Source organism: Lepisma saccharinum, chromosome 20 (genome assembly GCF_977018435.1).
Source record: "Lepisma saccharinum chromosome 20, izLepSacc3.1, whole genome shotgun sequence".
Lineage (NCBI taxonomy): Eukaryota > Metazoa > Arthropoda > Insecta > Zygentoma > Lepismatidae > Lepisma > Lepisma saccharinum.
This window is the reverse complement of record NC_139248.1, coordinates 44,826,860-44,898,948: the sequence shown is the minus strand read 5'-3', so window position 1 is coordinate 44,898,948 and position 72,089 is coordinate 44,826,860. Positions and strand designations below refer to the sequence as shown.

The window sequence follows — 72,089 nt, the reverse complement described above, 5'->3', positions numbered from 1 at the left end:
CCCACCCTCCCGTTTTGGAACCCAAACACGAAACATTAACTTTGAAGAAAACAAAACGTGGGTGTAAGAACAATCCAGATATTTTCGTTATGTATGTGGTGAATTCACTAATAAAAAACAAAGACGGCCTATTTCTAGACTGCTGAAGAGGACATACAGTTTATATGTCCAATGTCCACTAGGAGACCAAGATAAATGTTGGGCACCTCACATTACGTGTTCAAGTTGCAATGCTAAACTAACGCAGTGGTTGAAACGTAAAAAGTAACACTTACCATTTGGCATACCAATGAATTGGCGTGAGCCAAAAAACCACGTGGACGATTGCTACTTTTGTTTGACTAATGTTACCGGTTGATACACGTTTGATGTTGTGATCGGTTTGACGTTTCGCAGCGCGTGTCAAACAACAACAAACTCCACGTGCGCTCTTGGCGGGAAAGCTGTCTTTGTGTTCTCCGCGAGTGATACGCTGTTTTGTAACGCAACGAAGTGCAGTGTGAAGGATGGCTCCCACGGGGGCCACCCCTAAGACTACCAATAACCGCCACAGCATGGATTATCCCTCTGAGCAAACAACCGACCCCTTTAGAAGCGGTGGAGGATTAGCACGCACACCCCCCTTCCAAGAGGAAGCACTTGTCGGATAGTCCAGAGCATACAGTTTCGCAGCAGGAGAATCCCGGTCAGACCGCTGCATCCCAACCACGCCTAACTCCCACCCCAAACCCCCCAGGAAGCCAAATAAGCACAATTGTATCAGACTCGTCAGAATACAACTTGGGAATGTACCAGAGGCTACATTTGGATATTTCTACCGTGATATCGAAAGATAAGAATATTACGGCGGACAAAAAGACGCTACTACTGGAAATCCTGGCCAAAATGAATCAAGTGCATACAGAAGCCATAGTAGAGTCCCGTTCTTTAAGAACGGCGTGCCGTATTTTGGAAACTAATAATAACCCCCAAACAGTAGCAACTCAACAAAAGCCAACATATGCGCAAACACTGTCCAATCCAGCACAGCAGGGAGAAAAAGCTGCTCAAATACAAAAAATCACCAGCAAAGCAAAACATACCGTATTTATGACAGCGCAAGATAACCAAAAGGTTCGTGATATATGGGATAATTTCACTATGGCAATAAATCCAGTCCGTGAGAGGGTAAAAATCGAAGCTATGCGAACCACCCCAAAAACCCTTATTGTGAAGACCGCCACCAGAGAGGACCTTGAAAAAATAATGAATAATCAAAACCTCAAATCCAAGAAACTGAATGTAGAACTCCCTAAAAAACGCAACCCGCTGATGATCATTTATGAAATCCCAATCAAAAGAGAAGAGGAGAATATAACAGAGGAATTTTATGCACTGAATGGTATCGAGGAACACTTGAACATGTCTCTAGATGAATTCAAGACCAAATTCAAGTTTCGGTTTAAAACCGGGCCCAGGAACCGACCAGTCTCGCACAGAGTATACGAGGTGGATCCCGTAATTAGGAAACTTATCCTAAATATGAATAAGGTACATTTAGCCTATCTGTCCTTGTCAATGAAGGACTATTTAGTCGTCCCGGTTTGCCTCAAGTGCTTGGAATATGGACATGTCGCGAAGCACTGCAAAAGGGAGCAATACTGTATAATATGTGGAGCTTGATTTTTTTTTTTATTTGATTTAGTTTATTTTACTTCGCGTTTTGTGCCTCTTGGCTAATTTGCGAAGATGGGGATGAGTGATGAAATGATGAAATTGATGAATTGACATTCACAAACAACCAAGCCCGAGCAGGATTCGAACCCGGGACCCTTGGCGTTGCAGCGCGATGTGCTAACCACTCGGCCACAGGGTCGGGCAATATGTGGACCTGAGGGACACTCTAGAGAGGAATGCAGAAAGGAGAGGGTAGAAAAATTATGCATACCCTGCATGAGAAGGAAAAGAACGTGCAACGCCGATATAAAGGATTGCCCTACAATGAAGTTCTTTCAGCAGAGATTAATAGAAAAAACCAATTATGGAATTTAAACAAATAAGAAAGAGAAATAGGAACACCCCTAGCCGCCGACGCCGTAATGCGACAAGAGCGGCGGCATACGCAGTAAGGAAACAGGGTGAACTTCAGGAAATTCTAAAATACCGTTTCACAATAGATCTTCCTCTCCACCTCAATACCTTAATCTCCGGAGAACTACTTTATCCCCCCACCCCTCCCCGCAGCAACTTCTCTCTTCGTTCCACACTAACGCCGTTACCTACTCACTATAACTGTCAAAAACCCATTCTTAGCACACCGATACCTGGCCTGAAACCATGTGCCTTCATTATTCCCCCTCAGTTATCCATATCCCCCCGCCATCGCCACTCTCACTTTCTCCCCCTGAATCAGTCCTACTCACACCACCGCACTCACACTCTGCACAATCCTCGCCAGTCTCCTGGTCTTTCTCACACACCCCATTCAGCCCCACCTCATACTTCTCTCATAGCTATGAAGACCCCCAGAATGACCCCTGCCCCAATCTATCGTCTCATTCTCCTTCCCTGATTGACCTAGTCGAACCTCCAAGTCGGTCAAATCTAAACCCGGAAGCTCCTCCCTTCCATGTACAAACAAAATACTTAAATTTTACCGCACCAGTCATAATGAACCCACCCCGACCAGAACTCAAAGATACCCCAAAAACGAACATCAACCCAGCAATGATATACCGTAAATTCGAACTTGATCTACAACTTAGCCGGCTTGAAGAGAGGGATAATTTAATCTCTGCGCTGCGTTTGCTGGTTAGATTAAAACATGATAACGGAAAATCCATTACATTCCCTTACCCGGAGGCTGTGGATAAGATGATCCTAAGATGCAGCAACATCCCGGTTAGTCCGGATGAATTGCACGACTTACTAAAACAAACGTTTCACCGAAGGGACCTAAAGCTAGACTTAGAAGAGGTCTACAAAGATTTCGCAAGGGGATATGGAAGAGTTGTCCAGGATGCCACCAAGCCTTGGCCGTCGTGGAGCTCTGTAATAAGACATTAACGAGAAACAAGTTAGGCATACTGCAGGTAAATCTGAATGGAGCGAAACTGGCCACGGAGGAGATTTTCATCTTAGCTAGAACAAACAACGTCGACTTGCTGTTGTTACAAGAACCTTACATTCTAAACGGAAAGGTGATACATGCACCGTTGGACGCTATACTAGCCTATAACCAAAACCAGAATGTCAAAACTGAAATAGTAGCACTAAATAAAAACATAAATATGCTCAAAATAGAACAGTTATCTGATTCACACACAAACTGCGTAGAAATAGGATACAATAAACAAAATTTTACAATCATAAACACCTATTGTCAATATAGTCACAGCATCGACAAATATATAGACCACATCAGAAAAGCCGGCAGGGCCTATTCATACAACAAGATTCTGGTGACTCTACACAGCAACTCTTCCTCACCCCTCTGGTTTGGCAGGGATATGGATTCCAATGGCGAAAAAATGATGAACCTTCTAGCTGAATTAAACTTAAATGTAGAAAATCAACAGGGTAACCCACCAACTTACCGGGGTAGAGCGGGGGCGAGCAGTAATATTGATCTAACTCTATCCAACAACCGCTTGAGCCCTCTTATAGAGGGATGGAAAGTCCTGGACATGGTAACAACCAGTGACCACAACGTCATTGAGTTTTATGTCAACCTGGAAGATGCTCCAAAAACCCACACGATGAGACCACCTACCTACAACTGGGCAAAAACGGACAAGACTGCTCTGCTAAACAACATCGATCTGCCAGAATGCTCTAGATCTGCAAATAACGCAAATGATTTGGCAGAATTGCTCACGAAACAGCTTCAAGCAGCCATAGAGGCATCCACGCCTAGGCACGATATGGACAGACCTCCTAAACCATGGTCAAACAAATTGACAAGGCTTAGGAACAACATGCGCAGATCTCGAAAACTATACCAAAAACCAAACATTCCTGACATAAGAGCAACTTATCTAGAAGACTATAGAAGAGCAAAGTCTAAATATGCAGAAGAGTTGAAAAGCTTCAAATTGAAAAGGTGGCATAATTTCGGAAATAGATATCTTAATAAGGATAAATGGAGTCTGCCGTATAAAATTATCACGAGCAAAACTAAACAGAGAGAGGTGACAACAACCCTAAAAAGATCTGATGGAACCCTAACCCATAACGCAAGGGAAACCGCGGAACTGATGCTGCATGGACTCCTCCCAGATGATGAAGAACAAAAGGACAACGAGGAAAATGCCGCGATAAGGAGGGAACGTGGACGCTATCCTAACAACACTCCCATAGCCCCATTCACATCTGAAGAAATTGTCCGAGAGCTGACATCAATGAAAAGTAACAAGGCGCCAGGCCCAGATGGCATACCAGCTGGAGTAATCAAGTAAACGCTTCCAAAAACACTACCTTTCATTACAGCCCTCTTCAACCAATGTATTATAGGAAAGGAATTCCCCAGGGCATGGAAGGAGGGACGCCTAGTAGTAATCAGGAAGGAAGGAAAAGAAGATGCTGCGGGCTTAAAATCGTACAGACCCATCTGCCTGCTAAATACTATGGGGAAGCTTTTTGAAAAACTTATAAACAAGCGTCTGCAGGAATTCCTCGCCATGGTAGGAAAAAATGACAACCAGTATGGCTTCACAAAGGGTTGTTCTACGGAGGACGCTATAAATAAGCTAAAACAGGTTGTGGAAAAATCAGAAACGAAGCTCGTCGTAATCGTTTTCGCGGACATTAGCGGGGCTTTCGACAATTTGTGGTGGCCCCACCTCTTCTACACCCTCAGGAAAATAAACTGCCCGGTTACACTCCTCAGATTGTTGGAAAATTACTCCAAAGACAGTCGAGTTCACCTCGACTTAAATGGAGTAAAGGTATTAAAAATAACTACAAAGGCCTGTCCACAGGGCTCGGTATTGGGCCCGCATCTATGGAATGTAAACCTTGAACCCTGTCTTCGAGCGCTAGAAAATGACGAAAACATTGACCAAGTTATTGCTTATGCCGATGATGTAGCGGTGGTGTGTTCGGGCAACTCGAGAGCTCAAATCGAGAATAAAGCAAATCAAGCATTTAGAACGTTGGCAGAGTGGTGCAGAGGCGCAAAATTAGAACTCTCGTCATCTAAGACGAAATACCTTATTGCCAAAGGACATCTAAGTCATAAGAGGAATCCTAGCATTAAAATATCTGGCTCAACAGTGAAAAGGACAAAAGAATTTGAATACTTGGGTGTGGCACTTGAGGAAGGGATGAGATTTGGGGCTCACATTTACAAAATTACCCAAAAAGGCGAAAATACCATGAGCAAGTGAACGAGACTGGCAGCCCAAAACTATAATCTGCCACCAGGCATCATAGATACATACATAAAGTCCATATATGAACAGATTACCACATATGCGTCCTCGGTCTGGGTGGGTGGACTCAAAAATAAGAAGAATGTTAGGGTACTTCGATCCTCACAAAGGAGAATACTCCTGAGAGTGACGGGAGCATTTGGCACGACCTCCACGGAGGCGCTCCTTGCCGTAACTGGTAACATACCACTAGATAAGGAAGTGAGATGGCGAGCAGCCAAATACCAGTTCTGGAAAGGTGATGAACAGGAATTGACGAAATGTGTTGGAATCTTCCTCCCTACCCTACACGATATAAGAGCAAGATTGACAAATGAATGACAAATGGAGTGGGAAACTGCTGAGAATGGAAGAAGAGTATATAGCTTTGTGCAAAACATCAGATACAATAAACTAGCCAGCAATCAATATTCAAGAGGACTCGTACATCTTCTGACAGGCCATGGCCCATATGGTACGCATCTCTGCCGAATAGGCAGCAGACCCACACCTGCGTGCAGCGCATGTGGTGTGATAAGAGATACGCCAGAACACAAAGTCTTATTCTGCCAGGCAGCTGGTGAAAAGATCAAACGACTAAGACGGGAACTACCAACCACTGACATCAAAACACTCTTATGTCCTCAGCAGTTGGACAAGCTTAGAGCCCTGGCGAACGCAGTATCATTAGAAGAACAAAGAAAATTTAATACTCGGCTCCAAAATCCCCAACCGGAAGCGCCCATCCCGGCAAGACACAATGAAGAAGTAAGGAATATCAGGTTTCAACCGGCAAGGAATTCACACACCAGGAATGTGCCTCCCGCACCGGCTCGGCTGGACGAACAGGAGGCAGAAGGAGACGAAGTGTAAGAAGTGGAGGAAGCTCCGGAAAATGCTTCTAGAATAAGATTCTTCGCTGTCTTACTGGGAAGGCAGGAAGCTGAGGAGCGTAGGAGAATTCGTCCAATCAGAATGCCTGGTGAGAAACATAAAGACTACCTTATAAGGGTGGCTGCATCCAGAACATCAAGCATGTAAATTAATCCTCTAACTCATATAAATATCCTCATCAGACGCAAACAAAACACATATCTTTAAATTACCATGCTAAAGTGCACTTTACACATTTTATCCCTGCACTGGTACTCCAGTGTCTTATATTTCAGTTTCATATTTATCACCAAATATCTACACTTTCAGCACCATGTTTTCACTACGCTGGAACTCCAGTGTTTAAAATATTTTTCTTCTTCTTTTTTATTATGTTCTTTTAAATTTTTATATCTATTAATATCTCATATATAATTTTTATCTCAAAGCATTAAGAAACCACACATACCCGTTCTAAGGAAACTCGCGCGCGCTATAATCACTCTTTACCAACTCCAAATCCCAAACTCTTGTACAGATGGGGGCTGGACACCGACAGCGGAACACCTAGCCTCTGGGGGTGGAGCATTCTTTGACAACAATAATTGCAAAACGTAAAAATAAATGGTCTTAAACCAAGAGCTCACCCGCTCTCGGTTGCCGGCTCCTGATGCAAGATGCATCAATAAACAATATTATGTAATGTATAGGGCGTGCGAGCTCCAAAAACTTCTCACTCATAGATCCTGGAGCCCGGGATCCGGTACATGCTAGATCACCACACATTAGAGCATATCACCTAAAATTGTAATACAAACAATATGTAACGGAAGATACTTATTCACGTGGAAAAATTTATAGCATTGTACTGTCTACAAATGTAATGTAATGTAACTCAATTTATTAACTATGTTATTTAATCTTGTATTGTTTTCTTTTTATTTTCAGTCTTATGTATCTGCAATTATCAATAAAATAGTAGTGCACAACGATAACGGGGGAACCGTAATTCGAGCAAAAGACGTCCCAGTTTATTGCAGAGGCACTGGGACAAGCGTATGCCCTCGAATGCATACGGGTGGAGGTTTGGTTGTATTCGGGGGTTCCCCCCTTATTGTGAGTACCCAAATATTCCTTCGGCAATTAGACATGTGTTTCATGGAGAAGATTTACCCATACCCATTGCCCCATCTACATGGGAAGACATTCGTGATACCGACGCTAAGTCAAGCAACTCTGAGGAAGTCCAGCATGAATCAAGTGAAAACCATTACGAAGGTAGATGGAACCCATCAATGGCAAGTGATTATTGCTGGTTTCTTCAGCGTGAAGGGTCCATATGCCACAGGACAAAGAATTTATCAAAGAGACTTCAGCTGCATCATCATCATCATCATCTACCACTCACAGGACGAAATATTCTGTGATTCGTTCTAAATGTGAATGTTATATGTTAACTGATTTTTAAATACTTTATGTGCTGTATATGTAGGAGCTCACTGTAGGTTAGTATATTACATTGTGCTTCATGTTTTCATTACAATTGTGTGCTGTTATATGTAAAAGCTCACTCTAGGTTTGTATAATATATTGCCGCTAAATTATGTCATTAGTAACATCCTGTATAACCACTATAACTTAACATTGGAGGGTGATGGGCAAAAACTGCTTACAGTTTCATAATCAGCAGGTTTAAATTAATAAAGGTCACCATGTTTGTTCTCTGTACCTGAAAATAGATTGTTGGTCAGTGTAATTAATACCTTTTGACAAAGGGAGATCATATTTCGTTTATTGTTTATGATGTATCAATTATGTGATCCATACCTTAATAAATAATAACAGTACGTTATTAATAACAATACTTTTAGGATAAGGCCAACCGATTTTTCAGGAAAGGGGGGCTGGTAAACTGATATCCTTGGGATGTTTTTTTTTAAAAATTAGACACTTTTAGACTAGTACAGAAAATCAAGAATTAACCTCTTTTAAATCAGATCCTTTGGATTTTCTCGGCAGTTCGAGAATACGAAAAGTCGAGATCTGACTTTGATAATTCACACCCGTCATTTCGAATTATCACTGTTTTTACTGTACCCTTCAGGATGTCGAAACATGATGAGAGATGCCATGGAGGACGTAGATTAAGTGGTCTTTGTTTGATATATGTGCATTGTGAAAAAGTGAAAAAAGACATAGAACTGTTCATCAACAAAGTGTTAGATGTTTTTTTGGAAGAAGGAAGCAAGGCGAATCTATGTAAATAGCAGACTCGAGATTGAACTTGTATACAACGCCAACGTATTTTCAATTGAATTTTAATTTTTTGATTTGTTAAGTAGTAGTATTAGTTGTAGTAATAATAATAATAATAACAACAACAACAATAATAATAATAATAGCAATAATAGTAACAACAATAAAAGTTGTTATGACCAAATGGCAAGGTATAAAACTCACTATGCCCCCCTGACAAAAAATGCTGTGCGTGGCCTTGGAGTGGGCATACCCCCACCCCCCAAAAAAAATTCATACAAGAAAGTACGGGTTGTTCGCGAAGAAACACTGTATTTCTGGCTACAAAGGAAACACTTTGCACACAGATACGGTTACATAAAAGAAGTGATTTCAAGTTGGAATATAGGTTGCATATCTCAACCAATAGGAAGGAAAAATTTAATTTTACTGAAGACGAAATGCTGAATTCAAAAATGTATTGTCTGGACACGATTTTGAAGAATGGTCGGTCAAAAAACAACATTGGAAATTACATCGTACCTCTGTTCCCACACGTGCATACAGAAAGGCAAAAATTGTAGAGTGTAACATTTCCTGTCATGATATATATATTTTTTTTTTTTTCGGAAATTGAATTGAATGGTTGTTTTAAGCACAGACACGCTAATCGGGATTTCTTATTACTTCATTTTATTACACTATATTAATGATAAATTGTGATGCAACAAACTTCAATATAATCATTATTCAACCGTTACTGACAAAACATTGACTTGAAACATTTTATTTTTAAGTTGAGGCAAGCATGAGACTGGATTTAGAGTTTAAAGTGGGATCCGAGCCACTGTGAAATGTGCATCCATAGGGTAACGATACCCGAAACATCTTGATTACAAGGCGACGACATTACCACTATGCCATTGGCAAGGCTTTTCCCACATTGACACCATTCCGAAATTATTCCCCCGTATTTGCATACAAAATCAATGTAAAATAATTTACGAATCAACAATGACATATGAAGTTTTATATTCTAAGCAACTGTAGTTGTGAATTATGTCAGATGAATATGCGCTTTTCTGCAACTTTTGGGTAATCGCGATTATGAGGATGAGTGATGATATGATGAAAATTGTAGGGATACTCACAGGAACATCCAGGTCAGGATTCAAACTCGGACATCGTAGCATACTCTGATAAAGTTATGTTTGAATGATTACAGTTCTAATCAGTGGCGGCGATTAGGAGGGGCGAGTGAAAGCAGCTGCCCCCACTTTTTGCTCCCGCACTATGCTAAACCATATGTATCAAGGGAAAATAAACTGTTCTTGCCCCGTCTCCCCTCAGTTTTGACAACTAGCCCCCCAGTTTTGGAACCCAATCACCCCCACTGGCTGACAAATATGTCTACGAACATAGATACCGAACCTAAATTCCAGATTCTCTTCTTTAACCATTTTAATTTTATCATCTCTAAGAAAAAACAAATATAAAATTCCTTCACCCTTTCAAAACCGTTTAAGTAATCTCTTCCTTGATCACAAGCAGAATGGTTGAGTGGAAGAAAAGGCTTTGACTCCACCATTTAAAACAACACGTTAATAAATAAATAAATCATAAATAAATTCATTTTTTTAATGTACACAATCAAATTTTCGTAGAGGGCATGGGTTTATGTAACAATTCTTCCCCTTTCATATTCCAACTTGGCGGTAACGTCCACACTCGCTTCAAACATAAGTAACACGGCCTTGTTATTCGATAATTTTAATACAAAAAGTCTATAATAATTTTTCCAAAAAGTTTCATAATAATTTTGCAACAAAATGGAATAATAATAAGATTGATGTAGGGAATGCTTTTATCCTTGGACCATGAGAATACCGCAATATTCAACAATAATTAGGCATTGTTGAGAAACTACAGCTGTAGCTGTGCAACTCCAAAAATAATCATATATATTTTTTTTAAATATGATGTTCATGATATGACAAGATAAGTATTAGGCTTAAAGTATTGATGATAGTACCGTAATAATTTAAAGATTACTTGGTAAAGCAATATTCATGTTAAGCTATTATGAGGGCATGTTACAAATATTGTACACTTTCATGACCTGCACGTGTTCATGTTGTTTGGCTTTTATCATTTGTACATATCGTTTTGAATTTTCTTTGTTTTTGTTTATTCTGCCCAATGTCACGGCTTGGGGTGTCTTGGAGTTGAACAGCATTGGGAGTGTCACTATTCATCTTAGCGACCCCGATAACTATGGATTCCACACTAATATCGGTTGTTTTTTACTTTTTTTTACATTTAACCCCCTTCCCAACCCTACCCCTACTGCTGCCAGGGGTGGCTTGGAGTTGAACGGCATTGGGAGTGGCACTATTCATCTTAGCTACCTTAGCGACATTTTCCAGCAAAACATCTGTAGTAATACATTATTGCATGCCTCCTAATGAAGGCATCCTGTATTCCCTTCGTGCAAAAACCCAACAAACTTACAAATGGTCAAAATGACTCCCAAAGAAGTTTGGAAATATGGTCGTTTTTCTTTGTTTATGTCTGCTGCCACGTCACACAGGACATACGCGACAATAGTAGGCTAGCTGGCATCAACAAAATATCATAGGCAGTAATTTGTCTCCTTTATATGCCAGAATGTCAAGTAAAGTGTAAAGTACGCTTAGAATCTTTGTAGAAAAGGACACAAAATAGTTTTACTGGATAGATCTCGATAACAGTGCGAGATATGAAAAAAAAACTGTAAGAATCAATTTTGTTCCTTATTCAATTCTGAACAAAATATGTATGTACAAGAAAAGTTTGTCATAAACCACTCTTAAAGGAGTTAAAAAAAAAGATAAAGTGTTCCCCTGTGCTTAGCACCACGCCATGAAGGCGTATAGGGGGTAACGCCCCACACTTTCTTGATCCGGTCGTGAGTGGGGGTGATGTGATCAGCACCACGCCCCTGACCGCCTTTACCCCCCAGGGTTTCCCCCAGGTACCCATGTTATTCGACGCTGGATGGGCGCCGGGGCCGCTTCCAACGTTAGAAAAGTTCCCGGATTTGAACCGGCCGGGGATCGAACCCGGCACCTTTAGCACCGCGGCCATCCACTCTTAAAGGAGTTAGGATCGATTTTCTTTGTTAGTGCATGAAGCGGCAGCGACACGCCACATGCCACAATTGCGGGCAAAACACTTGGTAGTACATGATTGTGTACCACACTAGCAACGTATTACCAATAGTCATATATACCCTTCATTCAAAAACCCACGGGATTACAAATGCCCGTGGACTAGAACATAACAATTAATAATTTAATTTTGAAAGTGAGGTGTGATTAGTAATGGGAAAATTCTCGGGTATTAAACAACTTCACACTCTCTATTCTACAAAGACCTAATATAAATGTTTTACTTCTCCAAATGCATATCCTGAAAAGATGAAATACATAGAAGTTCCTATCACATAGTCAGCAGGTTAGGTAAAATATGTTACCCTGTAATTCCCCCGCCCCGGTTTCTTTTTGTTACGAAATCATTTCCATAGCATTTCCTTGACATCTCTGCTACGATTGAATTCTACCGTGTAAAGTGAAGAAATCTTAGAGCATGGCATATTTCAGAGATAGATCGAGATCAAGGTCAAATTATTATCATGTCGGGTTTTGTCTATTAGTGAGTGTCAGTCTTTTGTTAGGACGCTGATGGCATGTTGGGTTAAATTACTCGCATCTCTAGATGCCCTTCCCACAACTGTCACAGTAATGGACTATTTTGTCTATCTCTCTTGGCTGACCGCTGGCTTTACATGTGAAGCTCCAGACTATATTGATTGTTACGATGTTCGTTCTTCCGGTGGATTCCTTTTCTACTTTCTGAATGTCTTCGTAGGGAAAGACGCTTTTGACGGCAAGGTTGGGTCAACTACCACGACGAGGCAATTCTACAAGCGTGGAAGCTTGAATACAATACGTCTGGGGTTGGCTTGTCCAATCATGTTGATCGTTTGGTTTGGATGGTGCGGTTGTGCTGCCCAAAATTCATTTTTTCCCTCACACCATGAAATCATGTAGAGTGTCCTGATCCAGGACATCTCGTATCGTTGCATTTGCTATGTATCTGTCTGCTGTTGCTATTATCCGCAGTACTATGATTTGCACTGACTGAAGTATGACCAAATACCTTAACTGCTGCACCTTGATTACGTAGTGTTGAAAACGGCACTGTTCTGGGTTCTCTGGCGGGTTCCACTTGAATATGATACCGCTAGAGGCGCTGGTGTCGGCTCGCTGCCTGGTATTCGTCTGCTTATAATGGAAGTAAGCTATGTTGAATTTTCGCTGCAGTGTCTCATTCTTTTACATGAAGCATTTCTATGAATGTGATAATTGCTATGATATTTGGTACAGTGGTCGTGAAGGTATTAACGAACATTTTAGACAGTCGACCACGTCCTGTTATCGTGACTATCATTAATAATACGAGAAAAAATATACGCGTGGAATGCTCTTGGTAACAAAATGTTTGTGAATTAAATTTATTATTATTATTATTATCATCATCATCATTTCTTTTAAAGATCTATACACTGAAGCATTTGTATTTTTTATATTTACTGTATCTTTTCTTCCACTTGAAAGTAATCGCGGCGATGATGATAACTGATGATTGCATGAAACGACAAAGGGAAACCCACAAAACTTCCTTAGTGCCATCGACATGAGTGTAAGGAAACTTTCAGACCAAGGGGACAAGCGACACGGGATGTTCACACTGATATGACTTGTGACACAGACACTTCCAGACTGTAAAATAGCATTCATTGCGCATGAAGGTTCAAACAGCAAACCCTTCAGCAAGCGACACGTTCAGCACATGTTCATATTTCGTATTCGCGTGCTACTTGTTACTTCGGTCGAAAAGCTTCTTAAAGGAAGGGTACAAGCGTTTGCTGCTAATTGTGCGAATAACAGATCTAGGCGACACGATAAGCCGCACGTGTCGTTTTGTCGCTTCCGTGTCGCTCAAACTACGCCATTTCCTCAATAGCTTGCAACGTGTTGCCGTGGTTTTTCATTCGCGCATGCGCGATGCAATGAGTGCCTTGCTTTAGGTAGATTACGCGCCAGAGCGACAAGCAGCACGCGGCACTTATCGCTTGACGATTAAGCAACGGAACGCTGGCCTGTGCTGCCCGTCATGCCGCTACGGTGTGAAACGTTGCTCTTGATTGGCTTCTTTTCAACCGACATGTGTCGCGTGTTGCTTGGGTCTGAAAGCTTCCTTGCACCGAAGGACCCGTGTCGCTTTGTGTGAAATCCCCGTAATTTGTCGCGTGTCGCTTTGGTCTAATATCTCCTTGAGGAAACGGTGCAGTCAGAGCTTGTGTCCCTACGGTTCGATTTCAATTTCAATTTTCAATTTTATTACTCCATGTAAACCATATACATTGGTATTTGGAGGGTTCAGTACAGTTCATATAAAAAAATATATAATTACAAAATTTCTATAATTTACAATCTAGATATTCACTAACGCTATAATATTCCTTATTAACTAATAGTTTCTTTAATTTATTTTTGAAACTTGTCATACTTTCTGCTTTTAAATCATTTGGTAAATGGTTGAATATTTTAATTGCCATCTGGTGGGGTCCTTCTTGAAGTAATGTTAGCCTGGTGAAGTAAGACTTTAAGAGCTGTTTATTTCGGGTGTTAGGTGTGTGTTCCATTGAACTTCGCTGCGCAATATTTTTTCTCGCATATAATGACATTTCATATATGTACAGAGAAGGGAGGGTTAATATTTTAAATTTCTTAAACAACGTTTTGCACGATTCCCTAGGCTTTATACCTGCTATAATCCTAATGGCTTGCTTTTGTTTTCTAAATGCTTCTAAACTTGCCGGTGAGTTCCCCCAAAATGCTATTGCATAATTTATTAGTGAATGAAACAATGTATAATATACCTGAATTAGTAAATTTGTTTGAAGTGTTTGTTTTAATAACCTCAGTGCAAATATTTTGGAATTCAGTTTTTTAACAAGTATTTTTACGTGGTTTGACCAATTTAGATTTTCATTTATAGTAACTCCTAAAAATTTTGTTTCTCTAACTAATATTACTGGAAGATGGCTATTCTTTAGTACATCTTTAATTTTATTGTTTTGTTTAGTGTGAAATAGCACGTAATTTGTTTTCTGTTCATTCAATAGTAATTTATTATTGTCAAACCAAGATTTCATTTCTTCCATTGTTTTTTTCAATGTTGGCTTCTAACTCGTTCACATCATTTCCCTTTATTATTGCGCTAGTATCAACAACAAAATCTTTGTATTCTGTATATTAAATGGTAAATCATTTATGTACAAAAGAAAAAGTAATGGGCCTAATATTGATCCTTGGGGAACTCCATATTTTAATGTCTTTAGAGTGGATTTGTATTTTCTTACGTTTCCTTCTTTTTCGTGGCTAATTTCAACACATTGCATTCTGTTTGATAAGTATGATTTTATAATTTCAAGTGCGTTACCCCTGATCCCATAGTATTCCATTTTAGAAATTAATATTTTGTGGTTTACTAAATCAAAGGCTTTTGTCAAGTCGTAAAATATTCCGAGAACTAATTTTTTATCGTTTATACCTTGCAAGATATTTTCGATTAATGTATGTGTTGCACTTGCTGTGCTTTTATTTTCAATAAATCCATGTTGTTCTTTTGATAGTATGTTGTGTTTATTAAGGAACTGTAGAAGGCGACGTTTTAGTAACTTTTCTAGAATTTTGCTTAGCACAGGTAGTAATGAAATTGGTCTGTAATTTTGAACAAGGTTTTTACTTCCATTTTTAAATACTGGGTTGACTTTTGCTATTTTTAGCTTAGTGGGAAAGATACCATTCGCGATACATTCATTAAAGAGATATTCTAAAATGGGTGCTAACAATTCCTTGATTTATTTTATTACTCTGATTGGAAATTCGTCTCCTACAGCCTTTCAGTCTTTTAAATTACATATCTCCTTCGATATTTCATTTGTCGTGGTTGGTGTTAAAAACATGCTTTCTAGAGTGCGCCGTTCAGAGTTACACAAAAGTTGCAATGGTTTTTTTTGCTTTATTTATATTTGTTACTAAGTTATCTCCTAATTCGGTGAAGTATTTGTTAAATGTTTCACACACTACAAATGGATCGTCTATTTCAATATCATTTGTGCATAATTTTATATTGTTATTTGTTTTTCTTTCTTTCATTACAGTATGCTGCATTGATTACGGACTGCTCACTTCCAAGCGACACTTGTGGTTTGTCGCCTCGGTTGAAATATCTCTCAGGATACTATTTATATTCTAATAACATAGAAAAATAAACTCTAGTACACAATTCAACTCCTGACGTCCGGAATCACATTGCGATGTTTCGTCTTGTGTTACGCATGCTATTGATTTATTAATTTTATTTAACTTTTCTTTCCAAATTAATGCCATTTCGTTAGTGCAAATCACTCCAAAAATATAACTGTTTCCATCCATTCACTTACGTCCTTTCAAGACAAACAAATCTGCACAATATATTCCAAAAACTAACTAAGCCGCATTATTTCCATAAGAAAATTAGCAGCGATATTGATCGCCCTGCCATCTATGTTGTCATCCGTCTCGGGAACCAGTTTCTTGGGTCGTTTTCCACACTACATATTCAAGGCGCTGTACCTTAACATATAGCGTAACACAACCAATCAGATGAGAGTAGGTCAGGGGCGGAGATGTAATGGCGGCCTAGTGAGATGTAAACAATGCATCATTTGACATTTTTAAAAGCCGATAACTATTTAACCAGAGCCCGAAATGGACCGTTCAGTCCGTGAAAGTTTTAGATATTTCACTAAATTTTCCTTTTTTAGTGTGAAATAAGTTGTTAATACCCTTTAAAATATCATAGCATTTACATAAGCTTGAGCTTCCCCTCAACGTGGAGATTTGTTGTTGGCGCGAGGGAGCTCAGCAGAGTATAATGGCGTTCATAATAACGTCATTCTTTTGTGCCTCGTCTGTTTTTACTTTCTTATTTGTTAATTATAATTATTTGCATTTTGTTGATCTTTGTACATTCTAATGTTCTAACAGAGCTACGTACATACAAATTTGGTTATCTTTTCATGCCCATTCTATTTCCTTACACTTTTGTATTTTGTTTTCTTCCCTGATTAACATAGTAAATTGTTCTTATGCTTTTTATATTTATGAGCTGAGCAGACATATTGTTGACATTCTGAAGAAGAAAGCAAAAATAATATATCAATCAATATCATTTAACAGGTTTATTCATCATTAAGGATTACTATAATACAATAGATGTCGTAATCAGTACAAACATAAAAAATTATAGTATAAACACACAAATATAAAACATAATACAAGAATAACATAAACATATAAATATAAAATAATACAACAATAGCATAAACATACATGCATAAATATATGTACTGTAATTATATAGGCTATATCTATACTGTATGTATTGTTATTTCCAATAACAATATGGAAATATCTTTCTCCTTCACAAATTGTTTTTTTTTTAATATGTAGGAGATAATATTGAGGATATGAATATTTATTTTAATAAACTTTTTCCCAGTTGAGAGAGCTGATTAGAATTCATGATGATTTGCTTGCATTTAAATTTTAAAAAGGGGAGAAAATTCCAGAAGACTCGTGTCCAATGTACTTGCAATTGTCTTGTGTTTACGTAAATATTAATTGTAACACAGCGCGTCATTTCACTACTCGTTAATGTCTCCGCATTATGTACAGAAGGCGCAGAAAAGAGAGCATTGAATAAAGGCATTCTATGAGCACCTCTTTTTGCATCTTTTTGAAAACATTTTGAGAACCTTTCGTTTCCCATTCCGGACCACAATGTTGTACCTTAAAATCCTTTCCGTAGTAATCACAGACCAAGAAAAGACAACTTCGTGAAAATTTCTATTTCGAGCCATGTATTCAAACCAGAGCAAAAACATTTCCTACAAATCAATATCGCTATTAAATACATCCTTTACAGCGCATACGGTACACGTATGGAAGAATACATTAGTTGTTCCAATTATAAACACCGTGCACTCGCTCATGGATAGAAATATCTCAATATACATTGTGTTTCAAAAAAGTTATGCAATAAAGTATTGAACTTACGTTAATGAAACCAGTCCAGAACGATCGAGGAACGCAAACAGTTTGTGCGTTCACTTCCCTGACGCTAGGCGACACTCAAATGACAAACATCACTCGCAGTGTTTTGCGCAACTTTTTAGTCCCAGATATCACCGGACCTTACACCCTGTGTCTTCTTTTTGTGAGTTTTCATCAAAGACCGGGTATTCGTCTCACTGATGCTGCGTGATATCGTGATATCACTATTGAGAGACCCATGTTGATGCGAGTGTGGCAAGAAGTACAATATAGTGTTGATGTGTGCCGTGTCACCCTTGGTGCACACATTGAACATTTGTAGGTGTACAAAAGAACTGTTTGAGTTCCTCGTTCGTTCTGCACTGGTTTCATTAACGTAAGGTCAATACTTTACCTGCAATACATTTTTGTAATACCTCAACTATTTATGAAACATCCTGTATAGGTTAGATCCAAGGGGGCCCTGATCCATGAAGGCGTGTTGAACTGTCATGGTCAGATCCCGACCAGTAGTGGAGAAATTGTAGAGAATCGTGTTTAAAAGTGGTTAATTCTTAGAATCTTTTGCACTATAAATATCTGAAGTTTCTTGAAATTAACAATTTTTATTCCTGAAGTGTCAAAAACTTGACGGGAAAAGTAGCGTGTAGAATTCGAGATTTTCATAGCGTCGGTGAACGTTAGGATTATAAAATTTCCCTTCTAAAAACATCCTCACACAGCCCCAGTCGACAGTAAATATATATATATATATATATATATATATATATATATATATATATATATATATATATATATATATAAATGCCTCTGGTAATAATGTTCTCCCTTAATTTTGGTAGGCGTGACCGTTAATTGCTGTGCTTTATAGCTTGAAAATCACACAAAACAATAATATTGTAATTAGATATCACTACAATTTCACCATTCGAAATACATGAAAATTTCCCAGATATCTCTGGGGGGGCAAGTGTTCCTCTATCCCCCCTTTTCGGGCGCCATTTGTGAGATTGATGGCTACTTGACGCTACAAAAAAGTAAAACAATGTGTAGAGTTTCTACTTAGTTTTCAAAATATCTCTTCAATGAAATAATCATTCCTCTTTTAAATTGCATCTCTTCCTCTGTAAATGTACAAGAAAACAGCTTAAACTCGTGTGCCTTTAATGCTATATATGAAAAATAATAAACTTTGTATTTTTATTGATCTCACCCTCTCATTTCATTCCAATATATATAAAGGTAATTTGTGTAAATTTTCAGTAAAATTGGTTTATATTTAGAGGTCGCGCAGACGCATTGAAATTTCGTAATGTATGAAAATGGGCAAGAATGCGTGATTTTTATTAGAGTTACTTTACATATTTTTTAATATCTACAAAAACAAAATATTTATGTTTATTACAACAAAAATATGAGAGACAAATCAACTATATAAAATACAAAACACCTCACTCCTGTTCTGAAATTATTTCTTAAGGCTACTTTAATTACAATCTTGGTACTTTTTTTCGATGTTCCTGAACCACTTGAAGAAGACACTGTTTCTGCTCTTCTGTAAATAGTTGATCATCAATGTTTGGTCCAGATACTATCACTGGTAAGCGATTTTCCTTTTCTTTTCCAGATAAATCTTGCAACCGTATTTCCTACTTGTGCCCCCCCCCCCCCCACCAACGGTTAAATAGAAATGTTCACAAAATTTCAATATGAATAAGAAAGATGAACTTCACAAAGTCCTCCAAAATAATGGTGACACTTATATATACGCCGTTTACGTTGCGTTGCAGAATGAGGGGCTACTGGCCCTAAGGGTAAAGGAGATTTGCCTCTGGGCTCCACCTCCTACTGAGTTTTGGAGCCCCTTTGAAATGAAACGTAACAGGTGTGTGCAATGTAGAAAACATATCTCAGATCCTATTTCAATTTAATATTGAGGCTTGGTGAACCCCTTGAAAATATTTTGGTGGAAAGTTACATTTGAAGTATCACGTGTAAAACTAATATTGCTGGTAATAGGTTGTGCATTATCAAGTTGGATTGTTTATTTTGTAGCAAAAGACATTGACTGGTTCAGCCTCCCACTCCATGTTTTCGGCGCCCCTGGTTCAGTCCACCTAATAGTTTTCAAAAGAAAAGAATGTTATACCACCAAGAAACGGGGTGCACGGCTTTGCGCCAATCACTCTGGAAAATAGTTTGGTTTTGCGCCAATAATTACCGGATCCTTATCTTTCCGTACATGGTTTTGCGCCACTACAGAAAATCGTAATTCAATGACTTAGGTTGGCAAGCATGATTTTCCGTCCCACTTAAACAGGCTGCGGACTATCACCGAGATGGCGTGGTTAAAAATTATGCACCACCAACCATAAGTATACAAAATTGCACTTGTCAAACTGCAGTCTCTTACAACGGAACCTTTGTGGCATGTGAGATCAATTTCACGTAATGCATGCGTGAAATTGCTTTGCGATTATATTGATCAATGTAAGATTCAATTTTGAGGTATTTTTCTCTTAAAACGCTCCTCTTACGAGCGGGTTTTTCGAGGCCATTTATTTTAAGGTAAGTGTCGGTCTGGAGGTTAATCAATGCATGTACAAATTTGAAAATATCAGGATGGTTGTTGTAAAACATGGCATTCAGTTTACTGTGAAAGGCTTCACGTGCATTTGTTGTGCGATAGGCGGAGGCAGAAAAATCTGCCCATATGTGTGGAAGGTACGTAGAATCTTTTGCAATATAGTTTTCTACCAAATAATCACAGAACTTTGTAATTTTCTCATCTGATGGCTTATCTTCGAACATGTCAATTGCGAAGTAATCAGAGACATCATGGGGAGGTAAGTAAGACAAACCAAAAATATAATTGAGCCATTTACCTTCGGGACCTCTTTCCTTGTAGATTTTCGAAAGACCTAGGTTTTTCATTTTTCGCCAACAGGCTTGGCATAGGTGAAACCTACATCCTACTATAACACATCTCCCACACCATACTTCATTAATGGCACCGTGAATCCCTTGTTCAAAATCAACGCATATTCTTTTCGGTTCAAGACTACTGCCGCAAACTTGCTCACACTTTAATTTCACAGCATTGAACAACGAAGTATACGTACTTTTTAATTTGTCCTTTAATACGCAGAATAACAGGAGCACATAATGGCCTTTTTCCAGAATATGAATCGTGAACAACTGAGTGAAATGTTTTGTACAGTAGCTGAAGGTCCCATCCATATAAAGACAACCAGCATCGCAAAGATATTTTACATTTGATTCACAACCGAATACTATTATGTTCTTTACGCTGTCATTAATTAGTACGAAATTCTCATCAGGAACAGTCCTTATGGTCTGGTTTTCGACTGCTTCATGAACATCGCTCACTGATTTCGGCAATGGAGGGAGCATATTTCGCCGTGTTCTATACACAGCCTCTCGCAAAAGTTTCTTATCTGTGAAATGTAGCTGATTGATAATTGTAAGCCTTTCTTCGTTCAGCGCCGCGTACACAATGCTTGAGGGTTGTTCATGTAATGCACTTGACGCCTTCCGTTTACGTGAACCACGAATTTGTTGAAGTATTAAACTGCGTTCATTGCTATCGTGATTATGAATTATCTTCTCACTTTCAACTATCATGTCACTGTTCGTAATTATTATTGCTGTACACGACTTGTTTGTGCAACGCCACCGAACACGTCCATCTGAATATGCGTAAGCTTTCCTGAATTTATAATTGTCCTTACTTATTAGATCCTTACCTCTATTCGATGCCTCTGCGAGCAGTTCCATGGTCGACCGGACCCCGGTGTAATGAAACGTGTAACGTTGAGGTGAAACACAGGGAGGTAGACGAAAGCCACGATCAGTCGTTGCCCTTGAGAGACAGGATTGCCAACCTATACAATTCTTAGCTCGGCTAGACATTCAAGAGTGGCGGAAAACATTCTTGGCGCAAAAGATACTGTGGTACTAATATTTACAATTTGTTTATTGGCGCAAAACACGCGATTTTGGCGCAAATGCATTGCACCCCAAGAAACTAACCAGGCTCTTGTGTACAAGAGTCGATGTTTGCAGCTGCATAACCATTAAGGGTCACTCCCAAAGCTCCCTTGGGGCTTACACTTATGCCATACACATCGTATTTGAAATTTCTCTTGCTTGTAAGATCTATTCCTAGGTTCAAAATTCTGAATAAATACATAAATATGTTTAGAATTCCTACTAGAGCATTTCATTGTTGTGTATAAAAACCGGCTGACGACGTCAAGAAACTGTCTCAAATAGGTATCTACACAACAGAAAATTGAATTCAAATTAAGTTTCTCCTAAATTCTATTACGGGAAATCTAAACCAACATGCTATTTTTAAGATTTAGCATATCAACGTACTCAGACGAAACGAAGGGTATTGTCCAACCCAATTTTAAAACAATGAATGTAAGATTTCTGTGGAAGTCCATGACATTGATAGACATGGAACAAAAAAGTACTTCCAAGAGGAAAGTACCAGAAACCAGAAAAAATAAAGGAAAGAACTACTAAAATTTGTCAAATTTTAAAACATGTTGATTTTTTTCAGGAAGCGGAGCACAATGCTGTTCAGGAGACAATGACGGACGATTGCTACATTTATGGTTTAGCTATGTTTTACAATGACTTTGGGATATTTTATATGTCCGAAATGCTTCAGGTAAATATGATAACGTGAAACTACAGAGGATTATTTACTTTCTTTTGTGATAGCAATTTAGTAAAAATTCATATTTGAAGGGCCGGGGGGAAAAGCAGGTCGTAAGTGAATTAGTGGTGTTATTTCCTGTCGTGAGGATGTTGTACTGGACTTTACAACATACTTTCTTTCGTTTCATGCATTGGACACTTCAATTCATCAAATGATATGCTTTTTTGTACCATTTCATTTACATGTTCAGTTGTACAATTATACAATTCCATTTTTCTGGAGTTTGACTAACGTTAATTTTTCTGTTTTCTCCTCTGACCATTCATTTATCGTAAAACAAACACTCTAATCGTCCTCGTTATTTTAGAGTATCTAGCCTTACTCGTGGAAAATATTATAAATATAAAAATCTTTAGCAACAGCATTTGAACACCTCTGACCTTCACGACGGAGTAGTTAGCAAAGCGCGAAATGACGCCAGGGTCCTGGGTTCGAATCTTGGTCTGAGTAAGGGTGTTCTTTGTGATTGTCACTTCATCAATTTCATCATATCATCTTCATCCTCGCGATTAATATTCACAGTAGCAGCGCTGCGATTGGGTGCGAAGACTGGAGAGGCACGGACAGTTTACTTTTTCATGGTGGATAAGATTTTACACTAAGAGCCATAGTGCGGGGGCAAGAAGTTGGGGGCAACTGCCTACCCCACGGTCCCCTAATCGTTTCCACTGAATATAAATTAATATTGTCATAATCCAGCAAGAGACTTAGTGCGCAAATAGTTTTCGTTGATTATCAAAAAACTACGTTTTCTGAGTTTAAGCCCATTCAGCTTATTACATCTCGTGGTTCTCGGATAAATTCAGGTAATTTATCAATTAGCACTCTGTTTATAACCGAAATATGGAACTCGTGCAGGCCATATTTTGATTTTGTTTCTCTGTAAACTAAACTTGACTCTATTTATTGATCCTAAATGTTTTTGAAATTTTCCATCTCCAATCTTAACATATACTTAATCTCAGCAAACCTATCAAAATCTCTTCGAGGGATGATAAAATTTTAATTTTAAAAACTCCTGCAAGCAGCGCATAGGTTTTCTGCTTTGAAGAAGATGCACATATACTTGTGCAGTGCACATATTCAGGCTAGGCATTTGATTAACGACTCCATAATGATAATGATAGAGAAAAAACTTCTAGATTATTTGAAAAAGAACTCTACGTTATGAGGTGGAATGACTAACATCTTTGCGGAGAAAATCGTAAATTGCATTTAAGCTACATGTGCAAAGAAATAATAGGACAGAGATTGCGTGTGTGTGTGACTAAAATTCATTAAGCCAGAAATTCTAAATAAAAAAAGGTAAAGTGCTCCTCTGTGTTTAGCACCACGCCATGAAGGCGTATAGGGGGTGTGGGGGTAACGCCCCACACTTTCTTGATCCGGTCGTGAGTGGGGGTGATGTGATCAGCATCACGCCCCTGAGCTCCTTTACCCCCCTGGGTTTCTAAATCAAACTATTTAATTTAATTTGTTTATTATTAATTTTTTGTAGCGAAATAAAAATAATGAAGTAGTCATCAATTGAAATGAAGGAACCAAAATCAGCCTAATTTGTACCAGAAATAGGCTAGGCTGACACTAATAATGGAAATGTCAGGCTCTGCAACAGTTCACATGATTTCTGTGTGCCAGACCTTCTAACTGGCAATTTTGAAAATTTCTTGAATCATTCTCCAGAAAACGACCAGGCTCCTTCCTGCCTCTTCTTGCCAAGTCCGTTGCACTTTTGTGTGAATAGGGGAATTGTGAGATTTGAAGCATTGTGAGGGTTTTATGGGTGTTTTATTGTTAAAGGAAAATACTTCAATAAGATTTCTACGTTTATAATCGGTGTTCACGTTTTCCTGTGAACCTTGCCAGGCAAGGCCCCTGCCTCTAAGATACTTTTATCTCTGATATAATCATTAAAGCAGACCCTGTTGGATGATATATCGCGGGGTCAGCTCATCGAGACCTATCTCCGCTGCTTTCTGGCTTTCGAGGCAGGAGTCCACTATTTTTTTTTCATTTAGCTCCTCACTAGCTACACGAAAATTTTGAGGGCTCCCACGGGAATGTAACGTGGGATAGTTCGTACCAAAGAAGAGAGAGCTAAAAATTCATTTTTAATAGAGGACATAATCTTCATTTCTAATGTCGTAGTTTTAAATATACATGAATTACTTGTAACTTCTTTGAAGCATTTACTGAAAATGTTATTTTTCTACCTTAGATTTCAGAAAGTTTGCAATCCCATGAGACCTTTCTTACCTTAAATTATAGTGGAAGACGAAAATGAATATTTATTTCGTTGAACTGTAAGAAACACAACTTCTCAGCAAAGAGAAGTATTCACAGCATAAAACGTATTCAGGGTAGACATTTATGCGAATGCAATGGATTCTAAAGCGCCTTTAGCATTTATTCAGTTAAGCAGAACACAGCACGGCTGTGGTACAATAAGAATCTTCCGACCAACTGAAACCATTTGCACAAGGTAGTGTTTTATGGCGACAAGCATATATCTGTGCTTTCAGTGTATTGCCTTATCCAATCCACGTAGCTCGCTATCCTGGTGTACACAGTAGGGCTTGCAGGGCTGCCGCAGGTGCGGGATCCCCAAGAAACAATACCTTAAACGAGAAAACAGGAACATATATTACTAAGTCAGTTTCTGTTTTGTTGTTGGGAGCGCGTCCCCACTATTCATCAACTTTCGACATTCATGGCTTTGATTAATTTATGTTTTTCTAAATTTCTATTCTCTTGCTTTTATATCACCGTTTACAACGTGTTTTATATTTTTGCGCAAAAGTATTTCGCTAGAATCAAGTATATTAGAGTAAGAATCGAAGAGCATACAGATCCTTATTGAAAAAAATGGTGATAAAGGACTTAGAGGCATATTCATGAAATTGGTCTTCTTGTCTTTAGGATGGCACATTGCAATAGTCAAATAGCCTCCAATACACTGACCATTCTCTTTTGTGTATTTTTTTGTTTTTGAAATATCTATATTATCAGAATAAACATTCAATGAGCATTGATTGACAGATATTGAAATTTGAGAAACTTCGTTTCAGCCGTTATGCCTTACTCCTTTCAACAATGAAGATGTTTCAGTCTGTCTTTCCTCAAGTACACGTGAATCATACATCCGAAAAGTGGATGGTTATGAACAATATGGGGGGGATAAGGACCCGTCTTACACACTTGAACCCACACATACCATGGACTGCCATCTTTGATGTTTTCTTAATTTGGGAGGGGGGTAGGGTTGCCAGACGTCCCGTATATACGGGATTGTCCCCCTTTTTAAAGAAATGTTCCGGTATCCCGGAAAATGTTCTCGGGACCCCCATTTGTCTCGTATTTAGCTAAAGAAATAATAAGTGAATGAGAATAAGTCATGTTCTGAATTTTATAGTAATGCATTGAAAGAAAATTTCATCTTAAAGGACGCCAAGAATTCACTCAAATATTAATATATTTTGTCAAAATGCTAAAAATTAGGGATTAATAATGCTTTAAACAGCAATTGATTTTGTAATGTTTAAAAATCTTATACAAAATAAATTTAACTATATCCATGCCTATATAATCTGTATGTCCCGTTTTCTTATATTAGGAATCTGGCAACCGTAGAGGGGGTAGTGAAACATATCAAAACGCAATAGAATCCCACAATGAATTAGCATCTTCAATCGGTTTTGGCTTCCAAGCATCGGTTGACAAAGCTGTCAAATTTGTAAATATGCTGGTTTTGCAGGCAACCAAAACTAGCGTTTACAAACGAGGAACACACAATGAACATGTTATGCCAATGCACTGATTAGTTCTCCCGAATCATATCGTGTTACATACTAAATGCAGCCCCAATTTGTTTATATTTTGTACAGAAACAATCCATAACAATCCATACTTCATCAGTATTACTCTGCACCACGTTGAATTGTTCGTTACAGAACCAAACAAGAGAGTGCAACAGTTCAGTAATGCACTATATTGTTGATTTGATTTGAATTTAAAATTTTGGATGCGTCAGCACTTAGACTATTTTGCACCCGTCACATTATATGAGATCCAGCCCCTTACTATTACAAATAACAACTCTAACGTTACATAACTAAAATCTTAAAATATTCTGACTTCTATTAAAAGCTGAGGCTATAAACGGGCACTCAGCACACATAAGGGCAAACAACAGGACAACACATACAAAATTATACTGGCCATAGTGCCAGTCGCCAGAGCCTCGTTCGTCTGCAAAATGCAGTCAAGAGTGTACAGCGTGGAAGTCTGGTTGACTTTTGAGCGCCTACATAGAAGGTACACCTTACACCCCTCTCTATATTGTTGTCAAAGGACAAGGAATTGAAAAATTAATGAGTAAAACAGAATGCAAGAACCATTCATATTTTACATATATGTAGGTGACTTAGAAAACATTTCACCTGTAAGTGACGCTTTAAATTCACAGGTGTTCATAGAGTCAACAACAAACTTTGATGTAGGTTAAAAGTAAAATATTCTGTCCTGCACTTAGAAAATACAATTGATTAAAATGTTAGCATTTTAGACAAAAATTATACATTTCAAATTAGATGTTACCTATAACTTCTGCATTCCCATTTTCGTCTTCGTATTGTAGTGGACCGCCTCCATCACCCTGAAATAAAGAGGAAATTATTCCGTAATTTCAACTCAATTGTGGGTTTTTCTAAGTCCATTTTATCTGCAAATAGGACAAGCACAATTCTCAATTGGTAGTTTGTATACGTAATTTACGTGACGATAAGATGTAATTTTGCGATTTCTGCCAACAAAAACATTACCGTAATATATTTCAAATAGGCTCAACCAATCAATATTTTGGCCACCTTTTAAAAAATTATCCTCTTCATCCTAATAATGAACTTTACCATTTAATATTAGTATTTTCTCTTTAAAAACAAGAGAACAACCCTCTCTGGAATAATTGTTAAAACGTTTTCTTCAAACATGTTCATTTTATTGTGTACTTGGGCAAAATAATGTAATTTTATACATCTGTGCAGATTATTCCATGAAGCAGATCAGGAGAGAGATACTGTGGGGTGAAAAAGTCAAGGTTAAAGAGAACAGATGTAAATAACACTTGTCAACATGATTTCAGGCATACAGAAGAGAGAGAGAGGATATTTCAAATACAACTCTTGATTACAAATTCAGCGTGCTGCTTCACCTAAGATACTGCACACATTTCATGTTCAGTTATTTTAATGGCAGATAGGGGATATATCACTGCAAGGGGGATTTTCCTATTACTCACGTCACGCTATCCCTGTGACGAAAGTATTTTTTTTTCTTTTTGCCTTGAATGATGTAACATGCTGCATGACAATCGGGTATCCCAAACACAAAATCATGTTATTTCTGACCTGAACGCCATGTTAGGGGAAAAATGAATTCCTACAAATGTGTTAACTCAAGCTGATTTAAATAATCTTGTTCAGGATTTGAAAGTGTTTAAAAATATACCGATCTTTTATGTTCTAAACTCAAAGGCCACTTCAACATGACACTAGAGCATATTTACCATTTTCGTAAAAGCGAGGAAAATTTTCCAGATGTCCATTCTAAAGAAAACCTTTTTACTCTATTGCAACAAATTGAAAAAACGTGATCATTTGCATTAAACAATATAATTCAGACTGTTCAATGACTCTTCCAAAGCTTACTTGAAGGCAGTGGTTTCGCAAAAATGGAACAAATTTTCTCCAAAGTGAATGAATAAATTATACGAAAATTGTGTTGGAAGAAAATCAGTACAATTGAACCATACATTTGAATTTAAACTTCATTGTGTTGTTGGCACGTTTGAAGCCCGCTTATACTGACTTTTGCTGCTTCTTGTTCAAATGTGATGTCATAGATAAGAAAAATCATTACATCAAGTACGAATGGCCATAAAGTGAATCACTCCAGGACAAAAATTTGTAATACCTCTCCATCCATCATTCTTGCAGTTTTTCAATGTTGATTCACTTCATTATTTGAAAGGAGAACTCTCCTCGTATAACACGATGCTAAAGACAAATGTGGACATTTTTACCATCGTCCCCTAAACTTTGCCTTGAGGTAGGAAATTTGAAGATCTGTTTATCCAAATTGAATATTGAAATGAATGTATGTAAACAAGGTGGAGTGATATAAATTAGGTTTTCTTTTTAATCACTGATTTAAATCACTTTAAAGAAATAATTTATAGAATAATGTACAGAAGAATTTTGTAGATATCAGAATCATTTTTAGTGAAATACATTAATCCTGTAATCATTTAATGGTGTTTATGAGGTTGGAAGCAAAAGAATGGAAACAAAATATATGTACTGATGAGATGAAGCTCATAGAAAAGGAAATGTAACATGTAAACTGTAAACAAATGTACATTTCTCTTGATAGAAAAATAAACAAAATACTAATCATATTAAACCGTAAATAGTGTCATTATCATTTATCTGTAAATAAATATGGCAGCTGATATTTTGCAAACCATCATCAAAAATTTGCCAAAATTCAACTACAGAGACTATAAAAATATTTTAAGTTGCAATTATAGAGTACATCCAGAAGTTTTTTTTCGCATCCAAAGCCGCTTCATTGCATGAAGTATAATCGCATATGTTATGATTATGACAACACTATGGGATGAGAAGCATCCGAAATGAATATAGTTTCTTCTTCAACTTAGCTGTTTCTATGTCTCATAAATTCCTTCTCTTGACAGATAATATTACTTTTCCTTTTATTCGTTATATTAGAAAAAGTTACGACTTGTGAGAAGTGTTAATTTCTGAAAATAATAATAATTGTGTCACTTTAATTTTTCTCAATGGCTAAATTTCAAGACGATAACGCACCGCCGTACCATTGTACCATATCAGCTAAGAACTCCCACAGCACGTAGTTTCGTGATTTATCAAGATAACGTCAGCAACGTAGGCTTGAAGCTACTTCTCACAAAATATTAAGCTGAGAGTTCTCGTGGTGAAGCTGTATGAATAGCCATGAGGGAGATAATCGAATTTTGCAACGACTCTCGTTTCCTTAACACTGTAACCAAGTGGTAAATTTTGATCAGTCACCAGGTCCGTCATTGAGAAGGACAACTCAGCCACTTGCCAGAGGACCCGTAGCAAATACGTATAAGTTATTTGTATTTTATATGTTTGCATATAAACCGGTGTTTAAGATTGAACAGCTAAGGTATTCGTTTCTTCACCTAAGAAATAAAAATTAACCATGCATGGATATTTACCTGGCTACATTGAAATCTCGTATGGAGTCGAATCGTGTTAGTAATTATTTTCCTGTCTCCTGTACGTTTCCAATTGAAGGGGAAGCATGATCTAGAACATAACATTTTCACATTCGAACTTATGGTGTGTATACTAATAAGTCGAGCAGAAACATATTGTGTTTCGAACGGTATTCACTTTTAGAGGTTGTATAGAGTCTATATACAAGTTAATATTTGGCATTGTGCTGAACTTCAAGATAACAAGTAACCAATCTGCACACATCTAGATTTACTTAAAGGCAGTGATATCAGAAAGGGATCTCATCCGAATGCTCATGAAGTTATATATGGCGGCAATTTTCAAAATGGCCACCGTACCAAGTTGAATGTCTCTACCATTTGTGTTTTCAGAGGTAGGAACCGGCTCGTTTCCGTTTCGAGTCTGGTCATAAAATCTCCTGGGCACCATCTTGAAAAATGACCCAGGATGAAAAAATTCAACATTGAAAATCACATCCTAACTCGTTTACTATGTGTCTGACGTAAAAATATAGATACCAAAATTGTAGAACGTAAACGTTTCTATTAAAAAGTCTCTGACGTAAAAATATAGATACCAAAATTGTAGAACGTAAACGTTTCTATTAAAAAGTCTATTTACAATTCTGCAAATTAATACTGTTCTGAAATTATTGCACTTTTTTCAACTTTCAGTATGAAATTCCTTGTAAATTTGTTACTTTTGAACTTATTGCACTTATGGACGAGGTTTCTAAAATAAACACTTTTATTTTATTTCAAATATTAAAATTCGCAAAGTATTAGCTCGACACGTAAAGTGTGCCTTCCACTTCATGTGTGTTATGTTGGGTAAAATTACCAAAACGTCTCAACACCTAACTACTTTGTAACCAGAGAGGATAAGGTGCTTGCTGTCAGAAGAGAAGAATGTGCGAATTTTCGGAGGAGGCAGACAATAATTATTTACTTTGTTTGAAAGAAATAAGGAAATACAGCTATCTAAGAGCAAGAGTCTAGCACATTAAGTAGTCGCCTTCTGACCTCACCAACGTTGTTCCCAGGTTCGAGTCCTGACTTGGGAACGGTTAAGTGAGTGTCATCCCGATTAGCCAGAAGTTGAAGAAAAGCGACGTAAAATAACATCACACTAATATAGCACGGAATCTAATTCTATAATGGTACTTAATTCCTTACCTGGCATGTATCAAACTGCCCATCCATGAAACCAGCACATATCATGCTGTCCGTCACCATGGCGTAAATTCTGCTTATGGCGCGGCATTCTTCATTTGACAGTATCGGAACTTGGACCTTCCTCAACTCTTTGGAAGGCTTTCCTTCCGCCATTGACACATAACCCCATCCAGCTACGTCACCCATGCTTCCAGTGTAGTTCTTTCCTTCTAAGACGAAACACGAAAAGATTATATTATTATATCTATATCAAGTAAAGACCATTCTATTCTATTCTATTCTTTAGGTTATATAGGTCATATATATTTGGGATAATTTTTATATACCGTTTACAATTATAACAGTATATTCACTATACAATCTAATCTAATGACTATTCACACAGCATCAGTGTTTAATTCTACATAACACCCAAGGTTCAAATTATTAAGCAGATGTTACACGGGTTTAACATTTAAATTTGAATACATTGATACAGAGCGACTACCTAAATGATTTCTAATAAAAAAAACAAAATTAGTACTTGAACTATTGAATGAATTAATGTTATTCAGAATGACTATTTCACACACACACAGGGCCTCCCCCATGGAGCAGTGGTAGCGTCGTCGCCTTGTAATCAAGGGGTCCCGGGTGTGATACCCCGTGGAGGCACATAATGGTTCGGATCCCACTTTAAACTGTAGGTCCAGTCCCAATTAGCCTTACTGTGCATAAAGTGGACTTAAAACACCAAATTAATCAATCAACCAACCAAATCAAAACTATTTCACACATTAGAAAAGATATTATATAATGTAACATCTTAAAAGCTCTCAAATTAACAAGCAGAAAACACGCGCAGATATTATTTGAAGAAAGTGTTCAAAAGTGAAGAAATTAATGAAAGAAGTTTTGAAAGCTAATCTGACCTATGTAAAACAGTTGAATTGGCAATATAAAGTTAAATGTGTTCATAGTTTAAAACATGACAAGGAACAAAAAAGTCGCCAAGTAAGGGATTATCAGTTCCAATTGAAAATTAACAAACGTAACTTTTTCGTTCGCAAGTTACAGTAAAGTTCCAACCTCGTACAGAGGAAAAGATACAGTTGGGATTGCATGCGTTTCTGGAAATATAAGTTGCTTCAATCGTCAACTTCTTATGCTCCATCTGGTGTTATTGGTGCAAAAATGAGAAGCAATTATTTTCTGTGAAATCTTCTTCATTGTCTAATAATGTTTTACATGACATACCATATTTAAAAATAGCACTAGATAATACACTTCGAATTATGTCACTGGTATTTTTTGATGTTTGGATTTTTTTACTCTGACCAGTGGAGTGTCAACATATTTTGTTGTAAATAATAGATCTGGTTGCAAATGAAATAAAACTCCCAATGATATGATACAAACTCCTGAAACCGATGACTGAGTTTGTTTAAGTCCACTTTTATGAACAGATAGGCGAAATGGGACCTACAGCTTAAAGTGGGTCTTGGCTAATTTGCGAAGATGGGGATGAGTGATGAAATGATGAAATTGATGAATGGACATTCACAAACAACGAAGCCCGAGCGGGATTCGAATCCGGGACCCTTGGCGTCGCAGCGCGATTTGCTAACCACTCGGCCACAGGGTCCGGCTCAAACCAAATGAATAAGATAAAATGTTAACATACCACTCACGAAGACAGGCTCAAGATTGCTGATTTACAGTTCATAAGTATATTCACTGTATCGTTTTTAGTATGGAATAATGTAAAGGTAGCAACAGTCCCGCACCGTGGCCGTGTGGTATAATTTTTGGGCTCGTACTACGCTACGGGACGTGCGCAGGTTCGAGTCTCCTGGGACAAGCTAACAACTTTTATCTTGAGATTTCGGCCTGTGTATGGGACCGGTGGCCACCCACTATCGTGAGAAAATTGGGCAGCTACGAATGAGTAGTATAGTATAGGTCATGGAAACCTACAACAACGACTGGGGATTCGTCGTGCTGACCACACGTCACCCGGTAACTAGTTGGATGATGGCCCACCTCTGCTGGGGAATGAGAGGGTGAGCCGGCAGTCGGTAGGTAGACCCTGACCCACACGGGCTGTTGCGCCACGGGTTATTATTAATCTAAATGTAACATTTGGAAAATAGTTGGAAAAATTCGTTGCTGTACATTGTATGGAAATAACCACAATAAATAGATTTCGTCCATTTTATAATTTAAAATAAAATATTACTTTACCTTTGTCCTATGTATTTACTAAGCTAGCCATGCGTATGGGAATGAATCTTGCTAATTCCGATATGTGAATTCATATGCAAGAATAATCTCGCATGCGTTACTTGGAATTCGAAAACAGAATATCTTGACGATTGTTACTAGCCTTAACAAAGGTATATATTTTTAAGTTTTGTTAAAAATTAAGAAAGAATTTATAAATTTCACAATGCACAAATTCAGTTGTTGTTGGTGACAAGATACGCTCATTTGCACTGTGCGAATTAAGCTTTTGGCTTTGGGTATTGTGATTTCATTTTTGGAAGTAGAATTTTTTTGTGTATGCAAATTTGTATGTTACCAGTCAGTAAACTAAACTATTGCCTTGCGGTCCAACATAGGTCATTAAATCTTATAATAACATTTATTTGTAATTTACATACACCATCTTTACATTCTAAGGAAACCCAAACTCATACACAAAAATAATTATCGAACTAGTAACACCAAAACTTGACCAAATTTATATTGACAAGGTCAAACTTAATGTTCATGTAACCTACAAACAAGTTTCTTGTGAATACTTTAATACATGTAAGATATCAGCACTATGCCATGAAAACGTAAGTAGTAAAAAGCCTGTCTCGACTAGATGAGTTGTTCAGTTGCACATTGGTGTCCTTTAATCCACAAGGCTGCATACTTTTCGACAGTGAAATCTTTGATGACTGAACCATTAATGGACACGAATATTTTTTTAGTTGTGTTTTTTACATAGTTAGGAAATTATGTATTATATGCTTTGTTTTCCATTTTCTTTGAGGAGGATAAAACAATCTGGTAGGGATAAAAATAATTTTCTTATGCCGACGATATATTCTCCTGTGGGAGGCGGGGGGGGGGGTGGGCTTTGGCATCAACCCAGTTAATTCGCACACTTCTCATTTTTATGTACTACATTAATCACAGCTTTCCCAGTCTACAAATGGAACCTTACTTGAATCTGCCAAGCAGGCCTTCCTGAGTGTTGGGCTGAACTGCAAAGGCTCCTCCCACTCCAGAAGGGCTACGTCGCTCTCCAGAGTGACGGAAGAATGCCTCTCGTGGATGATAATGCGAGAGACGTCTCTCTCCACTTCGTAAGTCTCATTCCCCGCTAGAATTGTTCTCGTCCCGAAAGCCAGCTTTAGCTCCTCTGATGCGTGCCTAAAAGGACATTTTGAATGCACTATTGAGAAATTTCTACTCTGAAATTTGTGATATAAATTATGATACTATCAAATGATGATAAGTAATGAGGATTATATTTATCGATGGTACTATGCTCTCTTATTTTATATGACGGAGATTAATACTGCTCTCTTGTCTTACACTCAACCATATACTTAAAGTTCATAATACGTAAAATATACATTAACAATTTGGTTCACATATAAACATAGAAAAATACACCTTTCATATCAGACAATAATAAACAGACATGACAAACATTTATTTTTGGTAAACATGTATTAATTATATGACAGTAAACCTAAATCAAGAATACATTGTAAAAGTATGTAGCACCAAATCCATAAAACATCTTCGTAATCTAAAGATCTTAAAAATATCTATTGAATTTGATTTTCTTATTTCAAGTGAAAGTGTATTCCGGTCTCTAACAATTGACACAGAAAAAGTGTTACTAAAAAATTCAATTTTATAACTTTGGGATATTGTACATGATAACTCTGGGTTTCCTAATGCAAGCAATATGTCGGTGAAATACAAGGAGTTCCTGTGTGAAGCAACTTTTATAGTAACACTAGTTTTCTGCACTTACGTCTTTCTTTCATTTTGATCCAGCCTAATTTATTGTAATATACGTTAACCTTTTAAGATTGTATATAATATATAGGATTTTCCAATAAGAAAGATATGATTTTACAATGAAATAAAATAAAAACTATTTAAGATACAACCAAACTTTTTATATTTTTTTGAAGCATAGTTTATTACATTATGTTTTGAATAACATATCATTTAAGTGTCCACCTCGACTTTGTGCACACGAGTGAATTCGATGAACTCAATTTTCGATGACTCGGGCCTAATATCACGAATTCAGCGTTCGATGTTCAATCTTAATGCATCAAGGGTTCGTGATCTGTTTGCATAGACTATAGATTTCAAATAACCCCACAACTTCTTGGAGGCCAACTAACAGTTGCATTTCTTGAAATTATCCTTTCACCTTTCATCATCCTTTTTCATCGATAAATATAATCCTCATTACTTATCATCATTTGAAAGGCCGCGGGGGCTCAGTCGGTAACGCGTCTGACTACCATGCTAAAGGTCCCGGGTTCGATCCCCGGCCGGTTCAAATCCGGGAACTTTTCTAACGATGGAAGCGGCCCCGGCGCCCACCCAGCGTCGAATAACATGGGTACCTGGGGAAACCTGGGGGGTAAAGGCGGTCAGGGGCGTGGTGCTGATCACATCACCCCCACTCACGACCGGATCAAGAAAGTGTGGGGCGTTACCCCCACACCCCCTATACGCCTTCATGGCGTGGTGCTAAGCACAGGAGAACACTTTACTTCTTTTACTTTTTACCAATCTTTTCTTGCAATACGTCGATAGTGTCATTAGCAGTGTAACATGTGGCACCGTCTTGTTGGAACCACATGTCCTCCAAATCAATTTCCTCTAAATTTGGTCACAAAATATCTATTAACATCAATCCGTACCGCTCACCAGTCACTGTAACTGCATCCCCTACCTCGGTTTGGAAAAAAAAATGCTCCCATGATGCCACCATGCCATAAACCACACCATACAGTAAACTTTTTGCGAATTCAAGGGCTTCTCGTGAATCTCTTGTGGATTGTTTTCACACCAAAAACCACAATTTTGTTTGTTAACATATCCACTTAACCAGAAATGAGCTTCATTTGAGAAGACAATTTTTTGCCCAAAATTATGATTCGTTTTAAGTTGCTCTAAAGCCCAAGCAGAAAAGTCACGGCAGTTACGATGGTCCAGTGGCTTCAGTTCTTGGGTCAACACAATCTTATACGGGTGTAAACCAAAGTCATTTCGCAAAATACACCAAGTTGTCCTTCTTCTAAGCCCTAATTCTTGAGCACGATGATGAATCGATAAATTTGGAACCTCTGCAATGCTACCTCTTACAGCAGTAATGTTCTCTACACTTCGACCTCTTGTTGATGTTTTCGCATCGTGAAGGGTAAAATCCCTTTCAAAATTTGCAACGATTCGACGAATAGCAAGCACAGAAGGGCGATTGATTATATGGACCATAGTTTTCGCGAAGTGCACGTCTATTTTCATTTTTTTTTTTAATAATAACCAAACGTTCTTGAAACGTGTATTTAGCCATGATGAATTGTCACAGTATACTAAACACAAATGACAACTAGTGACAGTTATAACATTTGAAGCATAGTTGCCTGTTCATTTCAAAATCATATAATTCTTATTGGAAACTTTTTTGAATTCTCATTGTCAGCATCTCACTACAATCGGTACATACGTACACTACAAGTCACTGATTAATAATAGGTGGAAGATTTTTAAAAATGTGCATAGATGTAAATATGCATATAGGCTTGCTTACATATAATTAATATAATGAGACCAAGCAAGGGTTCTATTTATTATCACCCCTAGGTTTTCTACAGACTTAGAAAAGGACATACTAGTACATGCACCGTTTTGTTGGCATATTAGCCAAACTTAGAAAGTTCCATATTCGTCAGCTCCATCGCACGTGACAAATAATTCGACAATGAACTTATAACACTGAAAATCGTCAGCATGTGATATCTAAGATTTAAGAAAATAGCAATGGACCCAACACACTACCCTGAGGTACACAGGAATCTATAGATTTCCGGTCAATTTTCCTGACGATGATACAGCGCATTCTACCAGATAGGTAGCCTATGATTTAACCCAATAATTTGCACCCACAGAAAAATTAAAGAAGTATTTAAGTTTACTCAAAAGTGTATGATGATCCACAGTCTGAGAGGCTTTACAAAATTCCAGTATTACTAATATAGTCAGTCATATTGTGGTTATCCATCGCTTCACAGATATCATCTGCCACATGTGACTAGATCAATGATTAATGTGGTACTTACATTTTCTGTAATTGATTCTTCCTTCCTTATAAACCAAATTTTTATGAGAGCTGCCTAGAGACTTGCGTCGAGCATCACCACATTGTGTTATGAAAGGTCCATACAGTAGCGCAAACCTATGAAAAGCATTGCGTGGGCTGAACTCGGGGATTTTTTAAATAATTTTATGGAATAATATATGTCACAAGTAGGCTGATGATTTTCCCTAAAATGCCTTTTTTTCCTTGTCCAGAAAATGTAGGCTCTTTTGTTTAAAAACCGTTTCTGAGATGATTACATGTATTTTATAGTTACTGTTTTTGCCTATTTTAAACATAAGTGCCTATTTGGAAGATTTTCAAGTACCTAATCCGCGAAAATTATGAAATATCTGCAGATGTTCATCAATCTTATTGGCTATTGTGTATTTTTCTGTTTCTTGCCTGCCTACTTTGAGATATCGATACTTTCTTGTCATTTCTGGTTACAAGTCCGTGTGCTATCTTACTATCCTAATAACGATGTGATCGCGGATAGTATAAATATTATAGAAAACAGAAAAGTGTCATATTGGAGATTTGCAAATTATTATGAAATATTTTGATAAGATTCAGTTAGTAATTAAGTTGTAAGAATTATTTGATGAAACATTTTGTTTTAATAATCCTGGGGACTCTATCTTCAAAATAAAATATAATAATAGGCAAATTATTGGGTGGGTTCGAGCTCCACAAGCCCTAATAAGCTGGTGCCACTGGGTCTATATGTGATACATTTCTATGACATTAAAGACTTGAAAGGTGTTATCTGAAAGGTATTTACCTCGAGACACAGCCTGCCGTTGTGACTGCATGTCTGTCTGTGACTATGACGCCTGCACACTGGAGGTGGCCGTTCCCGAACAGGGCTGCAATCCAGGGAAATTCATCCCCCTCGATCACTTTTCCACCAAGGAGTCTCTGTTGCCTCTTCCTTACATGGCAATCTGATCAACAGAATATGTGCATTAGTATTTCCAAATACATCATCAAAACACAACATCCACCATACAGATTGATTCTCTATTGATTAAGGTCTTATTGGCTTAAAATTGATGAACGTAGGAGTTTGTTACTACAAGCTGGCTTGGGTTTGATTTATTTAATACAAGTTTATTTAGTTTAAGTTTCATTGTGATAATGATCTGTCGACGTTGTTCAGGCTATATTAATTTAGATTAGGTATAATTATGATTGATTAGGTCATGATAAAATAAGTTTGGATACGTTTTTTAGCTCAAGGAAGCTACGATGTATTAAGTTTCATTATTGATCATATTAGTTTATACTTTGGATTTGGATTCTCTAAATAGGTTATTTACGCGACGTAAGTTTATGATTGAGTCTATAAGTTTTTATTTTATTAGGTTATTATATCAGCATATTTTTGTTAATATCAGTATTACGTTCAATATTCCAAATATTTCTATATCTGCGTTTGTAAATAACAATGTACAAACTTTGTATTTTATGTGAATTTATTGAATTTGTGTGAAAATGAGATGAACCTGGTGCTTCTTTTCACACTATTTTAGAACAATTAATATGGATTATTTTCAACAATGGAGAAATGAAAACAAAGTAATAATATGCAATAAATGTACAATTTAAATTAATCGTACAACTTTTTAAGATCTTTTCGACCATCTTTTTCACAGATTTATTTTTACTTTGGTTTACTTGTTAACTTTCTAATCGTTTATTGCCTCTTTCGGCAGCAAAAGTTTGCGAATTGTATCTAAACAATCATCTGTGAGAATGAAAATATTTTACCATTATTATTACTATTATTATTATTATGTTTATTGTGTAATTACACACATAACATCATTTCACATATAATCTGTATCTATATTTTTGTGAATAGTTGATACACTTACCACAACTGTGTTTCTTCTGAGCTTGTAATTGAGAATTTCCCCTGTTGTTATGTGCCAAAACATTATGGCCAACAGTTACCTATATAAAAGAAAAATAATTTATTAATCATAGTTGAATCCTGTAATAGACATTCCTACTAATATTAAAATTATTGTATCATTTTAAAACCTGTTCCGTCAATCTATAACTTCTGCAATTTTCTTCGTTATGTGCATTAATTCTAAGACCAATTTCAAAGTAGGCACTTTATCCCATTCAACAAGCTCTCCCTCATTTCGGCTAGACCTTTCACCTTTTCCAGGGTATGCACTCGATGTTCTCACAGAAATTTGAATCTGAAGAATTGTTTTAAATTGCCACCATAAAATATAGCTGCACATAACAAAATTTTATTGTGGCAGTTGTAATCGCTATACTATTTATTGTTTCGTTATAATCTGTATTTTAATGCATATTTCTGAGTAAATGTCTTAAAAGTAATTTTGAGAAAATTTTGTAATTAAGTTTGGGTTATTTTAAAGAAGCACATTTTCCCATTTTTATCCTTTATGAATCCACCCTTTTGTGATGACATAATATTTTTTGGCGAGAAAAAACATTTCGGAACAGCTCAAGCCCATCGTAATAATTTTTCAATAAAACTCTATCTCCAACTAAAGATTTAGCCAACTAAGGAATAGAAACAGAAAAATCATGGTACCTAACGAGCGAAATACAGTGTCCAACGTTAACATTTAAGCAGGAAAATATGCAACTGGTCAAAGCATCGCTGTCTATGCTGTAGTTTTCTCTGGAAGTCTTCAGCTTTTCTGAGTTATCTCTTCTAAAACTTGATCAGGAACAGAAGTGAGAAAACTTCGTGGACAATTGTTACGTCATTTGCAACACCTCGGTCGACGCTGTGATGAGGAATGACCGTCACACAACGTAGTTTCTTTCTATTTCAAGATACTGTATTCCCCGATCCCCGTACCAACCCCCCGATCTTTACATTCATCTTCATTGTCTGATTCCTCGCTCATCACTGTTTGAGTCTTCAAACTCAAAAGGTAACTGTAGATCATTTTCGCCGTCTGAGTCTTCTAGCCACTCCATGATTCTTTCGTCTATATTATACATTTTCTCAATATTCACAAGCTGATGTAATATAATATAAAATCACTTATAAGCTTTTCTCATTGTCTATTAACAAGACAAAAGAAAACATTATTGGTGTGAAAATTCAATACAAACAACGTAGACGTATTGACTAAATGCAGAAATCTAAGAAAATATGTAACGTGATCGCCACGGGTGACTCATGCCTTCATTCCGACAGCACTCGTTGTATAACAATGGTCTCACTCATATTGCCGATTGAGACATCTCATAAGATTTCGATCACGTCACTTAAATATGAGGACGCCACTTAATTAAAATTGAAGATATGGGTACATACATTTCTTCATGAAAATAACTAAATGAGCTTCAGATATTACCATTAGAGAGCATTGTATGAACGGTAAGATTAAAGGCCGAAAAAGAATTATGTGTAACGAAACACGCCTGTAGTTAAAAGTTAGGTTGAAGAGCAAGGTTTTCCATTCTCTGTAGGACTCAAAACATTTATCAATGATATTTTAACAAAGTTCTTCAAGCTTAAAAATCTACTTAAAGATTTACTTACAACTGCAACGTAAGAATAAACTAATAACGATTATAAGGATAAATTCATTCCTTTTTTTTCTAATACTAGCGAGCAGATTGGCAATAGTGAAATAAGTGTAAACCTTATGTAAAACGGAAAGTTTCTGGATTGAAAACTTGTCGATCAGATAACATTTTGCCTGGTTTATGTGAAAAGCGTGTCGCCATCAAAGGACAAAAAAATATATACAGTGTGCGTAAGGACGCTTTCCTACCATGTAAGTACAGTTTTCTCTGTATTTTCGAAAGTGGATCACATTACAGAGGATATTTCGGGGTGGAGGTTGAATATTGTTCATCCGTCAAGAAGAACTTATTTTAACCCGACTTCGAATTGGACACAGCCGTCTCACGGTCATTTGCTGCACGGGCTGGACCCTCCGCTGTGTCGTGTATGCAATGTTATTTTATGTGTTCAGCATATTCTTCTCGAATATTTTCCTCAAGTAGAGTTTTAACCTTCCCAACGATTTGCCACCATTGTTGGGAGATGATGACAGTGTTCTAGCATATTTTATTTTTGCTTTTTGAGAAGAGCTGACCTTTTACACTGTTTCTGACGAAGTTTTTCCACTATCCTTACCTTACCTACATTATTCTGTACAGGTCATTTTACAACTTGCACTTCTAATCTTGTTCAAGGGGCTCTTTACGCCCCTTTTTTAACTATTAATATAAGGCAATGGTTTTGGACAGTTGCGGCGATTGGGTTCCATAACTAGGGGGGCAAGGTACAAAAACTGGGGGGGGGGGCAAGAACAGTTTTCTCTCCTTTGATAGATAAGGTTTAGCATAGTGCGGGAGCAAAAGTGGCAAAAGTGATTGTAGATCACAATAACATTATAACACGCTGGAAAAGAAGAATTCGCTCAACACAAATGTCCACAAAATTTCAACTTTAAAAAATCCCCCAAAATTATGGTGACATTTAACGAGTACATTGCATACCCTGCGCGACAGAAGAGGGAGTACTAGCCCTTACGGCAAGGAGATAATTGCTTTCCGCCCCACTTCCTACAGAGATTTTGACCCCTTTGAAGTAACACATAACAGGCGTGAATGATTTGTTTATGAATAGGCTTGGGGTCGCCGTGAAAATATTTGGTTTGAAGTTACATTATTAAGTAGCTACCACACGTAATATTAACATTAGTAGTAAAAGTTCATGAATTACCAACTTTAATTGTTTATCGTGTAGTGATAAGGCTTCAACTAGTTGAGAAACTAAATATTTCTACTGGATACATAAGTGTAGACAATTTACACACCATTCCTTTACGACAAGCAGTGTAGCTATAAGAATATGAGGTGAGGATTTTTTTCCTATTGATGGGGCCACCTGTGAGCAATAAGTTAATTCTGCATTTCAGAGGGGACCCATGTGTCAAGTTGCACGGGTCCCTCTGACTGAGCCACTACGCCCCAGCTTAGTGCAGACATCGTCTAATGACTTGTTACTGGGAACCAAATTTGTTTCGTAAATTATTTATTTATTTTTATTGGTGACACTATCTGTTGAATTTCTGGAATTATATAAAATTTTAGAAGCATATAGAGAGAATATTGCGGGGCCCCTACACCTTGACCCCCTTCCTCATTGCGGGGGTTTGGGGAGCGTCCGCTACGCCATTGATATGGTTGGTCGTCCTATTGGTTTCATAAATAGTTGCACATGTGAACATTCAGTGTTGCCATCTATTTCACTCAGAGTAATGAACCCATGTAGACTTCAATTTTCGATAAAACAGCACTTCAACATATCAGTATGTGCAATGACAATTGTTCTGTTTTTTCTAAGTACGTCAAATGTAATAAAATCTGACCAGAATCTACGACGACCAGGTTCGCGGGTACATCAGCGGTGCGCTCTCTGATTTCACGTAAAGTGAACATATTCTGAGGAACATCAATCCAATTGTGTCGACCCTTTTCAATTTTCTCCATGTCCATCTCAACGTCGTTCTTCCATCTACACATTTTAGAAAATAATCAGTCTTATTCATTTTTTTTTATTCGGACATGGTATGAAATATTATGTACAACTCTTTTTTTCAAATTTAATTTCTATTAATTGACACGTGAGTAATTCTTCAAATAGACACTGAGAACATACATTTTCAAACATTCAAACGCTGTAAAACTTACCTTAAATTCTGCAATAGTACATATAAGAACAAGTATTATGTGTGTGGTTAACAACTTCAGATCCATTATTATAAAGCAGCTTGTTCTCTGTCAAGAGATAAACCCAGTAAAGATATATTGGCGTTAGCGTTGGTATTTACCTATCGCCAGGCTTTTATAGCACTTGCCCGTATCATGTGGGCTCATTCTCACGTAGACTTTTTCCAAGAGGTCAATGTTCTACACCTTTCTCAATCTTTACTTTGTTCCATGTTCCCTCAAATGTACTTCGTTGCATTGTCATGAAATTTTCCCGCAGAGTTACCGGTAAGTTCAAGATTTGATCATCAAAGTAACGATTTCATCATAAGTGTTCGAGAAGACTACTAAACGTTGCCATTGTGCTTGTGCCCAAAACGAGAATAGTCAAGTTGTTGAGAAAGGCTATCTTGTTAATGATGTATATATATTAAGTAGATCGAATCTAGCAAAATAGTGATTATTTTACCTTCAAGCAATATTCCTAATTAATACGTTCACTCCTATAACAACAGAAACACATTAGAACAACAGTATTATCGACTACGCAGGACTGCGTTACACAATACAAATTACAAAACAATAAATGTTACACAGCTAATATAGAACTGCTCTAAAAACATTGTAATATAGAACAGTAGCGTTGTCGCAGGCCCGTTACATATTGCATTTTTACCACTCTTTGTTACGTAAAGACAACCAGGATAATTGCAGCACGTATCAGAATATACTACGATATATACTCGTATATTTCTTCTCTCTACACGTCATGTAGCCTATTCTATTGTTGATTGGTTGATTTGGTGGTGTAAGTCCACTTTATGCACAGTAAGGCTAATCGGGATCTACAGTTTAAAGTTTGATCCGAACCACTATGTGCCTCCATCGGGTATCAAACCAGGGACTCCTTGATTACAAGGCGACGACGCTACCACTGCGCCATCGGGGAGACCCTATGTACTCTATTGCATATGCTGCGTTCCAAGTTCTTGGACATTTTTGAGTCCTGAGACATCATGCAAATGAGCATATTTGTTGTAATACGATTTTATTTAAAAACAAAAACAAAAAAAAAACGCTTTGGTGCATGTGCTTGTATATTTTCAAATTCCAACAGATGTTGATATTGTTTAAATTTTTTGGTGACTGTAGTGTGCATTTAGATCTGACAGAAATTGGACATAACGAGGAGATGAGTTGATCTGACCAATGACGAAAGTTGCCAACAATCCACAACTTATGCACAAGAAGTAGCGTGGGAGGGACAGCGTTTTCATATTGCCTTAGGAATGGCAACAAAACATATCCTACCCTGCATATCACTTGAAAGCTCTGGAATACTGGGGAAGAATATCCATTGACAAGTAGGCTAATCACCTGCATGAATTGGAGAACAATTCATTCCTACGGTATCAGTGCACTTTCTCATAACTACCTGCTTACACAAGTTTGCCTTCCGGTAGAAAACGAAACCCGTAGAATGTCACAATCTCTCTGCACTTTTATAACGCTTTGTCTCTTTTCAAGTGGTGGTTACTTCACCCATTGCAAGTCTAACTTATATAAAAACATAAAAGTTTGAAGTGGAATTGTACCACCAAAATCTAAAATATACGAATATCTTTGTCATGCTTCAGTAAAGTGTCTTGGAGGTGATAATGTGAAAAATCTTCCATATTGTTTAAGTAAGCTACATACAAAGTATGTCGTAAATAATAATAATTATATATATATATATATATTGTGTGTGTATGTGTTAATTAATTGTACAACGTAACGCTCAAATTTAATGGGAAAACCACTCTAATCTCGTTTTTAGAGCTTAATTCAATCAGTAATGTAAGCACATTATAAAACGCCATCATATATGCACAAACGCATCCATTTTTACTCCTTAGATGTTATAAACTAATTACATACTTTAATGAAGGTTTTCAATGAAACTTAATTCATAATATTTTTTATATTTTATTATAATTCATGTTATAAATACAATATTTAATAAATTAATGGATTTTAATAAATAATAATAAATAAGACATCACAAAACATGTATAATGTATACATTCACCAACTTATTGAATTATCAAGTTGTTTTTCTTAGTACTTGAGGTAGTGGTACAGGACAATATAAGTGTTTTAGAAAAGTAAAAAAGTCAGTGCTTCCGTTGCAAATGGAAAAGAGGAGTTATCTAGAGGTTCATAATTTACTTAGTACACAATTCAGCCTAATTCTTTCCGAATTTTCCGGAAGCGGAACAGAAGCAGGAGGGTCCTACTTTCTCCTTAATCCAGTCCAGGTAGTTGGCAACCCTGGTGTAGACTCCAGGGTAGTTAGGTCTGGCGCACCCTCTTCCCCATGATACAACTCCTGAGAAGAAAACATAAACATTAAGCAGTGCTCCACGAACCTATTTGGTATAGTACTATCATATCACATATCTTTGAAATCTGCTAAATAAACTTTCGAAAATATTCAACTATCTAATTTCAAGTTTGTGTGCTTTGAAATTACAAGAACATTATCGTTTTTCCACATTTTTCGGGTCACGTTTTGAAAGAAATGCATTGCAAGGCATCTTTAATAATGATGTACTACTTAATGCGTATACACATCAAAGTATATTCCGGAAATTCTGAATTCTTACCTATGACTTCAGTAGATCCATCTTCTCTCTCAATATGCATTGAACTGCCGCTGTCGCCCTGCAATAATTAACGTCGATTTATTTTATAATGTATTTTGCTTTAAAGAAGCAATTGTCACCATTGTTATGATATTTCGCACATGTTACATGTTATGTATATGTTAAAACATTAAATCGTTTGTATGTATCTTTATTTCTAAGTTCGATTATTCTTTATTAGTGAAACTACTTCCTGACAGAAGAGATCAACGTATGTAATGTACATAAATGTACATATCGTTATACACACTAGATTCATATCAGTAATTTCTGTTATAGCGTATATGTGAAGTATAATCATTAAAGTCCCTACACAATTACCACTGACGGTATTTTCAATGTGTTGAAAACTATTGTATTGTTAAATGACTCAAATTAGAAGACCAAAGACAACAATGCGTTTGTTAAATAATTACACCAATAAGAAATTATAAATCAATATGCAATTCAAAAAAGTTTTTTTCTTTTTCTTCCTTTCATTCTTCCTCCAAGTTAGCCTCAATATGCAAGGTATCGTGTAACTTTATTGTTAACTTTATTAATTTATTTTTAACTTATTTTTAATTTTACAGAAATCCATTTTTATTTTATTTCCTTTGTATGTGTATGCTCGATCAAAAATATTTTAATTCTTAATATGTTTTTGTAACAAATTAATATTAAAGAAAAGTAATACAACTGGCTGTACCTAGGAATATTTTCAATGTATCGTTTGTTTAAATAAAGTAATAGTCTATTCGATCAGTTGCTCCTCGCAAAAATCTAAAACTATCCATATCATACAATCAAAGAAATTAAGTTTGAGAGTGGCGTAAATTTACAATGAAACTAATACTAATGGAAAAGGAAGAATTTTTTTTGGCTCGTTGCTTTGTATGCAGGAAATATACAAAAACATTCAGCTAAGAAATCCTACCTGGCACGCATCCTTCTGTCCCTTCTTGTAGCCGGCGCAGACCATGTTGTCGGTGATCCTGTTCTTGCCGTAGCCCGAGAGGCGGCACTCGTCGTTGGAGAGGATGGGGACGGACACCTTACGCAGCTGCTTGGAGGGGGGCTTCCTCTCGGAAGTGCGCCCCCACCCGGCTACGATGGCCATGCTCCCTGTGTAGTTCTTCTCTCCTGCGGAAACAAGTTGCAGGTATGTGAGATGTGAATTGTATGTACATATCTTAATTCTCTAGCCGACCTCGGTGCCGCAATGGTTATCAAACCGCGCTAAGACGCTAGGGGCCTCTCACTTATACTTTAAAATCAAGCCAACTCATTAAGTCACACTTCTATTCTTGATGTAAGTGTGCAGATGTAGGCCCATTAGTATTTTCGTATGCACCAAGATCTCCATTTTCTAAACATTAAAGAATGCAACGAATTTACAAAATTAATATTACTCGTGTCATTTGTATATCGACGAGGAAACTTACGTGATTCTGGTAAGCAGGCTGGCCTGATGATCTTGCTGAATTCAACATGCTTTTCCAATTCCAAGATGGCGATGTCGTTGTCGAAAGTGAATGCGGAGAAGTTGCTGTGGGGAATTCCCCTGGATACTTTGATGGCGATGTGGTCGGACTCGTTCTTGGTCAAGAGATCATGTTCGCCAAGAACAACTTTCAGGGTTTCTGGTCGGAATCTGAGAGGAAAGCAAACAACGAAAATATATAATAACTCTTTACTTAATCTCTTATTTGTGATCAGTCTAGTGCCTCTAAAACCATGAATGTTATCACTTTCTTGTATGTTAAGGACACGAAGAACAGTTTCCACGTCCATTCAGTCGCGAGAACCTGAAACTGCTCCTCCCCTCGGTAAGCTGAGGAAAGAGAAGTCTGTGCGCTGGATCGTCCTCGTAGGAGGAGAAAACTTAGCATTACGCTTATTGTTTTACTTGTTCTCTTTGGAATATCAAACATCCGATGGTGTAGAAAAACACATCAACGAGATCATGACAGGTTGAAACTTCCATTTCATTAGCCGTAACTTGAAGTTATTTGTGCAAAAGGAATACATGCGAGTCTACAAATAATTATTCATCATATTTTTTTTAGAGATCGTAATAACATGTAAAATAGTCTCTTATTTCGTCTGTGTTTACAGACCATTGAGAGTAAACATACCTATGTAATATTGATTTGGTTTAGTTTAATTCGTTTTTCACCCAAAATTTTTGGGCTAATCGCGAAGATGAGGGTGAGTGAGTGATATGATAGAATTCGAACTCGGGACCCCTGGCACTGTATATTGCTGTACTCCGCCCGGGAGGTGGGCAGATGATGGAGTTGATTTATGAGTAACATATATATATATATATATTGTTATCCGTTTTCAAGAGATTTGGGAAAATACTTTCTTGTTTTAAAATTAACTCCAAGATAGTGGAGAGACGTACCCCTGGACGCAGTGAGCAGCCGTGAGCACGTGTCGATCAGTGATGAGAGCGCCCCCGCAGTAGAGTCGCCCGTAGCGGGTGAGGGCGGCCACCCACGGGAACTCATTCACTTGGGTAATGTTCCCTCCAACGATCCTGTGTTTGTGGTTGGGGATGCCGCATTCTGAAATAAAAATAAATACACGTCTTTGAAAATCCCCCTCTAGGAAAGAGTAACTGAATTTCATTAAAAGTCAACTACGTCCCAAATATCTTCAAAGTAACACTGTGTTATGACTCTTTAATTTAATAATTTACACCCTAAAATGCATCTAACAATTTTATGTGTCGTCTGTTCATTCATTCAGCATCTGCACGATCAAAGGAGCAGCCAGAAAAATATTATTAAACTTACTGCAAGAGCATTGTTGTCCAGTCCCTTCCTGTGCTTCGATTGCTTCGGTGATTGGTTGATCAGTTGGATTGTTATTCTCATTTCTTTCTTCCTGCAAGGTAATGTAATTAACGAATAAAGAAGAGGAATATTGACAAGTTGCACTATAGGGCTATTTCAATATAGATTCAAAATATCGAAATACGTATGTATGTATTTCAACCATAAAAAGTCATTGTGAAATTACATGAAATATAATCTATCAATTTGCATTCTAATAATAGTTAACCTTGGTAATTTCCACCATAAGTAATATTATTATTTAAAAAATATAATAATAATAATAATAATAATAATATAGGAAAATAATTCATATGCTACCACAGGTAGTCAAAATTAAGAGTTCAGATTACCTTTTATTATATTTTCAATACTAACAAGTGGTTTGGTTCAAACTAAATTGCTAGGTCAAAAATGTAGTAATATGTATAAAGCGTAATAGTAGTTGGTGACGAGAGAACTATTTTTGCTGTGTGAATTCAGAGGGAGAAAATATATAAATATATTGTCAGTTATTGTACATAATGTGAATAGGTGACGTCCATACTGGAAATGTGTCTTTCTTTCTGATCAAACCACCATCACTGATTTATATATATTCACTCATTACTACATATTTCCGAATTAGCACATGGCTAAACTGTTTCTATTTCTGAGATTCTTAACATCTGCATTAAGGTGTCTGCATAATAATAAAAATTAATCTAATATGACTTTACACCTTTTTGAATAGCTGTTCTTTGGCAAATCTAACTAGAATAGGCATGTAACTAAAAAAAATTTAACGCGATCATTCTCGACAAATTGAAGTTATTCTTTTTAAGCCAGATATTAACTTTGGAATGCAATTGAATAGAAATTTGAACAGCTGTTTTTGTTTAAATTTTATAGTTGCAGAAACTTATCACCAATTTTCCTTAACAACTCAATAGTATTTTATTTCTAAACAAAGTACTGCGTTCTTAAATTTGAAATGGTTAGTTCTCTTGCCTGAGGTGCAAATTGTCTCTGGTTCGATAACCAGTGGGAGTTAAGAAATTTTCTATATTGATCCAGAATCGTAAGGGCGCCAGGTAACAGTGGCGATGGAACTTAGTGCTGTATGGAGAACACGAGCAATCCAAAGAGATGCTGCTTGGCAGGCTCTCTCTACAAAGGCGTCATGCGTCATGGAATTTTAGTTCACTTTCTAAACTTCTACCACTAATGTACTGGTTTTTATATGTTAAAAAGACAATACTATTTGTAAAATTTAAAATTGTGATAAATATAAGGTAATTGTACTTTAATAGACGTGATGAGATCTATGTTTCCTAATTTTTCCCATTGTAAAAGCGTAAAACTGTTTATAATCCACTCATTAATGAAAATTAATTATTTGTCAATATTTGGATGTGTAACAGTTTGGAGGTTCTGATTATGTCATTCACTTTCTCCATCTCTGAAAGATGAATAACTTTGCATTTCTAATGATTTCAGAAAATTGTTGAGTTTTCGGAGATTAAAAATGCATCCATAAACTTTCGTTTTGGTGCATATTGCAATATCTAAATTGCATTTGAAACCAGCTGATGCCCGTCGCAGACAAGGGTCCTCCCTCACATACCTGAGCCGCTTCTTGAGCGCTTGAAGTCGCAATAGCGAGGAAGAAAGCGAGAAACAATTGGATCTTCATTTTGCTTCCACAATATACCGCTGATTCCGAGATGTGTGAAGTTCTGAAATCTCAGAAGAAGAGTGATGCTGTGTACAAAGTTGACGGTGATTATAAATACCCCTTTTCGCCTTCGTTTGCCATTGAAGTGCCAGCGGCAATGTCATTGAGCCCTTGTTGTTCTCTTGAAACGTCGAATGCATCCCTCTCCTCATAAATTGCATGAAGGATGCAAGGGCACGGATCATCTGCTCGTGGAATTGGGTCACTACCACGCCGGCCACCTTCATGCTCAATATGTTTCACGTTCAAGGGCTCTGCGACAATTAACGAGCGTCTCGCCTCCCGCAGTGATACGGAGCATAGGCTGTCGAAGTGCAGTGTGAGGTGATGCAATGTTTTATTCTTAATAATGAATCCACGCAAATGTTGGAAAATCCCTTATGTATTTTCCTATTCATGTGATTAACAACACATATCTACACGTGAAGTCAAAGCTATTAATTAATATAGGTGTAAAAACCTTTCTTTACTTTTCAATAAAATAATTAACCATTATCATCGACGTCGCCAAAATATTTTGTACGTAATCAGGCCATTGATTAAAACTTCAATAGCAGAAATAATAATAACAATTATTACCATGATTAAGATTTTTATTACACAACAAAACTAGTGTAATCTAATAATAATAATAATTATTACCATGATGAATATTATAATTGATTGATTGATTTGCATTATTTTACTTCGCTTTTTGTGCAACTTTTGGTTAATTTGGAATGGGTGATCATATGATGAAATTGATGAAAGGACATTCACAAATATCCATGCCCAGGCCGGGATTCGGGACTCCTGGCGTCGTAGCGCGATGTGCTAACCACTCCGCCACGAAGACCGGTTACACAATAATACATATTATAATGTAATAAAATAAACAAAAGTCATTCGAAATTAATATTATTATACCCTTGGAGAGACTTTTGTACTTGATCCACCATATGAATGAATGTCCTGAACAAATGTTCTTCATTATATCTTTACATCCTACTGAAATACATATTTATTCTGTATTGTTAATAACTTTTAAACACCTCGTTTAAGAAGAAGCTTGAAACGTTAAAGAGAGTTTTAGCCATTACGTTTATATTGTTTGACTTCTCACATAAAACTATAATTTTTGTAATTTTGGAATTTGGTATTTATTCTTTGGATTAAATCTTAGAGAAACATAAACTAGCTTCTCGATCTTTTACTTTAGTTATTCTGTTCGAATACTAACTAAACTCTATTTCTGTTATATTATATATATATATATACGGGGTGATTGGTAATTCGACCTATTCCTGGAAAGGGGTAATACTAGAGCACATTTGCAACAAATTTGACCCTATGCACCGGCTGTCGGAAATCAATGGGTTTCGAGTTATTGCAGTTTGTAGATTTTCGTGACATATTCCGACTTGCGACCAAAAAACTAATAATTGTGAAAAACTACTACACCCTGGGCACTTAATCAACACGTTGCTAACAGCTGACGAATGAGTGACTACTGGGGAAAGAAATCATGCTCAAAATCCCCATACTCACAGAAAGAAACAGTCATTGGAGCACACGTCATGAAGAAATTTGGAAATTATCGTTTAAATCTAAGAGAGTTACTCAAAAAAATGGTAACACATTTAGCGTAAAAATTACGGAAAAAATTTCCTTATTTCATAAGCTCTCCAAAAAGATACAAATGTTGTCTTCTGGCACACGGGTTGGGGGAAAAAATCTGAATAAAAAGCGGAGAAGACGAGTTGTAGACCTCCTTGTAAAGTGAAAAGAAATTGTCGGTTGTGAGAAATAAAGGAACGAAAATGAGTGAAATGATAATGTTATTTACCATTCTCATGATTCCAGGTTGTCAGAATTAACTGTTACAAAAACTACAAACCCTGTTCAAATCCTTCGCTTTTTATTCAGATATTTTCCCCCAACCCTTGTGTCAGTTGACAACATTTGTATCTTTTTGGAGAGCTTATGAAAAAATAATTTTTTTCCCGTATTTTTTTACGCTAAGTGTGTTACCATTTTTTTTTAGTAATCCTCTGAGATTTTAACGATAATAGGTCGAATTACCAATCACCCTATATATATATATATATATATATAAACAGGTTTCTCAATAAGAAAATTAAAGTATAAAAGATAATCTGTGGTAATATAATTAGAATAGTTTTTATATTACTAATTTACGAAATAAATTTAGTTTCTTACATCTGCGTGAAAACTGGTAATTTACGTAAAAAACGTAACATGAAAAGAACCTTGCAAACCCTGCCTCTGACACGGCCAATTTTGCCAGTGCACTCGGTATTGTCTTTTTCTTTTAATGAATATGACATAACTGACCCCGTAAATTCATAGTTCTTTTATCAGTTCAATAAATATCCACACAGATCATCGATTCACATCGATGATTATACGCACAGTACAAGTTTCTATGCACAAAACAACTACGTAGAAACTGTACTGTGAGTATATATAATCTTTCTGTTTGTACTTTATTTCATTTTAGTTCGGTTCTTATTCTGAAGAAGACTCTAATAAAACGTTACTTGTAAAGTGATTTTTTATGTAATAAAGACTGCCTTGGTCAGCATATTTAGTGTTTTTTTTCTAACGTGAAAACAAGGCTTAATTGTGTTACAATTTAATATCATAAATTCTTTCATGAATTTTCTCGTACTTTGTTCATGTTCTTACATATTTGTTTCTAGAATTCGTGATAATTTGTAGTATTGGCATAAACGAAACCTAACTATCCTGATATTTATCACCACTACAACGCGAAAATTATATCTGTCTCTATCCCGAACCAGATCACTCCAATGTTAACTATCCTTGCCAATCTATTTCATTTCCAACTTCATATTGTTCTTCCTCCCACTTCTCCTCTTTTTTTCTAAACGTATCTTACTTTCAGGTTCTCCAAAGCAGGTCCTATAATGATATTTCCATCGGCGGCTGGTGTCTCTGAAGTTAGGTGAAAGGCTAGTACAGTAGCAAAATATTCTAAGCATCCTTGGTCTTTCCAATTAGAAAAAAACTGCATGAAAGGAAACAACGTGGGTAACAATACACGCTCAGTTGAACTACTCGAAGGCAAGTGCAGTAGATTGCTATGTCTGTCACTAGCCCTGCAGTCGAGTAATGGAAAAGCTCTCAGCCGTAGGCAGATCTAAATTTTTTCCCTGGGAGGGGCACAGTATATGCTGCAAGTTTATACGATTTAATATTGGAAAAATAAAGTGCATATTCGATATTCCAAAAGCCTCATATGTGTGTTTGCGTCTCGGATTCGATTACCCGTGTCGACTCATGCCCGATTAAAGCATTTGTGCTAGATTTTTTTTACCATCTGAAAGGGATTTTCCAAACATTTTCTTGTTCGTTGTAATGTAATGCCTGCAATGCTTTTTATAAAAGTCATATCTGGGAGGGACACGTGCCCCCGCGGCTTTTCACTCTTAATCGGCCAATGCTCTCAGCCCAAGCAGTTGTCATGGCAATCAAAGTATCACGGCTATTTTCGTGTGCTTGGATTTACGCTAAAGCTAAACATACACTTTAGTACCAAAGGTACTTTTTCTAAAAGGCCTTGAAGAACACTGGAACGTAATGCCACTCCTCAAGAATTTCCAAGATATATTCATTCAAGAAATCTGTATCTACACGAGTTTGTATGAAACTTTTCCCAGCTAAAGCTCTGCGCTTCCGGCTGGAAGCTGTTGTAGAGAGCGTACGCCGTGTAACAGATTAAAATGCACAAATATGTTTATTTTAATACTAATATGCGTGATAAGGATAATTTAATAAAATCATTTTGTACGTTAATATGTGGTGAAGTGCCAGTGCGCCTCAGTAGCCACCACTGCGTTTCAAATTATCCACTTTCGGAAAGCGTCTTGATCAATAAAGATTATGCGGTATCTCTCGATGCATTTTGTTAGGCTTTCATATTTTTAAAAAAAATCAAATAAGCATTAGTTAAGGAGAACAACGTTCTGTGGAAGTCTAAAAAATCATTCAAATTAATTGGTCACACCCTTCATCTTCCCTTTTTGTTTTAAAAAAATAACTGTTTACTGTAATGAATAAATAACTTAATTAAAATTTGCTGGATGCGTCGGCACAAAAAGTCATTTTGCCACCTTCAATGTATGCGGGAAGATATATCCTTGTCTAAAATCCTTGGCTCAGTCGGTAACGCGTCTGACTACCATGCTCAAGGTCCCGGGTTCGATCCCCGGCCGGTTCAAATCCGGGAACTTTTCTAACGGTGAAAGCGGCCCCGGCGCCCACCCAGCGTCGAATAACATGGGTACCTGGGGGAAACCCTGGGGGGTAAAGGCGGTTAGGGGCGTGATGCTGATCACATCACCCCCACTCACGACCGGATCAAGAAAGTGTGGGGCGTTACCCCCACACCCCCTATACGCCTTCATGGCGTGGTGCTATGCACAGGGGAACACTTTACCTTTTTTTACCTTTTATTTTTTTTAAAATTAAAACTCCCTTTTGGGAAAGAGAAAAAATTGTAAAAATGCACAAAATTCCTCCTCACAGTCAGTGGAAGAGACCAACTCTTCTCAAGAAGATAAAAATAATAGCTAAAACACTTTCGTCATATCCCAACGTTTACAATAGTTTCTCCAATTTCTAGATTCAACATTCCAGGACCCCAAATGCAATAATGCAAACACAGAAATAGTTTTAACCCATTAAACTTACTTCACCCGTTCCACATGGCTCAGTTTGAAGCATTTAGGAAGGAGTGTTTTGGCAATGTCTTCCACAGCCTTTCCAGTTATTAGACTTAATTCTGATCCAAAGCACTACACAATGTGCTCGCCTTGTAATCGAAGGTTCCAAGGTTTGATACGATGGAGGCACATAATGATTCGGATTCCACCTTATACTGTAGGTCCAGTCCCGATTAGCCTTTCAACGAACACACAGGCTTTACCCTTACAAAATCATGGGAAACCTCATCTTGCAACATACATACAATATATTTATTCAGGGATCTTTCTTGCTTGTAACCAAAAGTTTTGCAAACGCTGTATATCACTCATAAACCTGCCTCAATGAAACATAATGCGTTAACAAGGGGAGAAAGCCCTGTAGTGAAGCGTTTCTCCTTGTTGTAAGCTATCATTAGATAAGGGGAAATTACTTTCACTGCGTGGGGAGGAGCAAAAACACCTCCTGGTACCAGCAGGGTTAGAGGGAAAGGACGGAAGGGAAGGCTTTTGGAGGAGACCTTGGGGCGGGAAGACCGGAAACATAAGGTAGCTGCGAGTGTTGGAGCTCATACTCCTCGGAGAACGCGGCTTTGGGCATGAAACACAACAAACAAGTTTTTGGCAATATTTATTCTCTTCTTTTGACACGTAACATTTAGGTGGCGAGCGTCTCTGTAAGATGTAATGTTACGTAAGTTGTGGCCTCTCCGATGGTGTAGTAGTGGGTGGGTTCGGATCCCACTTTAAACTGTAGGTCCTGTCCCGATTAGCCTTACTGTGCACAAAGGGGACTTAAAACACCAAATCAATCAATCAATCAATCTAGAGAAATAAATTCTTCAAAATACAATGATGGCTGAAAAATATAAATTCAGTAGCACCAGCGGTAAAACCGTGAATATTTTTAAATATAAGAAGATGGATATTTAATTATGCACTTGCAAACTATCTTAAGGTTGTCTTCAACTAATGGATAGTGTTAGGTGTAAGGGGTGACTCTTTTCAAGGCATCCAAATGTCAACCTCTCTTCCACGTAGTACACCCTGGACTGCATTTTGCAGACTAGCGAGGCTCTAGCGTATAATCCTCGATGGAACCTGTGCTGTGAGCTGCTCATTTATGTTTGTGAGTGTCCTTTCATCAATTTCATCTGATCACCATCCATCCTCATCTTCGCGATTAGACGAAAGTGGCAGAAATGGGAAGTAAATGAAAATAAATGAATCAATCAATTATAGTGATAATATTGACAGGAGTACTGCTACTACCACAAGTGCAATTGATGATAATATGCATTCACCTCATACTTTGCAACACTGAAGATTATGGACGTTCGCCGGATATTTTTCCATGCAGGTGCCATTTTTGACAGGAGGAGGGGGGAAGGGCAAGCAAGGTATTTTTCTCCATAACAGTGTTGCTTCTCGAAAATGCTGATTGATTTGAAATTGCGGCCTTTCTATGACAATCCTGTATAAGTCTTACTTGTAATTATCTCCTTTAGAAAAATCAACGAAAATTACTGTGACTGAAATGAAATTATATTTTTGGAATATATAATTTTAGACTGACATTCACTTTCCATGAGGGATGTTTCCTCCTTTCCCCTCCCTCGTGATACCAATGCTCAAGGCACGAAGATTAGCATGCTTACGTGCAATATTATAGCAATAATCAATTAAATTGTTGTTCAGAATTCATAAGAACTCGAAACTTTCCGTGCCTTGAACCCCAAAGCAAGAAATTTCTGTCTCCTCCTTACTTTCCTGCTTCTTACGTGTGCAAAACAGAAACAGATTCAAAGCCGGGAGGTACGGTTATTGGATTTGTTGTCTGGCAGAAAAATCGCTATTGCAATTTTTGCAAATTTTGCTATTTCACTCCCTAAGCTCCAAAATTCTTCCAATGACCATATTCCTTTATTGGTATCTTAATTGTTCCTCTGTAAGCTCCTTGGACCGACTCTCACTCCTGTCTCAGTTCATACTCAGCTTGTTGTAATGACTAGTGCAGGCGCGTTTGACAAAAGCTGCAAATTAGAATTCCAGCAAAGACTGCTGCTAGCACAAGTGCTGTAGTAAAGAATCAGATAAAGGAAGTATTTCTAAAAAATAGGTTTGTAGTAAGATTTTTCCAATGGAGACGATTCGTTTTCCTATTAAAGGAAATAGCAAAAAATGACAGTATGTGACAGCATGTTCCCTAGTTTCTTTTCAAATTTTCCAAGTAGCACATGCTAAAGTGTAACACAACCAGTGTGCGAATTAAAGGGGATTTCCCCCAACAAAAAAATTATCCCCTAGCAAAATACATTTTTTTAAGCCTGCTAGTAACGTTTTCATTCCTCCCCAAATAAAATTGAATTCAAAGCATATCGTATGCAATTTCTTAACTACGTAACAAACACAATTGAAAAATCATTCTTGTCAATTAATGATCCAGTCATCAAAGACTTTCCTGCCGAAAAGTACAGCCTTTGGACACCAATTTGCAACTGACCAACCTCACCGAGCAGAGACAACAGCAGCCTACTTACAGCTCAAGTATTTTTTCTGATATTTTACATGTAAAAGTTTTTACAAGAAAGATGTAGGTATACTGTAAAAATGTTGGTGTTAAAACGACACAGAGTGTGGTCCCTGGAGGTCTACACCACATTTTATCAACATTTAACCTCAGTGGTGTCAAAAAGGTGTTGATTGCAACCATTTGTCTGTGTTATTTCAACACCAGTGATATTAAACGTTGACCAAAATGTGGTGTAGACTTCCAGGGAACACACTCTGTGTCGTTTTAACACCAACATTTTTTACAGTGTAGCTTAGATGGACCTTACCTTTGATATTGGTTTGATTGATTGATTGATTTAGTTTATTTTACTTCGCGTTTTGTGCCTCTTGGCTAATTTGCGAAGATGGGGATGAGTGATTAAATGTTGAAATTGATGAATGGACATTCACAAACAACCAAGCCCGAGTGGGATTCGAACCCGGAACCCTTGGCGTCGCAGCGCGATGTGCTAACAGGGTCACAGGGTCCGGCTCTTTGATATTGGCAATAGAAATAAATTTGGTCAAGTTTTCGGTTTTATTAGTATGAGTTTGGGTTTTCTTAGATTGTTAATACACTGTTTCTAAATTACGTTTAAAGGTTATCATTAGACCTAGGTTCTACGGTTCTTAGACCGCAGATCAATAGTTTAGTTTACTGACTGGTAACATATAGTATACAAATTTGCATACCCCTCCCGCCAACAGAAAATACCTCCCAAAAAGGAATCACAAATACGCTACAGAGTGGGCACCCCCCCCCCCCTCAAGCTAAAAGTTGAAATAAGTGAAAGTGAACATTGCCGAGATACCTGCTATGAAAGCAAACACGCGTAAATTCTTTATGTGGAGAGGATAGCTCAGCTGTTTATGGATTCACAGGTAATTAGAAGGACCATGAACTGGAAACCAGGGTTGTTAAAAGTCCAGAAATTTAAATAAATTCAATTCCGGTCCAGGAGAGAAAATCAGCAAGCGTAAATGGGTTCTGGACTGTAAATAACTTTCTTATCTGTAAGGTATTTCAATTCGGTCCAGGAACCTTTTTCCGGATAAATTTAAATTCGGTCCATGAACCTTTTATCTAGAATGAATTAAAATTCGGTCCAGGAACCTTTTTTTGGAAGAATTTAAATTCGGTCCGGGAACCTTTTTTTCCTGCATCAAATTAAATACGGTCAAGGAAACTTTTTTTTCGATGAAACGATACGCAACTTGGACCGAATTTAAATTGTGCGAGAAAAAAGTTTCCGGTCCTGCAGCGGAATCCAATAGAACCCATTACAATTTATTGTTTCCTGGACCTTTAACAACCCTGCTGGAAACCCTTTGCAAAAGCACTCAATTTTGGTGAGTGGCTAATAAAAGCGCAGTATCACACATCTTTTCACTTCGTAATCTTGTTCCAACGTCGAGTGTAGAGCTCTCCCAATTATCTGGATCTTCGACTAGCATTTTTACTATGCTTCAATCCAGATATTCAAAGCCTGTACTGGTCTTCACTTTCACCTTCTTCCATCCACTCTGGCTTTCCAAATCTTTCATGGGATTGTTTCTTTACCCATTGTTACCAGTCTGGCCCCCCACACTTTACCTCCGCACTCGAGGTTCGGTGTACTTCGTACTTGGCTCAGATTTGTCTAGGGGTATCTTTCTTTGTACAGTGTCTCTCAAAAGTTTTAGGACAACGACATTCTAAACTAGGCAACCCAATTTACACAAGCCGTTGGTGGGTTGCGTGCAGAGTTAGGCTCAATTTCAGGGTTGCCACATGCACAATAGATATTTATAAAATACGCGAAAGAAATATAAACAAGTATTATTGTATAAAATTATTAAAAATATCACTATTATATCGCAAATGAAAAAATTCTTTCTGAAAGAAAAGAATAGGTTTTCTAGTATTTCATCGCTGATGAGTCTACAGTAAGGAAAAGAGGTGAGAGGAAACGATAGGTTACAAAAGAGAGGAGAAAGAGAAAGCGAAAGGAGAAGAGGAAAAGTAGAGGAGAGAAGAAAGATAGGATAGACGAGGAGAGGAGATGTAGTGAGGAGAGATGAGGAAAAAAGAACAAAGAAGGGAAAAGAGAAGGAAAACGAGAGGAGAGGAGAGGGGGAGACGAGAAGACGGAAGTGGAGAGTAGAATAAAGGAGAGAAAAAGAGAAGAACGAAAAAAGAGAGAATAGTGCAGTGGAGTCGGAAATCTAAGACAGGAGAGGAGATACGAGGAGTGGAGATGAGTGGGATGGAGATAAGATGCGAGAAAAGTAGGGAAGGCGATATGAGATAAAAGCAGAGCGGAAGGAGGGGAGAGAAGAAGGAGAAGGAGAAGAGAAGAACAGAAGGGACTGAAGAGAAGAGGTAGTTGCAGAAAATATCGTCTGAGCGTCAAGAATGGATGCATTGGTCAAATTATCGACATGAAACATTCAATAACATTTTGAAATGTACTGGAGAATATATTAGATTGGTGCGAAATGCCTTTTGGCTGAGTTCAGAGCAAATTAGAATCTTCCATGTAAGATCTTTGATTTTACCTGCGATTACACCACTAAAAAAATGAATGTAATTTTTAATATTTATAAGAATTATTCAATTTTTCTCCACTTCTCGGTTCGTTGAAATGGAGATTTTGTAATTCAATATTTCCCCTCCCCCCATCGTTAATTCCAAACTGAATCATTCCGTTTCACACGGCGTGGACAATGAACACAATGGGATATGTCTAAAACTTACGAAAATTTTCAGCCACCGGAAGGGTTTGAACCTACGACCATCAGATTGACAATCCTGAACGGTAGCCACTACCCTACAAGTTTTAGCTCCTTAAACCACGTAGAAGAACCACTACACCACGCCTTTACCTTCGAATGAAACAACAATTTTTTTTTAAGTATTCTGTCCCTCCAATATTGTAAATGTCGTTTGGTATACGTAGTTGAACTTGACTTTAATTTTGATTTGCTTTCTTGTAGTATAACCGATATCTTCGAGAAATAATTTTCGAAGTGATTAAAAACGAGAATATTGGTAGTTGTGAAAATGCGAGTTATTTCTTCTAACTTATTATTGTGATTAGACATTATTAATGGAAAATATCTAGAGGCTTGAACATTACAGGACAATGTTCTTTTCCTGTGATACTGTAACAGACAAAATGCTTGTTTACTGATGCAAGTCTTGTGTCCAGAACAGTCTTATGAAATGTATTTGCTGTTGCGTAAGATAACACGAAATAATTACACCGTGTGCGAACTACCAAATCTGTGCAACGTTATACGTAAACAGGCGGAAAATTTTATTCATAAAATCACTTCACATTTGACAGTATTAATCAAGAGAGACTCGTGGGACACTGTGTTAAGGTGCTGGACTAAATCCTTCTAATTTTTCTTCCTCGAAGAAAAACAATTTCTAAGGAAGAGCAACAGTGATGATCTTTCTTATTTCTTTTAAATGCTTACACTACCCTTTAATTGGGTTAAAAATAAATAAGAATATTGCTTGCATTTCTGTCATTGACGTAGACCAGAGAGAGAGAGACAGACAGACAGACAGATATTACAAAATAGTTCAAATAGTGCGAGCGCCATTAAAAAGTCATGATAATTCTATGTTGCGTACTTAGAATTATTCATACAATAAAGAACATGTCTAATTGTGAGTTAACAAAAAAAAACAATAATAAAGAGAGATTTTAGCATCACGATTGCAGTTCGAAAAAGTCGGGACAGGAATTGAAAATAACGTACTGTCCTGACTAAATCGGTGAATCGGACGTCTCTTAGCCTTGCATCAATGATTATAAAACTAAAACCACCCAATATTGCAGCTTGAATACTTTTGCGCAAGAAACAGATTCATTTATACAAAAGCAAAATTGAAATTTTTACACATCCTTGCATTGAACTCAAGTGGGAAAAGGGGTAAAATTAACATGTCCTGAATTGCCACACATATAAATAGTTATTTCATTAATATTTGTCAATGTCTTTGAAGCAGTACACAATTATCGTTAGAGTATCATAATCCATGATCTTATATATAAATATCTCCCGTTGAACGTGTGTCAATTCATTTATTTGTTTATTTTTTTTATAAATTCCATATGCAGAACAATGTAGCCACTATATACTGCTATTACAAATAATGTTACCATGCTCTTGTTTAATAGAAGGGATTCTTTTTTAAGGAACATCTAGTATGGAGGATCGAACGTGGAACCGCAATGCTTTCAAGAACTCTAACCAATACACTACGCCCTTTGATTTCTTGGAGCTACTGTTCCTAATTATTCTTTCGCCTCAATATTGTAAACGTTATCTGCAAAAAAGAAGTTAAATACTCAGATATAGCTCTGTACTTCTAGAATTACTTTATACACATGCATTTGAAATTTAACTCTGAATTTCTTTCTTCGTATTAGTATATCTAAGCTTGTGAATATATTTTATTTGTTATTTTATAACGGTTTCATGAACATCTACGAAATAGTTCCTTATAACTTGGAATATGGTGAATAGATATGAAATGTCTTCAAATTAATTTTCGACCACTAGATTTTGGCAAGGGAATTATGTGTGATCCGTTTCCAGTTATTCATTGCTTAAACAAACGTTTTAAAACTATGTGGAATTTTCATTCTGGGATAAGTTTCTTTACTTGCTACATGTATGCGAACTACACTCTGTCCCACTTATCTCTGGAGCAGGTGAACGAAAACAAGTATCTGAGCAGCGATGAACACGTGAGAGAAATGGGATTGCCTGGAGGGAGGAAAGCCACTGCAGTTACCAGCCTTCCCAGCTGCGTGCACAGATTCGCTCTGTCCACTCGATCCCCTCTTCCCTCTCTCCACTTCTCTTCCGCTATGCGCGGCTTTGCTCCAGAGATGCTGGGACAGAATACAGTTAATTGTTTCTCAAAAACGTATCATCTATCTCTGTATACCACACATTTAATTCTTACTCACATATAAAGAAAATGTCAATTTGTATTCAGGGGTAGTTTCACAGTTACAAACTATTTTGGCCTTGATGAGAAGTTTAGTGTAAGTAGGCATTTTGTTTATAATTTTGAAATTGAGGTTGTCTAAGGTTGAAATCCTCATATTTAGGGCTTGAACTCGTCACTTAAGAGGTTGAAGATCGTCTTCATCCTCATTGTCGCGATTAGCCAAAGGTAAAATAAGAAAAGTCTTCCTCCGTGGCCTCCGACTGCAGGACGGCATGGATTCGAGTCTGCCTACGCTCACTCTCTAGGTTCTCGGCCTGTGTATGGGACCGTTGGCAACCCACCATCGTGAAAAAATTGGGGAGCTACGAGTGAGTAGCGTAACCCGGTCTCGGAAATCTCCTATGAGGCATGTTCCTGGGTAAACAAAAAATAATCGATCAGACAATTCGATTATCGAAGGCGATAAAATAACCTCCGGTTGACCAAGTTGCCAATATAAATAAATGGAATACAGATTGTCTTCGAGGTTACATTGTTAAAAAGGAGCGGATACACGTATTACTATCCCAATAATTATTCAATACGGTTTTTTGTTTGTCAGGAATTATCACTTAAACTACTGTATGTTGAGCTGGTGCCTACCTAACTTCCTCTGATGAAATCTACCATTCTTCAGATTCTCTTTAAAATCCGACTCTGGTCACTTGTAACGTGCTGGGTGCAGACACTGTGCATGGAAGCACAGTGTTTTGCGATAAGAAGCGGCCTTGAATAGCGTGATCGCGAGCAAGCTAGACTACCAAGCTTGTCTGCCTTAGAAAACCAAGTCATTTTTTCACGGTTTCCGAACGCGATTGCTATTGTAGAAGTATATATTCTCTCAAAAGAGCAAGAAAGGAAATTCGACCAATGTTCTCCCGTCGTTTAAAACCAAATATTATCTATTAAACGAAAAGTTCACGATTGTCAATAAACGGTTTAACCTATCTGAGCATAAGGTGAATGTAAATACTAAATTTAATAGAAAGGTTCTCCAAAATTTCTCTTCCACTCTCTACATAAGGTCAGTACCCAGGGGAGGGGCCATGTGGCCCATGCTTCCCCCTCGAATCCTAAATATTTAAATGTGAACCTATAAATAATTAAATACGAAAATAACATCGTCGATTTTTGAAATGAGTAAAAATTTAAATTTTGCTTTTGTATAAAAGATACTGTTTCTTGCGCAAAAGTATTCAAGCTGCAATATTGGGTGGTTTTAGTTTTATAATCATTGATGCAAGGCTACCAGACGTCCGATTCACCGATTTAGTCAGGACAGTACGTTATTTTCAATTCCTGTCCCGACTTTTTCGAACTGCAATCGTGATGCTAAAATGCCTCTTTATTATTGTTTTTTTTGTTAACTCACAATTAGACATGTTCTTTATTGTATGAATAAATCTAAGTACGCAACATAGAATTATCGTGACTTTTTAATGGCGCTCGCACTATTTGAACTATTTTGTAACAGCTGTCTGTCTGTCTGTCTCTCTCTCTGGTCTACGTCAATGACAGAAATGCAAGCAATATTCTTATTTATTTTTAACCCAATTAAAGGTTAGTGTAAGCATTTAAAAGAAATAAGAAAGATCATCACTGTTGCTCTTCCTTAGAAATTGTTATTCTTCGAGGAAGAAAAATTAGAAGGATTTAGTCCAGCACCTTAACACAGTGTCCCACGAGTCTCTTTTGACTAATACTGTCAAATGTGAAGTGATTTTATGAATAAAATTTTCTGCCTGTTTACGTATAACGTTGCACAGATTTGGTAGTTCGCAAACGGTGTAATTATTTCGTGTTATCTTACTCAACAGCAAATACATTTCATAAGATTGTTCTGGACACAAGACTTGCATCAGTAAACAAGCATTTTGTCTGTTACAGTATCACAGAAAAAGAACATCGTCCTGTAATGTTCAAGCCTCTAGATATTTTCCATTAATAATGTCTAATCACAATAATAAGTTAGAAGAAAAAACTCGCATTTTCACAACTACCAATATTCTCGTTTTTAATCACTTCGAAAATTATTTCTCGAAGATATCGGTTATACTACAAGAAAGCAAATCAAAATTAAAGTCAAGTTCAACTACGTATACCAAACGACATTTACAATATTGGAGGGACAGAATACTTTAAAAAAATTGTTGTTTCATTCGAAGGTAAAGGCGTGGTGTAGTGGTTCTTCTACGTGGTTTAAGGAGCTAAAACTTGTAGGGTAGTGGCTACTGTTTAGGATTGTCAATCTGATGGTCGTAGGTTCAAACCCTTCCGGTGGCTGAAAATTTTCGTAAGTTTTAGACATATCCCATTGTGTTCATTGTCCACGCCGTGTGAAACGGAATGATTCAGTTTGGAATTAACGATGAGGGAGGGGAAATATTGAATTACAAAATCTCCATTTCAACGAACCGAGAAGTGGAGAAAAATTGAATAATTCTTATAAATATTAAAAATTACATTCATTTTTTTAGTGGTGTAATCGCAGGTAAAATCAAAGATCTTACATGGAAGATTCTAATTTGCTCTGAACTCAGCCAAAAGGCATTTCGCACCAATCTAATATATTCTCCAGTACATTTCAAAATGTTATTGAATGTTTCATGTCGATAATTTGACCAATGCATCCATTCTTGACGCTCAGACGATATTTTCTGCAACTACCTCTTCTCTCCAGTTCCTTCTCCTTCTTCTCTCCCCTCTTTCCGTTCTGCTTTATCTCATATCGCCTTCCCTACTTTTCTCGCATCTTATCTCCATCCCACTCTTCTCCACTCCGTTTATCTCCTTTCCTGTCTTAGATTTCCGACTCCACTGTACTATTCTCTCTTTTTTCGTTCTTCTCTTTTTCTCTCCTTTATTCTACTCTCCTCTTCCGTCTTCTCGTCTCCCCCTCTCCTCTCCTCTCGTTTTCCTTCTCTTTTCTCTTCTTTGTTCTTTTTTCCTCATCTCTCGTCGAATCTTTTTCCATTCTCCTCACTACATCTCCTCTCCTCGTCTATCCTATCTTTCTTCTCTCCTCTACTTTTCCTCTTCTCCTTTCGCTTTCTCTTTCTCCTCTCTTTTGTAACCTATCGTTTCCTCTCACCTCTTTTCCTTACTGTAGACTCATCAGCGATGAAATACTAGAAAACCTATTTTTTTCTTTCAGAAAGAATTTTTTCATTTTCGATATAATAGTGATATTTTTAATAATTTTATACAATAATACTTGTTTATATTTCTTTCGCGTATTTTATAAATATCTATTGTGCATGTGGCAACCCTGAAATTGAGCCTAACTCTGCACGCAACCCACCAACGGCTTGTGTAAATTGGGTTGCCTAGTTTAAAATGTCGTTGTCCTAAAACTTTTGAGAGACACTGTACGACAATACACGTGGGTTGCTACAAGCCAACAAATTTATATTATTAACTATAAGAGACAACGGATAACCTTTGCGAAACCTTATTGCTATAGGGAGATAAACTACCTTGTCCAGCATCTGTGAAATTAAAAACGGAAATTTTGGATATTTTCTATAGTTTAATGAACGTAAAATTTGAAGTATATACAAGTCGTATTCGAAAGTTCATTTCTCTATCGGGCCAAAACTCTAATTTTGAAGTTTGGAAAATCTCTATTGTTTGTACCTGGATGCTTTACATTTCATGAATTACATCGGGAGTACGCATGTCACAAGGTAGACTCGCGTTACTCCAAGAAACGTCTTAACGGGCGCGAGGTCGCGCGTCGTGTACATTTCTCAACCTCCACGGTGACAAGGCACTAGGCTGCCCGGCGCACCGTAATTACTTCAAAATAACATCCAGTACAAACTACCTTTTTACCTGTAAACTGGACACAAGGCACTAGCTTGCCCGGCAATCCAATCTCTTACAGCATCCGTTTCAGGAGACCTGTCCTCCGGTCCTAGCTGACCGAAGCAAAAACAGCCTCTCCCTCTCCAAGTCTCAGTTCCAACAGCCGACTGTCATCTGGGAGTTTATATACGTTTCGTTGGCGTCTGTTGCCGACGGCCCTCCTTTCAAAATTTTTAATCTTTAATACATGGAATATATACGAACCTGAAGATGCGTAATAAATTGAGATACACTTATCACACATATATATGTTTATACACTTGATTACCCAATTAATTAACATATTAATAAATATTTCAATAAGGAAAAAACACTGTTGCCCTGATACGGGAGCAGGGTAACACCATTTGATGCACAGGCTCATGCTTGAAGGCTATTATATGTTGTAATAATAGAGTTTTAAGAATTGTACTTATTGTTTCGTTTTATGTCTGCAACATTCTGTTTTAAATTATACCGTCATCCTTCTTACTACACTATTTTATCTACATTTCCATTCTTCTTGTTATTATAGCACCAATATATTTAAAATGTGTTGTTTTCTTATCTAGCTTATCGCAAAATGTATTTTGGGTTCTCAGTTCTTTTGCTGCTTTAATGTTCTACTTTTCTTAGTTTAATTTCACGTATTTAGGACATGTTGTGTTTCCTCTTTTGTTTTGGTAATTAACATTAAATTATTTGATAAAGATAATTCTTAATATACACGTATATACAGGGCGGCCTCCCTGATGGCGCAGTGGTAGCGTCGTCGCCTTGTAATCAAGGGCTCCCGTTAGGCACAATTGGTTCGGATCCCACTTTAAACTGCAGGTCCAGTCCCGATTAGCCTTACTGTGCATAAAGTGGACTTGAAACACCAAATCAACCAACGTATATACAGAGGTTTCGTGAACAGTTTTTCAGCTGTAAAAGATTGATCTCTTCTTTACAGGTATTTGTATCATTATGGCTTATAATTAAAAACATCAGAAGGCTTAATAAGCAAACACGTTTCACTCCATTGGGGCGTATGATTACTTCAATTACACATAAAAATCACTTAAAAAACCATTCAGATTTATAGTTTCCTGTGCGAATTCAATTCCAACTATTACTGTTACATTCAAGTTTTGTCTGAATGCAAGTTCCAGTATCGTAGATTGTAACTATAAATTACGTGGTTTATTCAACAGAGATATTCATCTATAATTTTAACATAACTGGTTAGCATTTTTGAATTTTGCAGTTAACACCATAAAATTTATATTTAACCATAGTGTTTATATTTCCACATAATGTTGAAGTTCAAAAATATTGAAGTAATATTGGTTAGGAGTACTAATCTATATCCAACATTTTACACATATATTGCAAATTACATATAACGTCATATATCTTTATTTATTAAATGTGAATATTCGTTTCTACATGGATCGCATTTGCAATTTCCTCCGATATCCTTGGTATTCTAGTGCTCAGTTGCGTGTTCCTCGGTATTATACTGGTCAGTAAGGATTGCTGATGCGATTTCCTTCGATATCCTCGGTATTCTAGTGGTCAGTTGAGTGTTCCTCGGTATTATACTGGTCAGTATGGTTTGCTGATGCGATTTCCTCCGATATCCTCGGTATTCTAGTGGTCAGTTGAGTGTTCCTCGGTATTATACTGGTCAGTATGGTTTGCTGATGCGATTTCCTCCGATATCCTCGGTATTCTAGTGGTCAGTTGAGTGTTCCTCGGTATTGTACTGGTCAGTAAGGATTACTTTATTCTGATGAGAACACCGCAATCAAGATTTCCTTGTAGTGTGCATGGTGTTCATATTGCTAGTCTACGAGGAAAATATCTATGTATTATTTGAAATTTATAGTTCGTTATTTATACCACGATCATACCAAAAGTCATGATAATTTATATTTTGCAACGATATCTGCAACAGGATAAGATTGATTTATTGATTTGGTTTATTGTAGTACTTCGCTTTTCTGTTACTCTTGTCAAATTGCGAATAAGTTATGATAAGATGATTTTGATGAATGGACACTCACAAACACCTATGCCCAAGCCGGAATTCGAACCCGGGACCACTGGCATCGTAGCGCGATCTGCTAACCACTCCGCCATGGAGGCCGGCTGCAACAGAATGTGCGTTGTGTGGTAGTGTATCTTTCAGTGTCGTGACACAGTAGCAGCTTTCATCACGTGCTGCTCAATATTACTTGTAATAAAATAGCAGACAGTGATATTTCTTTTCGTATTAGTTACGTTATTAAATTTCTCATTAAAGGAAGATCCCAGCTGCAGAAATTCAGCCTCCTTATGAAAATGTGCTCATGTGTCCAAAAGTGAAGATTATATGGAAAGTAAACAAAAGATTGTATATTAAGGTTATATACTTGGTATTTCAATCATACAACGAAATATTTTTTTTAAAAAAATGTTATTCATTACTTCTAGTATGTTTGTTAAATGTGAACATACATTTATTTACAAACCATTAGAGTGCTAAGATTATTGATAATGTGGAAGTATTGCTTCTCTTTCCGCTTTTGTAAAATTTCGAAATTATTTTTATCTTCGTTCACTTTTCCTGACATTGTAAAAATGTTAGTTGTATAAATTCTAGAAAGAGAGCTGTGGTCGGCCTCATCAAGTGATTCCAAATAATATCATAATCGCAAAAAGAAGGTGTTTGGGAAACTCCTGTAAGTCCGAAACCTTCATATAATTAAGATTGAATGTTGCTTTTTTTCATTTTAAATATAATAAACTTAGAAATATATTATAATCGGGATATTAGTGACGAACAACATAAATATCTTGCTGATTCATATAATTGATTGTTTTGTTGTTTGAGTCTACTTTATGCACAGAAAGGCTATTCGGGACTGGACCTACAGTTTAACGTGGGTCCGAACGACCGTGCCATTTGCCTACATCGGGTATCAAACGCGGGACCACAAGGCGACGACGTTACCACTACGCCATCGGGGAGACCCATTAATGTAATTGACAACTACTTATTGGCATTCATTCAACAGAAAAAGAAAGCAATTTGTCAAGGAAACATGATCGCATGCAAAGACACACTACAGAAGTTTATAAATGAGTTGGAATACCTATATTTCTCCAACTTGTAGAACAACTTAAGGTAATAAAATATATACACATTCACATATATTCCTAATTGTATTTGCTGCCTCTGTGGCGGAGTGGTTAGCATGGCGCCTACGACACCAGGGGCCCTGCGTTCTAAACCCTGCCTGGAAATTGGGTGTTTATGAATTTTCCTTCATCAATTTTATCTTATCACCACTCATCCTCACCTTCGCGATTAGCCAAAAAGCGGCAGAGAAGCGAAGTAAAATAAACCAAATCAATCAATCACTCCTGATTGTATTCTCCCTTAAGAATGCATTTATTTCGTCTTGTTTGTGGATCAATACCACAATCTCAATCATGGGGGAAATACACTTATATAATCACAGTATGTGTCTATTGGCTATAATATTCACCTTTATAAAATGTGAAAGCCGTTTACAAAACACTTACGTTCTAATTAATGAAACACTCTCTTTAAAAATCATGAGAAGGTTACATAATTTAGAACTACATAATTAGTATTCATGTCCAGATATTATTAAAATAATTAAATCAAGAAGACTTAGGTGGGCAGGCCATGTGGCACGAATGGGAGAGGAGAGAGGAGTTCACAGGATTCTTGTTGGGAAACCTGATGGTAAGAGACCTATAGGAAGGCCAAGACGAAGATGGAGGGACAACGTTGAGATGGACCTAAAGGAAATCGGCAGAGATGGATCTTGCTCAAGATAGGGACAGATGGAAGGCCTGTGTTGCTGCAGTCAAGAATCTTCGGGTTTAGGAAGGCTAGATAGTTAGTTAGTTAGTTAGTTAGTTAGAGAACAAATCAAGAAAACACATAACAGAATTTACATCAAATTTACAACGCAAATCACTGTTATAGACCTTATATTGGATACGCAATACATTATGGTGTATTATTATTTTAAAACTATGAGTGGTACTTTCAACTATGAATCGATAGTGATTCACATCTATGCATAAATGTATTTTCAACCTTCAATAAAGTTCCAAAGGTAAAATTTGCAGACGAAAATAAAATGAAACTGCACATTGCATGGACGATATCGTAAGGGCTAGAAAATGTAGCAACTCTTTCAGCTTTCAGCAAATACTTACCATTATCATAGGCAGCACACAATTTCGTAATTTCTATTTCCCACAACTATGGCTATTGGTCCATGATTTTCGTTAATTTCTTAGGATACAATCTTAATTATTGCTTACTACTTTAACAATAGAATTATAATTCTCCTGTGATTGTCATATTTGAGCATGTGCGCGTAATATTATACTAGAAATAATTCATTGTATTTTGTATAGGCTGGTCCAACAAAAAATGAAGAACATAAATCTCTCGGGCGAAATCATTGTACGAAAAGTGTTTTACATGAAAAATATAATACTAGGTAGATGGCATTACTGTCGGTAACTTTATTTTTTCTAATTGGAACCCCTTTTATTGCAGAATCAAATTCTACAAAAAAATACATGAAACTTTTGATTGAACATGTTTGTCAGTGTCACAGTGTTGAATTATATTACGTTAAACACGTATGTTCTTTTGTTTCTAACCATATGTAAAAAAATGCACAGTGTGTTGGGTGATTAGCTGAGATGAAATCGTCAACCACAGTGCATCAAAAAATTACAACCAAGTGTGGTAATGATCCATGTGATATTCATAAATAGATAAAAGGAAACTTTTTTAAGCTACAGCCACAGATGAAAAGGGGACGAATAGTGTAAGACATAGGTGGATCTAGATTTTTTCTGGGGGGACACAGCATGTTCTGTAATTGCGTGCGAGCATGTGTGTGCGTTTTATCGAGAGTGCATCAATGATATATTTTCACGAGGGTACAAGACCTTTCGCGCTTTCCTCGTATCGATACGAATACTCGATTTTTTCTTTCAATGTATGTAGTACCCAAATTTCGCCCACTTTTTCTATATTTCACACAAAATCTACTGCACTGCACATGACAAGTAAGTAAGTATTGATCTAAACACGACAAACATTAAACTAAGTATACAAAAGATGAGAAACAATATGAGAAAATGTATTTTCCCAAAATAATACGAAAGCAGTCAGTTTTAAAAAAGGCTCCAAATTTCTCCTACTGCATTGTTTACATAGATATAGGTAGTAGTTACAAGTAATGAGACCAAATGAAGGGCTCGGGTGTAAAACATTATAAGTGACATTTTAATTATTTTAGAGTTACAAAGTAAAATGTGTCATCTTTCAATTTTCGAGTAAAATTACCATGTCATGCAATTTGCATTGGACTCAGTGAAGCCTTCTGAAATTAGTAAACACAACACGAAAACAATTCATCTACATCATAGCTTCTAATAACCTTTTTCTTAATGAACTCAGAAATGACCAAAATGCCACTTACCATGTTTTACACCCGATCCCTTCAAATAATAGGCAATATATAATAATTAAAAATGCATGACATATAAGCATTTGGTTTTAACTGCAAGAGTAAACTGGAAAGACAAAATCTAGACCTCACTGTGAGCTTAAAACATGAAATCTGAAAATAGTCTACGTAAGTTTTCTTAAAATACCCCTGTCTAGCTCTTGA

The 72,089-nt window shown here is 37.0% G+C and overlaps 2 protein-coding genes across 2 annotated transcripts; both read right to left on the bottom strand.

Annotated features, from left to right (window-relative positions):
• Positions 1 to 24,852: 24,852 nt before the first annotated feature.
• LOC146003597 (transmembrane protease serine 11D-like) lies at positions 24,853 to 43,136 on the bottom strand. The gene is made up of 7 exons (XM_083141909.1): positions 43,022 to 43,136; positions 39,190 to 39,268; positions 38,094 to 38,256; positions 34,139 to 34,347; positions 30,943 to 31,151; positions 27,057 to 27,114; positions 24,853 to 25,078 (listed from the first exon to the last, which is right to left on the bottom strand). The coding sequence occupies exons 1-7, from the start codon at positions 43,085 to 43,087 to the stop codon at positions 24,951 to 24,953; spliced, it is 912 nt and encodes a 303-aa protein (XP_082998035.1). The 5' UTR covers positions 43,088 to 43,136; the 3' UTR covers positions 24,853 to 24,950.
• A 2,131-nt stretch (positions 43,137 to 45,267) lies between these two features.
• LOC146003449 (trypsin-1-like) lies at positions 45,268 to 50,223 on the bottom strand. The gene is made up of 7 exons (XM_083141734.1): positions 50,155 to 50,223; positions 48,510 to 48,600; positions 48,093 to 48,278; positions 47,151 to 47,348; positions 46,643 to 46,848; positions 45,688 to 45,745; positions 45,268 to 45,410 (listed from the first exon to the last, which is right to left on the bottom strand). The coding sequence occupies exons 1-7, from the start codon at positions 50,221 to 50,223 to the stop codon at positions 45,268 to 45,270; spliced, it is 951 nt and encodes a 316-aa protein (XP_082997860.1).
• Positions 50,224 to 72,089: the final 21,866 nt, after the last annotated feature.

Bases quoted from the DNA above. Each gene is read 5' to 3' on its own strand.
- LOC146003449 (XM_083141734.1), bottom strand. From the start codon at position 50,223: ATGAAGATCCAATTGTTTCTCGCTTTCTTCCTCGCTATTGCGACTTCA. The intron at 46,849-47,150 runs GTAAGTTTCCTC...TTGTTTCCGCAG, and splicing joins AGCCTGCTTACCAGAATCAC to GAGAGAAGAACTACACAGGG. The intron at 45,411-45,687 runs GTAAGAATTCAG...TTTTCTTCTCAG, and splicing joins TGGATCTACTGAAGTCATAG to GAGTTGTATCATGGGGAAGA.
- LOC146003597 (XM_083141909.1), bottom strand. From the start codon at position 43,087: ATGGATCTGAAGTTGTTAACCACACACATAATACTTGTTCTTATATGT. The intron at 34,348-38,093 runs GTAAATACCTTT...ATGTCCTTTTAG, and splicing joins ACGGCAGGCTGTGTCTCGAG to GCACGCATCAGAGGAGCTAA. The intron at 27,115-30,942 runs GTAAGGAATTAA...TCTTTATTTCAG, and splicing joins GGCAGTTTGATACATGCCAG to GGTGATGGAGGCGGTCCACT.